Source organism: Bos indicus x Bos taurus, chromosome 7, assembly GCF_003369695.1.
Source record: "Bos indicus x Bos taurus breed Angus x Brahman F1 hybrid chromosome 7, Bos_hybrid_MaternalHap_v2.0, whole genome shotgun sequence".
Lineage (NCBI taxonomy): Eukaryota > Metazoa > Chordata > Mammalia > Artiodactyla > Bovidae > Bos > Bos indicus x Bos taurus.
In genome coordinates this window covers 64,916,056-64,974,888 of record NC_040082.1, presented here as the reverse complement: position 1 = coordinate 64,974,888, position 58,833 = coordinate 64,916,056, and the positions used below count along the sequence as shown (strand labels likewise).

Sequence of the window (58,833 nt, the reverse complement as noted above, 5' to 3'; positions counted from 1 at the left end):
CTCCCCTCTGGACCCAGAATCCTGTCCAGATCCCTGGTCTGACTACTAGAGCATGAATGCTGGGACAGCTTTTTCACACACACTGTGGTTGTTCCAGTCCTGTGGACCACAGTGTCAGTCTGTGAAATCGAATTCACACACAGCAAGTCCTGGCAGCAGGAGTCAACTAGGCTCAGTCAGGAGCAGGGCAGTGCAGGGCATCAAAGTTTCTTATGCAAATGACAAAACTATGACAGGCATGACCTACAGACTCCAGCTGTGTCTTCCCACTGTTTGCCTATGTGGGGGATCAGAAGACCCCAGTACCAGCATAGAATCTGGAGCCAGCTGACTGGGACAGAGACTACCAGACAGAGCAATCTGTCTGAAAGGCTTGCAGCCTAGCCTGCTAGCTGTTGGCCTGTGGAGCTCCAGCCCAGGCCCTGAGATGCTGAGCATTCTATGAGCCAGACTCAGGAAGACATCAGTGAAGTGAAGGCAAGTGTGGTTTGATTAGGTCCTACAAGGCAGGTGTCAGTTTGTGACTACTGAATGCCCAGGCAGAAAGGCCAATCAGCCAAGAGGCCACTGAGTGTCAAGGATTTCCGCAAGAGAATCTGTGACTAGTGACCCACTAACTGGCCCAGAAAACTGCCAGTGTATGGACTGTGTCAGTTCTTCAATGAGTATTTATCTCATACTCTGTAGCTTCTGCTGTACCCCACCATGTTAGAGGCAGTGGTAAACAAGAAGAAGACTTCTGACACCAGGGAGTCTATCTTCTAATGTGACAAGCACAAATAAGGGACTGTTAAGCAGATAAGCACCATGAAGAAAATAAGAGCTGAAGTAGGGGAGAGGGGGCGGAATTGATGCTTTTGAACTGTGGTGTGGGAGAAGACTCTTGAGAGTCCCTTGGACTGCAAGGAGATCCAACCAGTCCATCCTAAAGGAGATCAGTCCTGAATATTCATTGGAAGGACTGATGTTGAAGCTGAAACTCTAATATTTTGGCCACCTGATGTTGACTCATTTGAAAAGACCCTGATGCTGGGAAAGATTGAAGGTGGATGAGATGGTTGGATGGCATCACCGAGTCAATGGACACGAGTTTGAGTAAACTCTGGGAGTTGGTGATGGACAGGGAGGCCTGGCGTGCTGCAGTCCATGGGGTTGCAAAGAGTCAGACACGACTGAGTGACTGAACTGAATTGAGTAAAGTGAAAGTGAAGTCGCTCAGTCGTGTCTGATTCTTTTCGACCCCATGGACTGTAGCCCATTAGGCTCCTCTGTCCATGGGATTTTCCAAGCAAGGGTACTAGAGTGGGTTGCCATTTCCTTCTCCAACTGAGTAAAGGTGGAAGAATAAATTATTTCCAGGAAACTGTTTAGATCACTTGCTTCAAATGTAAGAAACTGGAATTTAATATTCAGAAAAATATCTGCTGTTCTTGGCAGTATGTAAGTAATCTTAATAAAGTTAATCATTTCAGCAAAGTGGTGTACTGAGAAGAGAATATAATATGAAAATAATAGATAACATTTCTTTCAAGGAGCTTTGCTAAGAAGAGTAGAGAAAAGAGTAGACACTTATGGGGGCTATGAGGTGAAAGGAGTTTGCTTTTAGGATTGAAGATAATGGGCCATGTTTGTTTATGCTGCTGAGAATAATCCAATTGAGGAAATTAAAATTAGAGATAAGCTGATGGAGCTGGTGGCAGGAGGAAGGAAAGAGATCTTGTCTGATTATACTGTGCTGGTGTTAACAGGCAAGGTCATCAGAGTTCTGGAGGGAAGGTGCTGGCAATCTGTGTCAGTCCTGATGACTGAGAAGAAATCTCAGGAAGTGAAGGGGATCCTCTGGCGGTAACTACAGTCCCTTTGACATCTGTATGAGTCCCTACAGTATAGTTGTGTCAGTTTCCCTAGCCATGTTCTGCTTGCTCAGGTTCAGCCACAGGCTCTGGTCAGAAAATCCCATGCTAGATTATAACAGGTTATCATTCAGCAGCTTCTGTCCTGCTGCCCCCAACCTCTCTGTCCCAGCAGGTGAAGACAAAAATCTCTGGGGATATTCAGTTCAGTTCAGCCACTCAGCCATGTCCGAGTCTTTGCAACCCCATGGACTGCAGCATGCCAGGCTTCTCTGCCCATCACCAACTCCTGGAGCTTGCTCAAACTCATGTCCATCGAGGTGATGATGCCATCCAGCCATCTCATCCTCTGTAGTCCCCCTTCTCCTCCCGCCTTCAATCTTTCCCAGCATCAGGGTCCTTTTCAATGAGTAGTTCTACACATCAGGTGGTTAAAGTATTGGAGCTTCAGCTTCAGCATTAGTCCTTCCAGTGAATATTCAGGACTGATTTCCTTTAGGACTGACTGGTTTAATCTCCTTGCAGATGGGGATGTTGCTGCTACCCAAATCTTGGCTCTTGGTGCACAGAAATAGAGAGACAGAGTCTTGGAGGAGAAGGAAAAAGTGGATTTATTTATTTGCCAGGCAAAGGGGAAAACACTAGGGTAGAACCTCAAGAACTGTGCCATCCCAAACCCCCACCCCAGGAATAAGGAAAGGTTACATAGTCTGGTAGGGTTATGTGATAAGGATCAAGGGAATAACAGTCTGGCATTCTCTTCTACAAAATTTAAAAGGGTGGGTGGGGTTTCTGACAAGACTGGGGTGTTAGGGTGGAGGGTTTTAGCTGGTCAGGTCTCCTAATCAGGTGGTTTTGTGGCTGCTCCTCTCTTGATCTTTGCCTATATGGACAAAAGTCCCTATAGTCAAATCTATGGGTTTTCCCTGGTGGCTCAGATGGTAAAGAAGCTGCCTGTAATGTGGGAGACCTGGGTTCCATCCCTGGGTTGGGAAGATCCCCTGGAGGATGGCGTGGAAACCCACTCCAGTATTCTTGTCTGGAGAATCCCCATGGACAGAGAAGCCTGGCAGGCTACAGACCATGGGGTCACAAAGAGTCAGACACGACTGAGTGACTTTTCACTTTCTTGGGTTTTCCAGTAGTCATGTATGTGGATTTGAGAGTGGGACCATAAAGAAAGCTGAGCATCAAAGAATTTATGCTTTTGAACTGTGGTGTTGGAGAAGACTCTTGAGAGTCCCTTGGACAGCAAGGAGATCAAACCAGTCAATCCTAAAGGAAATCTATCCTGAATATTCATTGGAAGGACTGGTGCTGAAGCTCCAATTCTTTGGCCACCCGATGCTAAGAGCTGACTCATTAGAAAAGACCCTGATGCTGGGGAAGATTGAATGCAGAAGGAGAAGGGGACAACAGAGGATGAGATGGTTGGATGGCATCACCAACTCAGTGGACATGAGTTTGAGCAAGCTCTGGGAGATGGTGAAGGACAGGGAAGCCTGGCATGCTGCAGTCCATGTGGTCATAAAGAGTTGGTCACAACTGAGCGATTAAATAACAACCACCTCCCTTGATTAGGAACTGTTTGAATCTGCTCTTTGGAACTCAGGGAATATCATGGAGGCTGGAGTCTTGCCTATAAGAAATAGGGGATAAAAAGGCAGGTGCATAGTGGTCCGTCTAGTCAAGACTATGGTTTTTCCAGTGGTCATGTATGGATGTGAGAGTTGGACTGTAAAGAAAGCTGAGCGCCAAAGAATTGATGCTTTTGAACTTTGGTGTTGGGGAAGACTCTTGAGAGTCTCTTGGACTGCAAGGAGATCAACCAGTCAATCCTAAAGGAAATCAGTTCTGAATATTCATCAGAAGGACTGAAGCTAAAGCTGAAACTCCAATACTTTGACCACCTGATGCGAAGAACCAACTCAATGGAAAAGACCCTGATGCTGGGAAAGATTGAAGGCAGGAGGAGAAGGGGACGACAGAGGATGAGATGGTTGGACGGCATCACCAAGGCAATGGACCTGAGTTTGAGTAGGCTCCAGGAGTTGGTGATAGACAGGGAAGCCTGGCATGCTGCAGCCCATGGGGTCGCAAAGAGTCAGACACGACTGAGCTACTGAACTGAACGGAAATGAATAATACCTGGCACCTAACAGGTGGCTCAGTAAGTAGTTGCTGAATGAGTGTTTAAATCTCTTTGCCCTTTCAAAGTCTGTTATATTTTAAGAAGCTCCTGGCTAACAAAAGAGAAGTATCTAATGAAGAAACTTCAAAGCTACAGTTATGCAGGACAACACACCAGCAATCAGGAGGCCTGCCTCAGTATACTCTCCACTTTCTTCACCATCCAGTTGTCTTATGAGGAAAGGACACAGCCTTGTGCTGCAATGACATCAAAATGGTTCCCAAGTCCCCCATCCCCAGGCCATCCTGTCACTTGTCTGTGATACTCCTACTTCTCATCTCCCCTTTGGACAAGTATCTCTTTCCTTTGCTTCAAGACTTGGGGAGCCTTGAAATTCTCTTATAAACAAGAGCATTAATAAAGAACAAGGCTTGCAATGCTGGGAGTCAGTAAACCCTAGAGACACAGGCTTTTAAATATAAGTTGGTTCCTGCTGACCAGTCCAATAATAGGACTTAGGATTCAGGTGTGAATGTATCCATCCAGCTACCATCTCCCCTCCTGCACTCCTCCACCAGAAACCCAGATGACAGCCAAAGCAGAGCCTTGATTCTGCTAAGAGCAGGAGAGATTTTATGTATGCACAAGAGGTAGGTACAGAACCCCATACTGGGGTGCCCAACTGTCCCAGTTCTCAAACTGAAAGCTCTGCTTCCTGGGAAATTCTCAAGGGCTTCACAAACACCCTATGTTGGAACTGTGCCCAACTATTACCATATTCAAACATCTTAAAATAAATATTTTAAAAAAACAACAGAACAAACACCTTGTGAATTAACTTAATTTTGCCTCCCTGTTTAAAACTTAGCTACATCAAAGGCCCAGCATACGTTCACCAGCTCACTATTGTTACTTGTGAAATAACTGGAAGTGCATGCAGTTGGCACAATATCCAAGATGTTAAAACCTGGATAATGTGCTAAACCAAAGCAGTGTACCGAAGTGTCCGTGACCATTTGTTTGAAAAGGGCCAGGAGTAACACAGAATACTATGTGCAAACTCCAGGAGATGATGAAGGACAATTGTAAAGCAAACCCAAGTTACTCCCAGGGAAGCAATTTACTTTTCATGATTATCATGAGGGATATAGCATGACCATCATACAAAAGGCACATGCTGGTATGTATGCTTGTGGAGGTATCTAGAATCATTAAAAGAACCTCACAGGATGTAAGGTGGGCGAGATTTTTGTATACATCTTTACTGCTTGAATTTACTATGAGTATTAAAATATCAACTAAGTTAATGGTCTTCAGAAAGGAGAGGTTGTTACGTGATGAAAAGCAAGCAGAAGCTTCCACTTACTCTCCTTGTTAAAGCCTAAACAACTGACTAGTTTCCAACGGTCCTGTACAAAATACCAGATGTTTAATTAAAGAGTATAGAATACCAGGATCATTTCGGTATGATCAAAAATGAATTTGGGCTAACAGAGAGAAAAGTAAATTATCACACTTAGATAGAATGCAACAGAATGGGGTGGGGTGAGGAAGTTGTGAACAGGTGGAGCACAGAACATATTTGGGGCAGTGAGAGCACTGCATACTACAATAGTGGATGCAAAATCACTGCAGATGGTGACTACAGCCATGAAAAGATGCTTGCTCCTTGGAAGGAAAGCTATGACAAACTTAGACAAAATATTAATAAAAAAGTAAAAAGCAGACACATCACTTTGCTGACAAAGGTCCATCTAGTCAAAGCTATCATTTTTCCAGTAGTTATGTATGGACATGAGAGTTGGACCATAAAGAAGGCTGAACACTGAAGAACTGATGTATTCGAACTGTGGCGTGGGAGAAGACTCTTGAGAGTTCCTTGGACAGCAAGGAGATCAAACCAGTCCATCCTAAAGGAAACCAATCCTGAATACTCATTAGAAGGACTGATGCTAAAGCTGAAGCTCCAATACTTTGGCCACTGATGCAAAGAGATGACTCATTGGAAAAGACCCTGATGCTGGAAAAGATAGAAGACAGGACAAGAAGGGGATGACAGAGGATGAGATAGTTAGATAGCATCATTAACTCAATGGACATGAACTTCAGCAAACTCCAGGAGATAGTGAAGGACAGGGAAGCCTGGCATGCTGTAGTCCATGCATGCTAAGTCGCTTCAAGCATGTCTGACTCTTTGTGAGCCCATGAACTGTATGAGGCCTCCAGGCTCCTCTGTCTATGGGATTCTCCAGACAATATTGGAGTGGGTTGCTATGGCCTCCTCCAGGGGATCTTCCTGACCCAGGGATTGAACTTGTGTCTCTTATGCCTCCTGCATTGGCAGGTGGGTTTACTGTCAGGGAATGTTTAACAGGAGGATTCCTATGTGCTGTTTCTCACAAGTCCTTCATTTCTTTTTAAGCAGAACAGCATGCTGCTCCCAGGAACTGAGATCATTGTGTGAGACAAGCTTGAATCTGTTAGTAAACATTCTCTTTATGACAAAACTGCTTAGTCTCAATCCCCTTTCTTGAGATATGGATTGTCTCCTGACCTTGTGACCATTATTAATCCCTTGTTCCCTTGGTGACAGTGCTGTACATTTGGTTTTCTGATCTTTATCATTGTCGAAAGAAACTTCTTGTACCACAGCCTTTATATACTCACAGAGAAATCATTAAAGCACCTTTGCTCCATCAGAGTTTGGGTCCCCGTGTCTGTCTGTCTTTCTTTATCTCTCTGTCTCTCCTCAGCTGATTCTTTGGAGCACAGAAACCCGTCTTGCTCACTTTCCTGCCTGGGCTTCTAAGACTCTCTCAAGAAGGCGCCCGGTGCCTTTGTGAGAGACGCAAGTCGTGTGTCAAGGGCTTTATTGGTTTTCTGCGTAAACCAGGACTCTCTCCTTCACTTTCTTACCGCTGCCTCTGGACCGCCAGGTCCCAGTCCATTGAAGGACCCCAAAAGTTTACCACTAGCACCACCCTGGGGTCACAAAAAGTCGGACATGACTCAGCGACTGAATAACAAAAATTAAGCCATTCAGTTCAGTTGCTCAGTCCTGTCCAACTCGTTGTGATCCCCTGTTGCACGCCAGGCTTCCCTGTTCATCACCAACTTCCGGAGCTTGCGCAAACTCATGTCCATTGAGTTGGTGATGCCATCCAACCATCTCATCCTCTGTCATCCCCTTCTCCTCCTGCCTTCAATCTTTCCCAACATCAGGGTCTTTCCCAATGAGTCAATTTTCACCTCAGGTGGCCAAAGTATTGGAGTTTTAGCTTCAGCATCAGTCCTTACAATGAATATTCAGGACTAATTTCCTTTAGGATGGACTAGTTGGATCCTTGCTGTCCAAGGGACTCAAGAGTCTTCTCCAGCACCACAGTTCAAAAGCAGCAATTCTTTGGCATTCAGCTTTCTTTATAGTCCAAGTCTCACATCCATACGTGACCACTGGAAAAACCTTAGCTTTGACTAGATGGACCTTTGTTGGCAAAGTAATGTCTATGCTTTTTAATATGCTGTCTAGATTGGTCATATTTTTTCTTCCAAGGAGCAAGCATCTTTTAATTTCATGGCTGCAGTCACAACTGCAGTGATTCTGGAGCCCAAGAAAAGAAGTCTCTCACTGTTCCCATTGTTTCCCTATCTATTTGCCATGAAGTGATGGGACCGTTTGCCATGATCTTAGGTTTTCTGAATGTTGAATTTTAAGCCAGCTTTTTACTCGCCTCTTTCACTTTCAGGAGGCTCTTTGGTTTCACTTTCTCCCATAGGGTGCTGTCATCTGCGTATCTGAGGTTATTGATATTTCTGTCAATCTTGATTCCATTTTGTGCTTCTTTCAGCCGAGCATTTCACATGATGTACTCTGTGTATAAGTAAGTAAGGTGACAATATATAGCCTTGACGTACTTCTTTCCCAATTTGGAACCAGTCCATTGTTCCATGTCCAGTTCTAACTGTTGCTTCTTGACCTGCATACAGGTTTCTCAGGGAACAGGTAAGGTGGTCTGGTATTCCCATCTCTTTCAGAATTTTCCAGTTTGTTGTGATCCACACAGTCAAAGCCTTTAGAGTAGTCAATGAAACAAATGTTTTTCTGGAATTCTCTTGCTTTTTCTATGATCCAATGGATGTTGACAATTTGATCTCTGGTTCCTCTGCCTTTTCTAAATCCAGCTTGAACATCTGGAAATTCTTGGTTCACAAACTGTTGAAGCCTAGCTTGGAGACTTGACCATTACTTTGCTAGTGTGTGAGATGAGTGCAATTGTGTGGTAGTTTGAATGTTCTTTGGCATTGCCTTTCTTTGGGACTGGAATGAAAACTGACCTTTTCCAGTCCTGTGGCCACTGCTGAGGTTTCCAAATTTGCTGGCATATTGACTGCAGCACTTTCATAGCATCATCTTTTAGGATTTGAAATAGCTAAGCTGGAATTCCATCACCTCCACTAGGTTCGTTCGTAGTGATGCTTTCTAAGGCCCACTTGACTTCACATTCCAGGATGTCTGGCTCTAGGTGAGTAATCACAGTATCATGGCTATCTGGATCATTAAGATATTTTTTGTATAGTTCTTCTGTGTATTTTTGCCACCTCTTCTTAATATCTTCTGCTTCTGTTAAGTCCATACCATTTCTGTCCTTTATTGGACAGAATCCTTCATTGCAGGTGGATTCTGCACAAGCTGAGATACCAAGGAAGCCATGTTAAGTCATACATGTCCAAAACCAAAATAGGAAGGAAAGGGTAGGAGGGCACAACCTTTGAATGAATGACACAGCCCAAGGACAGAATATAAACTGATCAGAACAAGGCCAACCATCAACCAAAAAGTAGGCAGTGGTCCAATTCCTGGAAGTTTGTCCCTTCTCCAAAAGAGTTGAAATAATTCTCCAACTCATTAGCCTGTGAAATTCAGTTCAGTTGCACATTGGTGTCTGACTTTTTGTGACCCCATGGACTGCAGCACACCAGACTTCCCTGTCCATCACCAACTCCCAGAGTTTACTCAAACTCATGTCCATGGATGCCATCCAACCATCTCATCCTGTCCTCTCCTTCTCCTCCCACCTTCAATCTTTCCCAGCATCAGGGTCTTTTCAAACGAGCGATCCAACCATCTCATCCTGTCCTCTCCTCCTCCTACCTTCAATCTTTCCCAGCATCAAAGTCTTTTCCTATGAGTCACTTCTTGGAATCAGGTGGCTAAAGTATTGGAGCTTCAGCTTCAGTCCTTACAATGAATACTCAGGACTAATTTCCTTTAGGATGGACTGTTTGGATCTCCTTGCTGTACAAGGGACTTTCAAGAGTCTTCTCCAACACCACAGTTCAAAAGCATCAATTCTTTGGCACTGAGCTTTCTTTATAGTCCCAGCTTTCCCATCCATATGACCACTGGAAAAACCATAGCTTTGTAGATGGTCCTTTGTTGGCAAAGTGATGTCTCTGCTTTTTAATATGCTGTCTAGGTTGGTCATAGCTTTTCTTCCAAGGAGCAAGTGTCTTAATTTCATGGCTGCAGTCACCATCTGCAGCGATTTTGGAGCCTCCCAAAATAAAGTCTGTTTCCACTGTTTCCCCATCTATTTGCCATAAAGTGATGGGACCGGATGTCACGATCTTAGTTTTCTGAATGTTGAGTTTTAAGCCAAATTTTTATTCTCCTTTCACTTTCATCAAGAGGCTCTTTAGTTCTTCTTTGCTTTCTGCCATAAGGGTGGTGTCATCTACCTATCTGAGGTTATTGATATTTCTCCCAGCAATCTTGACTCCAGCTTGTGCTTTATCCAGCCCTGCATTTCACATGATGGACTCTGCATATAAGTTAAATAAGCAGGGTGACAATATACAGCCTTGACGTACTCCTTTCCTGATTTGGAACCAATGTGTTGTTCCATGTCCAATTCTAACCGTTGCTTCTTGACCTGCATGCAGATTTCTCTATGAAATTTCCCAGCCCATAAAAGCTAATCTCATCACATTTCGAGGCCACTCTCAGCTTCTGAGATGACCCACGCTCTGTGGAGTGTTTCTCTATATAAATCCACTTCCTATCACTTTCTCACTGAATTCTTTCTGGCATGAGACATCAAGAACCAAAGCGTAATTAAGTCCTGAAACTAGATGTGTGATCTTGGTTGTGGATTTTGGCTGGGCTTGAGTCCCAGCACATGGGTTCAGCTTCCAATCTGAGGTGAATGGTTTCAAAACCAGAGAATGTACACTAAGACTGGATGGACCCTAATGTAAACTGTAAATTCCAGGAGATTATGTCAATGTAGGTTCATCAACTTTAACAAATTTACCACTCTGATAGGGGATGTTCACAGTAGGGGAGGTTATGCATATGTTGGGGTAGAGGACATATGGGAAACCTCTGTCCCATCTCAATTTTGCTGTGAACCCACATTTTCTCTCTCTCAAAAAAAAAAAAAAAAAACTGGAGGATGGGATATCCGATTCCACACATACCTCCTTAAAATAAATCATAGGTTTTCCTTTTTGTCTTTAATACATTTGTCAATCTAAGTCCCCTGTGAATGTTCCTTTATCTTCAGGAATAACAAGGCTATGGTGGTAGATAGCAAAAGTGAAAAATAATTTTTCTTAATCAGAGTCAATTCTCAGAATCTAACTCATATAAATGTCCTTTAGACACACAGTGAAGTTATTACACAAGCTTCAGAAGTTCAGTAGTGCAGTGACCAGTATACTTGACTCGCGCCAACACTCAAGAGGGCCAGTGTAAAAACCTCCTCGACCATGCTTCCCAAAGGGCCTACTGCATTATGTGGCTTATCTGAAGCAGGATCAGGCACATACCTAGAGCCAAAAGCTGTGTAGCTCTTACCTAAAGGCCACTGAATACAAATCTCAGCAAAGGAAAGCACATTCTAATGCCTTCTGAAATTCAAGGAATTGGGTAACACTGCCAAAACACCTTCACCTTCCCACCCCTTTTAAACTGTTAAGACAACTCAATAAAATAATCCATGTAAAATGTCTGGCAGATGGGAAATGCTCAATATTTGACATTATTCACTATTAGCTATTTCTGCCATTTCAAGACCTGAACGTCCAATGCTTAATGCTCTCCTGACCATTCTGAATTCAATTAACCTTCACAGTAATGGTCATTTCAGCACTCCCCTCTCCTCATTCACAAATGACGACACCACCAGAACTAACCTAGTTTAGAACATCAGCAACTGCTTTTAGGATTGCAGTATCAAATTCATGTACTTCAGAAGCCACAAATCACTCCTTCTGCATTCAAACACACCTAATGTTGTAGGCTATCTACCACTCAAGATGAAAGCAGAAATGTCAATGTGCTTCTAAAAGGTGGCTTAAACAAATATCCTCACTCAAGTCATCTAGCCATCCTGGATTCTAATTTCTGGTGTTGGGTATTTTCCCTAGCATCTGAGGAAAAGCTGGAAAAACACTACAAATGGCCTACAGTGCAATCATTAAGATCCTGCTTTAGAGACCTTCCTGACTCCCAGTGGTTAAGACTCCACACTTCCAATGCAAGGGGCATAGGTTTGATCCCTGGTTGGGAAGTAAGATCCCACATGCCTGACAGCACAGTCAGAAAAAAAGCTTCTGCTTTAAGGAAACCCAACACTTAAAACTAATGCAATATTGTAAATCAACCATACTTTAATCTAAAGAAATAAAACTCAGCCAAGGATAAAATATCCTGCTGTGGTACCAGAGGCCGTAACCATATTTCCTATCACCCTGAGCTTTGCAGAGGACATGAAAGCTATTATACCACTATTAAAAATATCTTGATATGTCCTTGATTGCCCTATCTTTCTAGCCCTTTTCTGGACAATCGGCTCTGGTGTGGCTACAGGGAGGGAGTGGTGAGCTAGGGCTTATTGTCTTCATGGTCTACTTTCAGTCACATATCATTAGAAGAATGAAAATTAAAGAGGTAGTTTTATTTGGACCAAGGAACCCTGAATATTCATTGGAAGGACTGATACTGAAGCTCTAATACTTTGACCACATGATACGAAGAGCCAACTCACTGGAAAAGACCATGATGCTGGGAAAGATTGAGGGCAGGAGGAAAAGGGGGTAACAGAAAAGATGGATGGCTGGCACCACCAACTCCAGGAGATAGTGAAGAACAGGGAAGCCTGGCAAGCCACAGTCCATGAGGCTGCCGAGTCAGGCACAACTTTGTAACTATACAACAGAGATTATTCTTTTCCATCTGATTCCAGGAAACAAAGATTCAGTTCAGTCGCTCAGTCATGTCCAACTCTTTGCGACCCCATGAATTGCAGCATGCCAGGCCTCCCTGTCCATCACCAACTACCGGAGTTCACTCAAACTCACGTCCATCAAGTCGGTGATGCCATCCAGCCATCTCATCCTCTGTCATCCCCTTTTCCTCCTGGCCCTAATCCCTCCCAGCACCAGAGTCTTTTCCAATGAGTCAACTTTTTGCATGAGGTGGCCAAAGTACTGGAGTTTCAGCTTTAGCATCATTCCTTCCAAAGAACACCCAGGAATGATCTCCTTTAGGATGGACTGGTTGGATCTCCTTGCAGTCTATGGGAGTCTGAGGAGTATTGAACACCACAGTTCAAAAGCATCAATTCTTCGGCACTCAGCTTTCTTCACAGTCCAACTCTCACATCCATACATGACTAGGCTATGGAAAAACCATAGCCTTGACTAGACGGACCTTTGTTGGCAAAGTAATGTCTCTGCTTTTTAATATGCTATCTAGGTTGGTCATAACTTTCCTTCCAAGAAACAAAGACTACTCAAGGCCAAATACACCATATAGCTTCTCCTCCCATTACTCTTGTCTGCTCCATCTCTGATCTGGGAATTAAGATCTCACATGTGTGGTAGTGTGGTGTGGCCAAAAAAAAGTTCATGAAAGCTAGTAATACATCAAAGAACATGTGAGAAGAGATTAAGGCTTTAATGAAAAAACATCTTAGCTCTTGAGAACACAATCTACCTCGTAACAAACAAGCCTATTACTCAATTTTAAGGTCCATCCCTAGGGACACATTACAGTTGAAAATGAAGGACTACTTAGCACACAGGACAGGTTAAGTCACTACTGAAAGAACAGTCACATGGTATATTTTAATTATTTACTAAAACCCATGATCACCATCAATCACCACAAAATCCAGTATTCTTCAATTTGTAGTTGGAAAACTGAGCAGTGGCTCTTAAATCTAGATATAAAATCTCTATGGGCATCAATGTTAAGAACAATAGGAAAAAACATCCTTCCCTTATTAAGCCACAGGAAGATCTTTCTGAAAAATTATCCAATATTGACATACTACACTTCCATTCAAAACACACCTACTGCAATCAAGAAAAAGTCACCGTGTCTGCTTAGGATATTCAACCTAAGAAATGAGTACATCATTTTATTGATTCATTTCACCCTTACAAAGTAAGTTCCAAAGCAAATTTCTCCAATTCTTCAGTCTAGAATACTCAAGACACACACTCCCTTTTTTGAACAAGCAGCTTTGTAAAACTGAAAATCGTATTTTAATCCGTTACTGAGAAATCACCAACAGCAATTATATTTCTTTAAAGGAAATTTACTATACTTAACAACGCATTTTATTTTTAAAAAACTTTTTAAAACTGAAGTATTATTGATTTACAACGTTTTAACAATGCATTTTCTTTATCCAGTTCATAATCAGGTAGGGTTTTTTGAGCCACACAGAAAGGATGGTGGGATCTTAACTGCTCCAGCAGGGATCGATCCCCTAAACCCCTGTAGTGGAAGCTTGGAGTCTTAATCACTTTACCTCCAGGAAGTCCCCACAAGCCCTTTTCTGTTAACCACAAAGTTTACTTTAGAGAATTTGTACCTGGATGACAATAAAAACTCAATTACAAGACGTGAGTTCCTTTGGAGTAAATTTTAACCACAGGACTTGTAAAACCACTGCTTGTATCTAGATCACTTGGACACTGGATCATCAGTACTGCACATTAATAAACTATTTGTCCAGTCAGAAATAAAAGGCATAAAATGATTAAAAGAGAGAGAGAGAGAAGGATGTATTTCTCATGAAAGCATTTAAGAACAAAATGAAACGGAGACATGGAAAAACTAAGGTCTTCTGGACAATCAACTCCACGAGCTACCAAAAATATTGTCAATTAGAACAGAGAAGAGAATGGACCACTTAAAAAAATATACTGTGTATGTGTGTATTTTCTTCAAGGATCTTAGAGAAATTTCCTCATCAGTTCCAAATTCACCACAGTACAAAGCAAAACTTTTATTACTACACCTACACAATTAAGTGTCCTGAAGTTTATTTATCCTGGTAGCTTAAAACAATCAAGTATTAGTATCTATTTCAACTTCCTAATACTATTCAAAGGATAAAAGACAGGCTGGGGGGGGAACTCATTATGTGTTTATCGCTGCCACTTCATTTCAAATGCCATTTTTATCCTTGGGTGAATGTGCATAACACTAAACCATGATCCAGTAATAGTTTTGCATTTGATTTAGTATCATTTAAAGAACTTAAAATTAATAGAGGAAAATATTTTAAGAGCTATATCTTATCGGAGACAATTTAACTGTAAGGTCATGTGACAAGCAATGTACAAGTATTTGTTAAAAACTTACCAATCTCTCAATTGTCTTAAAATGTCCATTTTACACAGCAATATTTACTACCAGAAACTGCAGTGACTGATAAGTAGACACATTAGTTTGTTAAGCTCTACCTGAAAACATGCTTTCAACAAAATGTGAACATGTTGTATCTTGATTCATATGGTTTTACAATCAGGTCTTACTGAAGGAGCACACAGATTTCACTTCCTTTCTTGCAGACAATATGCAGGAAGAATCCACAAAGAGCATGTGGGCAATCTGACAAATCATACTATCTGGACTACAAGTCCTGCAATTCATTTAAAGAATGTCAAGGAGTTACGAGAGAGATTATGTTGTGGCCTTGATTTTTATTTTTTCCTAGAATTCTACAGATTCTAAAATTTATCAATTGATGTATCTTTTAAATAAACAGCACCAGTCTTGCCCATTGATACAATTAAAATTTGACTTTTTCAGCTCTTAGTTCACAAGTTTATTATGAAAAACACTGCAGTGCTCTTGTGCAGTAACATCATCTTACAGCAGGGAGAAAAAAAAACAGTTCCATTCAAAACAACTCACCAGGTTCTGACAGTAACAAAGAACAACATGAGGCTGAGATTTGAGAAGGGAAAATAAACTGAGTGCAGACAAATCATACAATTAAATTAAACGGTATCCCTGAAAATAAACAAAACGATTTTAAAACTCACAAGTAGAGGGGAGGCCTTGGTACTTATTTTTAAAAATGTTCATTAAGCTCCAATGATTGTTTGCTGCTATTCTTATCTACAGTCATGCTGAGTAAAGCTATAGCTAAATGGAAGTTAAATTGTATTCACGAGGTGTTAATGTTTACATCTTATCTGCAGTCTCTCAGAGAAAGCAAAGTAACTACAAATAGCGCTATGCCAGAAACTGGTTTCTTGACCAACAATGTCGCTTCAGCATGCAATGAACTGGTTCATTCTAAAGTGGTCACGGCTGTTGATGACAGGCTTTGTATTTTTATATGGCACATCTTTTTGGTCCGTGTGAAAACAAGTTTTTTTGAATGTTAACTATTCTCTGACACTTGTGGAGTTACTGTTGCTCTTCCCATATCCATTAGGTCAATATATGGTTCATGGCAATACTGTACAAGTTTAAAATTTCATTACAGGAAGTAGTCTGGGGTACGACGAGTAACATGTGGCTCGCCTCTGCGAGGTGCTGGGTCAAACTGCAAGCTGAAAAACAAAGACATATTTGCTCTAAGACATCAATGTACTGATAATTTATATCAATATTAGTCTCGGTTTTAGTTCCAGATGTACAACATAGTAGAAAAGGCAATGGCAACCCACTCCAGTACTCTTGCCTGGAAAATCCCATAGACAGAGGAGCCTGGTAGGCTGCAGTCCATGGGGTCGCTAAGAGTTGGACACGACTGAACGACTTCCCTTTCACTTTTCACTTTCATTCATTGGAGAAGGAAATGGCAACCCATACAGCCTTCTTCCTGGAGAATCCCAAGGACGGGGGAGCCTGGTGGGCTGCCGTCTATGGGGTTGCACAGGGTTGGACACGACTGAAGCGACTTAGCAGCAGCAGCAGTATAACATGTTGTTTTGAAATTTCTATACATTAATTACAGCAAGAGTCACCTATGTAAGTCTAACCACCACCTGTCACCAAAGTTATTACTGTATTATTCGACTGTATCCCACATGCTGTACATTTCATTCTTATGCACATTTTTACACTTTTTTCTATCCAATGACTTGCATAATAGGACCCTAATTATAGCTTTATCATGCGTTTTACATGCGTTTTCTAGCTGTATGCCTCCTCAAAAGAGCCAAGGCAACATCAGCCAGAGGATATGCTTCTATACATTGTGGTTCCTTCTGAGACCATTTGAAAAGATTCTACTGAACAAATTTTAAAGAGCCTAAGGTACTGTATATATCATCATTTCATCCTCAGGATTTATCTACTCTACAATAAAAGTATAGGTTTAAAAGTTAAGATCCTAATAATTCATATTAAGGTCTAGGTTTCTGTTGATGTATTTCAAAGGAAACCTAAAAATCTGTTTGGAATCTGGATTTAGCATAAACTCTTGAACTATTAAACCTCCCATTAAAACTAATATTCAAGTAATGGTAACCAACTACTCAGGTGTGAATACTTACAAAGAGTATTTTAGAGTATCATCAAGTTCCATGATTGCAGCTTGGTTACCACAACGATAACAATAGTTTGGAGCACTGAAAATCGTTACTACATTTCGGTCATGGCACCAGTTATATCCCTACAAGGAAAAAGAACAGGAAAAACAACAACAACTCTATTTTACTCCTTTATTTACACAACTAAAGGTGACTCCCTTCAAGAAGGAAAATAGATCTGCCCTTTTCCCCAAAAGGTTTTTTAAAAAGTACTGCTTTGTTTTTGGATGATTTAATAATTTCCTATACTCTGCAGAATGACCCCTCCCCACCTTCTGGCCATGCTGCACAGCTTGTGGGATCTCAGTTCCCCATTCAGGGAATGAACCCAGGCCACAGCAGCAAAAACACTGAATCCTAACCACTAGACCACCAGAACTCCCTATGCAGAACTCAAGAAGTCCTAAAAACAACAACAAAAAAACAAAACCACCAATCTCAAAAGGATAAACTACTTCTCTCACATTTCTTATTATAAAGGCCCTAAACATGATATAAGAATGAGTATATGGCCATTCCTTGTACAGGCAGATACACACTCCTGGAGACCAGAACCTTATTGATTCTGTCCTCATTACAGGCATTACTTGAACTGCCCAGATACGAAGGAGAGATGACTCTAGGAACCCCAACCTCATCCCCCCAAAGTTCACCTGAACGTATGAGTAACTTTTAAAGTACTGTTCACAAATTTCTTTCCCTATCCCAAGCAAAGTCAGACTTTATGGATAATCACAGAGCTGTGTCAGTATTAATCTAAATTGAATCTTAATTTTATAAGTATGCTTAATCAATGTTTTACGCTAAGAATTTAGCCCCTTTCCCTTTAGTTTCTTCTTTTAAATCACCTGTAATCCTACCATCCAAAGGATCACTTAAACATTTTGGGTGTATTTCTTGCCAAACTCTCCTCCATATATATGCATGTTAAATATATGTAATAAAATTGAGATTAAAAAGTGGTGTATTTCCATCTCCTCCACCTTACTTTCCCAGCCTTAACTCCCAAGCACTGCTCAGTCATTGCAGGTTGGGACCACTCTCTGCTGTGGTACGCAGGCTCTCACTGCAGCGGCTCCCCTTGTTCTGGAGCACAGGCTCTAGGCGCTCTGGCTTTAGTAGTCGCAGCTGAAATGCTTTGTTAGCTCTGCCCCATGTGGGATCTTCCTGGTCCAGGGATCAAATTGGTGTTCCTTGCATTGCAAAGTAGATTCTTAACCACTGGATCACCAGGGAAGCCCCAAAAGCTTGGGATTTTAATTCTAGTGTACCTCCATCAAAAAGGCTCAGGCTATAATGGTACACTCAGAACGGTATAATCAGAAAAATACATGCATATTCTCACTAATACCATATAATTTAAAATTTCCTAAGATCTTATGTTTATTTAAAAAGCAAGTCAATGTCAAAGAACAAACGTACCTCCATCACCAGCTGATGAGCTCTAGACACCAACGTGAGGCCATTGGCATGATTAAATGTCTCAGAAATATCCTGCCCAAAGGTGTAACCAGCTCCTCGAGGAGATATACCCCAACCTCCACGGTCATCTGGATCTGACCACAGCAAGTCACACATTGGACCCTAAAAAGCAAGTTAAGTTTTAGACTACCTCTTGGAAAACTGGTTAATATGTGATCTTAGTAATTTAATCAGAAGCACCCTACTAAGTCACTTGTTGAACGGTGTTTGCCAAAACCAGTAAAAGGTTTTGCAGATAGTAAAGTATCTGTGTCAAATAAGTAAGAAACTATCTCCAGATGTCTTTAAGAAGCACGGCCTACACCAATGAGTTCCAACAGCAACAAGCCCTAACTAATTAATAGTATAGTTTAGTAATTAAAGTAGATGCTCTGAAAACAGTCATCACCTCGGTCCTAAACCCAGTCCCAGAGCTGTCATGATCTTGGCAGGTTTCTTAATGTTAGCTTCTGAAGAATAGGGTCAATGAGAGTGCTAACACCACATGGGATGATTTTTGAGAATTAACAAGAAAATACATAAAATGAACTAAGTTACAATTAAGAACAGTTCCTCTTTCTAAAGTTTTCTGAAAAGAAAAAATTTTATTATCAAAAAGAGTAATACCTCATGAGGAACTTCTTGTAGGCGATCAAGTGCTCTGATGTGATCCAGTGTATCTATGGATGGTGAGAGGCCACCATGTAGACAGAAGATCTGAAAAGAATGGTTTCCAACATTACCTTCATTTAAAATAAACACTACACACTAAGCTGCAAACAGTAGCCCACATCACTCAGCCCCTTGGTGTTTCTGTGTTCTCCCAGAACTGGGCTTGTTTCTGCAGGATCTTTCTTTCATCCCACTGTTAACTATGGAATATACTTTTTCTGACTGATGATAAACCATCCCTATTGCACCCAAACTCCAATCAGATCTTGACTTTACCCTCATCATAGACTATTATTTTCCTTCTCATAGAATTTTCTTGAAATTTCTCTGTGCACTTGTCTACTGGGACCAGAAAATAGTTAATTACATCTCCCCAACACATCCAGAAACAGCCTAAGAGGATGGATGGGCTATATCTCCCACCCTACTCCGTGGTTCAGTGCCACTCACAAAATAAGGGCCCAGAAGGACATGAGGATGGAAAAATAAGTTACTGGCGCCTAAATGTTAAGAAAGCAGAAGTCTGAAAATAACTGGCAACATAAGCTTTAAGAAGACTTACATACCTGCCCATCCACCAAGGCAGTGAGAGGAAGATAGTCAAAAAGGTCTGTAAAATACTTCCAAACATTTGCATTTCCGTATTTCCTTAAACACTCATCGTAGAAACCATATACTTGTGTGATCTGTCTGCTCTCATGATTTCCTCGAAGAATGGTGATACGTTCACGGTAACGAACCTGAAACAAAAAAATGGAAAACATGAACAGCTGGCTCCTTCCAAAACCAAGTTAACAACCCAGCAAACATTCTACAGGAAAATACAGAATTTCAATTTTATTGGAAAAAATATCTCACACTCCCACATCACACAAAAGTGAAATCACACCTACAGATATTTATCCCACGGGATATCTGCCAACCCCATCTCACTACCACCGACTTTATGTCAAGCATAATCATCAGCTGCAAAGCTCCATCCATGAGTTTTTTTTTATTAGTTATACAACCATTACAATCCAGTTCTAGAACCTTTCCATTAACCCAAAGATCCCTCATGCCTGTTTGCAATCATTTCCAATTCCCACTCTCGGCAACTATTAATACTCTCTTGAGATTTGCTTTCTCTAGAAATTTCATACAAATGAAACCATGCAAAATGTAGTTTTTTTTGTGTTTGGCTTCTTTAACTTAGCAGAGTATTTTTGAGACTCATCTGTATATTGATTAGTGGTTTGTCTCTTACTGCTGCACAGCATTCCATTATATGACTACACTGTTTTGGCTTTTTATTCATCAGCTGGCTGAACATTTGGACTGTTTGCAGTTTAAGGCTATTGTCAATGTTTCTATGATCCTACTGCCATGTAAGAAATTTTTGTATGCATATACGCTCTCAATTCTCTTGGGTGGATTCCTATGGTTCTAATGTATCTTCAACAAATTAATACTTGGTATGACTAGCCTTACCCATGAAAACTATTCTAAAGGGTCTTATTTATTTCGGGCTGTGCCACACATGGCCTGTGGGATCTCAGTTCCCCAATCAGGGACTGAACCTGAAACCCCTTTACTGGGAGCAGTCGTACCCCCTGGACCACCAGGGAAGTCCCTGGCCCTAATTTTGACTTTTAATTTGCATTTCCCTGATAACTAAGGTTTGACCATCTTTTCATGTACTTAATGACCATTCATACACCTTCATGGGTGAAACATCTATTCAAATATTTTGTCCACTTAAAAATTATTTGTTCTCTTATTGAGTTAGGTTTTAAAACTATATATGAATACAAATTTTTTTTAGTGGTGTCTCTTGAAGAACAAAAAATCAATTTGATGGAAGTCTAATTTATTGGCATTTTAATGGATTGTGCTTTTGGTAGCATACCTAAATCATCTTTGTCAAACCCAAGGATACAAAACTAATTTTCTCCTATGTATTATTTCAGAAGTTTCAGTTTTAGTAATTCAGATTGAAACCTCTCATTAATTTTGACCCATCTGTAGAGTATGAGGAGCTTAAGTTACCTTTTTGCATACGGATACCCAACAGTTCCAGCATTATTTGCTGAAGTTTCCTTTCCCCTGTATTAAGTCTGCTAGGACTACCATACAAGATAACAGAGATTAGAAAGCTTAGTTCAGTTCAGTTGCTCAGTCGTGTCTGACTCTTTGCGACCCCGGGAATCGCAGCACGCCAAGCCTCCCTGTCCATCACCAACTCCCGGAGTTCACTCAGACTCACGTCCATCAAGTCGGTGATTCCATCCAGCCATCTCATCCTCTGTCGTCCCCTTTTCCTCCTGCCCCCAATCCCTCCCAGCATTAGAGTCTTTTCCAATGAGTCAACTCTTCGCACGAGGTGGCCAAAGTATTGGGAGTCTCAGCTTCAGCAACAGTCCTTCCAATGAACACCCAGGAACGATCTCCTTTAGGATGGACTGGTTGGATCTCCTTGCAGTCCAAGGGACTCTCAAGTCTTCTCCAACACCACAGTTCAAAAGCACCAATTCTTTGGTACTCAGCTTTCTTCACAGTCCAACTCTCACATCGATACGTGATCACTGGAAAAACTGTAGCCTTGACTAGACGGACCTTTGTTGGCAAAGTAATGTCTCTGCTTTTTAATATGTTATCTGCTACTGCTGCTAAGTCGCTTCATTCGTGTCTGACTCTGTGCAACCCCATAGACGGCAGCCCACCAGGCTCCCCCGTCCCTGGGATTCTCCAGGCAAGAACACTGGAGTGGGTTGCCATTTCCTTCTCCAATGCATGAAAGTGAAAAGTGAAAAGTGAAAGTGAAGTCGTTCAGTCGTGCCCTCAGCGACCCCATGGACTGCAGCCTACCAGGCTCCTCTGTCCATGGGATTTTCCAGGCAAGAGTACTGGAGTGGGGTGCCATTGCCTTCTCTGAATATATTATCTAGGTTGGTCATAACTTTCCTTCCAAGGAGTAAGCGTCTTTTAATTTCATGGCTGCAGTCACCATCTGCAGTGATTTTGGAGCCCAAAAAAATAGTCTGACACTGTTTCCCCTTCTATTTCCCATGAACTGATGGGACCAGATGCCATGATCTTAGTTTTCTGAATTGTTGAGCTTTAAGTCAACTTTTTCAGTCTCCTCTTTCACTTTCATCAAGAGGCTCTTTAGTTCCTCTTCACTTTCTGCCATAAGGGTGGTGTCATCTGCATATCTGAGGTTATTGATATTTCTCCCAGCAATCTTGATTCCAGCCTGTGCTTCTGCCAGCCCAGCATTTCTCATGATGTACTCTGCATAGAAGTGAAATAAGCAGGGTAACGATATGCAGCCTTGACATACTCCTTTTCCTATTTGGAACCAGTCTGTTGTTCCATGTCCAGTTCTAACTGTTGCTTCCTGACCTGCATACAGATTTCTCAAGAGGCAGGTCAGGTGGTCTGGTATTCCCATCTCTTTCAGAATTTTCCACAGTTTATTGTGATCCATACAGTCAAAGGCTTTGGCATAGTCAATAAAGCAGAAATAGATGTTTTTTCTGGAACTCTCTTGCTTTTTCAATGATCCAGATTTTGGCAATTTGATCTCTGGTTCCTCTGCCTTTTCTAAAACCAGCTTGAACATCTGGAATTTCACGGTTCACGTACTGCTGAAGCCTGGCTTGGAGAATTTTGAGCATTACTTTACTAACGTGTGAGATGAGTGCAACTGTGCAGTAGTTTGAGCATTCTTTGGCATTGCCTTTCTTTGGGATTGGAATGAAAACTGACCTTTTCCAGTCCTGTGGCCACTGCTGAGTTTTCCAAATTTGCTGGCATATTGAGTGCAGCACTTTCACAGCATCATCTTTCAGGATTTGGAATAGCTCAACTGGAATTCCATCACCTCCACTAGCTTTGTTCGTAGTGATGCTTTCTAAGGCCCACTTGACTTCACACTCCAGGATGTCTGGCTGTAGGTCAGTGATCACACCATCATTGAGTATCTGGGTCGTGAAGATCTTTTTTGTACAGTTCTTCCGTGTACTCTTGCCATCTCTTCTTAATATCTTCTGCTTCTGTTAGGTCCATACCATTTCTGTCCTTTATCGAGCCCATCTTTGCATGAAATGTTCCCTTGGTATCTAATTTTCTTGAAGAGATCTCTAGTCTTTTCCATTCTGTTGTTTTCCTCTATTTCTTTGCACTGATCACTGAGGAAGACTTTATCTCTCCTTGCTCTTCTTTGGAATTCTGCATTCAGATGCTTGTATCTTTCCTTTTCACATCTCTTCTTTTCACAGTTATTTGTAACGCCTCCCCAGACAGCCATTTTGCTTTTTCGCATTTCTTTTCCATGGGGATGGTCTTGATCCCTGTCTCCTGTACAATGTCATGAACCTCTGTCCATAGTTCATCAGGCACTCTATCAGATCTAGTCCCTTAAATCTATTTCTCACTTCCACTGTATAATCATAAGGGATTTGATTTAGGTCATACCTGAATGGTCTAGTGGTTTTCCCTACTTTCTTCAATTTAAGTCTGAATTTAAGCAACAGAAATTTATTTCCTCACAATTCTAGAGGCTAGAAGTCCAAGATCAAGGTGTCAGCAGGGCTGGTTTCTTCTGAGGTCTCTCTTCCATGGCTAGGAAATGGCCATCTTCTCCACGTTTCTTTCCACTGTTTTTGTGCTCTATCTCCTCTTACAAGGACACCAGTCATACTGGATTAGGGGTGACCCATATGATCTCATTTTACCTTAATTACCTCTTCAAAGGTCCCATCTCCAATACAGCTAGGTATTCTGAGGTACTGGGAGTTAGGATGCAGCATGAATTTGGGGAAGAGGTGGTAGTGGCAAATTCAGTTCGTAACTGATGGTTATGTTATTTTATGAACATAATGAACATAATGGTGTTTACTATTAAAAATTTTTTTATTTATTTATGGCTGCACTGGGTCTTGTTGCTGCACACACAGGCCTTCTCCAGTTGCAGCGAGCAGGAACTACTCTCTAGGCCCATGGGTTTCTCATTACAGCAGTTTCTCTTGTTGCAGAGAATGGGATCTAGGGTGCTCGGACTTCAGGAGTTGTGGCTCACAGGCTCTAGGGCACTGACTCAGTACTTTTGGCACACCGAGAAAGCTGTCCCGCAGCACACAGGATCTTCATGGACCAGGGATCAAATCTGTGTCCCCTGCACCACTGGCAAGCAGATTCTTTACCAGTGAGCCACCCAAACATGAATTCTTAAAAGGCAGTGTATTTATTCTTCCTCTGAGCATTAGGACTCATCCTGGGCTTTAAGTATAGGTTAGCTTGCAAGATTGCTTTCATACCATCTACAGTCACTGCAGAAACTTTCCATCATTTAATTCCACTCCTTCAATTTACAGATACAGAATATAATGACCTCGGAAAATGTTTTGCAGCACTTGACATGATTCAGACTAGTTGCTTCATCAACACTACCATTTCTGTCAATTGCTCAAAATTCAGTTTTTGCCAAAACTACATCTCAGTGCTTCTCCAGTACTAGAAAATGCTGTCAGTCATCATACCATTTTTACATATTAATAAAAATTATCTACCCAAAAGAAAAGTCTAATAATTTAAGCGAAAGGTTATCCTAAAATATTTTCTACCATTTTGTGTTTTACCTTCAAATCTCTGTATATTTCCCAAAGCTACAACTGGTATAAAACAGCTTGATTTCTCTATCATTTCTATTGTACTAGATTATCATGTCATGTCTAACAGCTGCAAACTATTCCACTGAGATAAGCCATACTTTAGATATTCACTTACTGTTATTTATATCAATTCCTTCTCTGAATTAAAGATAATGCTACAATTTACGTTTTCATATAGGCAAAGCTTCTTTCCTCTTAAAACTTCTTCCTCAGTACAATTTAGTTACATGGTTGTTGAGTCAGAGGATATAAACATGCCAATATTGGAAATGTGCTGCTCTGTTAGTGAATATGCTTCAAAAATATCTAGAAAGGTTAATTATATTACCTGTTCTAACTCCAATTTATTAAATAAAACTTCTATTTAACCAGCCCTCTAGCATTTTTAAATCATCTGAGGCACTCTTTTCCTTAGAAAATAACTCATTTTTATATTCTGTACCATTCCCTCACATTCAGAATGAAGATATAGACATGATTTATTAAGTCCAAAACCTGAATATCTAGATTCCTAAATGTGGAGATTTATTCTAAAATCTGACATGCAGATAGAGAAGACCACAAATCACTGCTGGAGGGGAAAAAGGACATTTAAGAGGGCTGTCATATCCAGTTCAAAATGCTCAAATATAAAATTGAAATTACCTTAAGAGCTACAAGCAGAGTAACTGTTTCCACTGAATAATATCCTCTGTCAACATAATCGCCCATAAACAAGTAATTTGTATCTGGTGATTTGCCACCAATTCTAAACAGTTCCATGAGATCATGAAATTGCCCATGCACATCTCCACAGACAGTGACTGGACATCGAACTTCTTGCACATTGGATTCTTTTGTCAGGATTTCTTTAGCCTACAGATGGAAAAAATAAACCAAGACACTTAGCATTAAACAACATAAACAAAGATATGTTTAGCTACACTTAAGATACAAGCTGCACTTAATACAGCTTTAAAGGGCAGGCTCGGCATAAGATGAAAAAGCAGATAATTATGACCCCATCAAAACAAAAAGGCAAGACACGCCTAAAATCTATTCAACAGCTATCTCATCCCTGATCTCAGGAAAAACATGCATCAAGGTGCACAGTCCCATTCTTCCCATCAGTACCCCAAGTTTTAGGCCTACCAGTTGACATCTAACTAAATGCTAAAGAGATCATTATTAGCAGTCACATGGAACAAGACACTCAGGTACCTAGTTCCTCAGCTTTAGAGTTCTAACTACAATATACTCTAGGATTTCCGGCTATGTGGAGAGGTTTCTTAGGCCTACTTTATTTAAAAAAGATTATGGGGAAGATATTAAAACTTAGTATTTTGTTTTTACCCTCTTAATATCAAAGTACAAACTTACTGTTTTACAACTGTGACTATTCAATATACATGGTTTTTATGCTGCTTTTAGAAAACTAGCATCCTATGCATTTCCCCATTAACCACAAATTCCAACATTACTTTAAAAAAAGACAGGAAACTCAATTTTTATCTTTATTTCTTGCTGATTAATTATTATCTTTTTGGCTGTGCTGGGTCTTCCTTGCCACGCATGGGCTTTCTCTTCATTCCAGTGTGCGGGCTTCTCACTGTGTTGGCTTCTCTTGTTGCGGAACACAGGCTTGGCAGTTGGGGCGTGAGGGACCTAGAACGTGTAGGCTCAGTAGTTGTGGCACAGGGGCTTAATTGCTCCTCAGCATGTGGGATCTTCCAGGACCAGGGTCACACCTATGTCCCCTGCACTGCCAGGCAGAATTTTAACCACTGGACAACCAGGGAAGTTCCAAACGTTAGTTTTAAGAGTAACATAATATTCCACTCAGTAGAAACTCTTTCATTTATTTCCAACACACATTTATTAATCACTTGTGTTAGTTTCTCAGTCATGTCCAACTCTTTGCAACCCCATGGTCTGTCCACGGAATGTTACAGGCAAGAATACTGGAGTGGGTTGCCATTCCCTTCCTCAAGGGATCTTCCTGTTACTGTATGCTAAAAACTGTGGATTGACTGGGAGATAACCACTCATTTGCTAGACTATGAGTGATACTTTGTGCAAGACCCCATGCTAGTCCCTGGAGGTATAGTGAGTAAGACAGATCATTCTCAAGCCAGGGTTGGTGAGGGGGATTTGGGGAATGATTACAATTAATAGATGCAGTATTAAAGTCCAAGGAATTAACCAGGAAAGGTTAACATGGTTATAGCACAGTATGGAAAAACAGACAAGGGCAGACTAAGGTGAGGGCAACAAGCCACCTGATTTTAGCACTGGTAGTCCTAAATCCCAGGAAATACGTCAGTTGCATCCAGGCAAACCACAATGACAGCTGGTCATCCAGGTAGGAAATATAGGGGGAGAACAGAGCATGGATATGGACTGAAAACAAGTCTAAAGTAGTAGCAAAACAAAGATCCAACAGACGGAAGATCTGATGAGTGAATTTAGGATTTCAGAAGTAGAGGTATGACTGTGGATACCTGAGGTGGAGTAGAGCTTAAAGGTCACCCACCAGTACTGAGGGACCAAACGACCAACAAGTCTTGCCTGACTCCTTCCAAAACATATCTCAATCCGTATGCTTCTACATATTTTGTCAACATCCTGATCCAAATGACCATCATTTCACCTGGATTACTGTTAGCCTCCACAATGATCTCCCTCTTTCTAGTCTTCCTCCTCCAATTTACTTGCCATGTAACAAGCAAAGTAACAGCTTAAAAATATCACCAGATTCACTTTATCCACCACTGTCTAAACCAGGGGTCTCCAACCTCTGGGATCTAATGCCTAATGATCTGAGGTGGAGCTGATGTAATGATAACAAAAATGAAGTGCACAATAAATGTAACATGCTTGGATCACCCTCAAACTAGCCTCCTCTATGGAAAAATAGTCCTCCATAAAACCGGTCCCTGATGTCAAAAGATTGGGGACTGCTTGACCACACAGCACCTCGCTAGAACAATGCCCCAGATGTTGAAGGCATTTCTTATTTTCAGAGGATCAAGAACTATTTTGAGATACTAGATAGGTACTGGCGTCTTTAGGGAAAGCCCTGAATGTCTCCCAGGACAATGGCACAAGTACAGGCTTAGAAAATGGTACCCAAGTTCTCCGGATAATGAAGAAACAACAGGTAATAGCTGTGAAGAAAAAAGCCCAAGTATCTAGGTTGAGGACAGAAGCCTGACAAACAAGGGATTTTATTCTCAAGTAAAAGAAGGCAGAACACATCCACCTGGGGGAGCTACTACAGAAGGTACAAGACTTTCTCAGGGAGAGCACTGTGGCTCACTACAGTGTGAGCAACAACCATGGATGTCAAGGACTGATTTACTTATTGCTGCACTGGGTTGCTGTGCATGGGCTTTCTCCAGTTGTGGTGAGTGGGGGCTACTCTCCTGATGCAGTGCGAGGGCATCTCATTGCAGTGGCTTCTCTTGTTGGAGCATGGGCTTAGTTGCCCTGCAGCATGTACAACTTTCCCGGACCAGGGAACCCACATCCCCTGCAGTGGCAGGGGTATTTTTAACTGCTAGACCACCAGGTAAGTCCCCTACAGACTGGTTTTAAGGAAGTGGTACGCAACCTTAGCAGCACATTAAAAAATCACTTAGAAAACCTTTAAAAATATTCAGATGCCCAACTACTACTTCTCCCAATTAAGTCAGAATCTTCGTGGGTGGGATCCAAGCATAAATAAGTCTTCCTTCCTTACCCTATGCTTTCTTGGGTGCAGTCAAGCTTAAGAAGAACTATTTTGAAGTCCCTGAACATTCTGGGGAGACTATTTCAGGACACTTATCAACCACTGACATAGAAATGTTAATTAGTTTGATCTAACATTTTTAAATTTAGAAAAAAATTCCGTTTCAAAAAGAGGCATTTCTTAAGAAATACATATACTCTATCTCTCTACAGTAATTCCAACTTCCCAGTTCATTATTACTGAAAAGCAGAATATTCTATTATTAAATATTCCATTACTAAGTCTATTTGGAACTAATACTGGGCCTAATGTTATCAGCACCTAGTATATACATGTGTGCTCAGTCGCCAAGTTGCGTCTGACTCCTGGCAACCTCATGGTCTCAAGTCTGCTAGGCTCCTCTGTCTATAGGATTTTCGAGACAAGAATACTAGACTGGGTTGCCCTGCTCTCCTCCAGGGGATCTTTCCCACCCAGGGACTGAACCTGGGTCTCCTGCATTGCAGGTGGATTCTTTACCACTGAGCCACCTGGGAGGTCCTCAGTACATACTATGAATGAAATGATAGGTTCTACTTAAACCCATGTAAATCTTGCCTTGATGCTACCACACTTACTTCCACCAGAAGTTAAATTTTAAAATACATCTGGACACTTGAGTACCTGCAAGATTATAGTCTATATGAATGATAAAAAGTTGTCATTAATGACTGCCTTTTTAAAAATATTATTTCCTGTGATTACTGTTTCTAAACTGGAGTATAATTGCTTTACAATGTTGTGTAGTTCCTGTCATACAGTGAAGTGAATCAGCTATGTGTGCTGTGCTTAGTCACTCAGTTATGTTCAACTCTTTGTGACCCCTTGGACTGTAGCCCGCCAGGCTCCTCTGTCCATGGTGATTCTCCAGACAAGAATACTGGAGTGGGTGGCCATGTCCTCCCTCCAGGGGATCTTCCCAACCCAGGGATCTACCCAGGTCTCCAGCACTGCAGGCGGATTCTTTACTGTCTGAGCCACCAGGGAATCAACTATATGTATACATAAATCCCCTTCCTCTCACCCCACTCCCCATCTTACCTATCTAGGTCATCAGAGAGCATGGAGCTGAGCTTGTAACTGCCTTAAATCCCTTATAATCTACTCAAAATTTCTATTCAAATCATAAAAGAAAAGTCTAAATGCTATTTGTTCCTTTTAGGTATTTCAAATTTAGATAAATCACAATGATAAACACTATCTACCTTCAATTTTATTTTTTAGTCTTTAACTTGTTACAATATTGCTTGTGTTCTATGTTTCAGTTTGTCTTTTTTTTTTTTTTTATACCAATGGCACCCCACTCCAGATTTTCTTGCCTGGAAAATCCCAGGGATGGAGGAGCCTGGTAGGCTGCAGTCCATGGGGTCACCAAGAGTCAGACACAACTGAGCGACTTCCTTTTCACTTTCATGCATTGGAGAAGGAAATGGCAACCCACTCCAGTGTTCTTTCCTGGAGAATCCCAGGGATGGGGGAGCCTGGTGGGCTGCCATCTCTGGGGTCACACAGAGTCGGACACGACTGAAGTGACTTAGCAGCAGGCATGTGGGAACCTAGCTTTCTGACTAGAATCCAACCCACACCCCCCTGCACTGGAAAGTGAAGTCTTTAACCACTGGACTGCCAGGGAAGTCCCAACAGTAATACATTCTTGTAAAAAAAATTTTAGCAGCAGATAAAACTAAATATCCCTTCTGACCACTCTCCAGAATTCTACTTTTCTTGGGAAAAATAACCAACCATAGCATTCTGAGGTATATCCTTCCGAAGTCTCATTTTAAAACTTTATATACATATTATATTCCCACAGAAACGTAATAGTTTTCTTTGCATTTTTAAACTAGAAGCAATATTAAGGGAAAAGCAGCCTCCTCAGAGTTCATAATGCATATACATACAGACCAGGTCAATTTCTCACACTGGAAGTAAAAGTACTTCCTGAAGGATTAGGATACAAGGAGTGGGTACTGAAATGTATATCCCAGTACCTGCTCCCTTGTATCCGTATGCAGGCGTGTTTCCTGAAAGAAGATTCCATGAAGTGGACCTATGAGCATATACAGCAGTTTGTACTATTTTTATGTTGACACTACCACACTGTCCTCCGAAAAGGAAAGGCCACTGTAAAAGATAAAGTGAACACTCTCACCCTGGGAAAGTCAAAGCTTGCTCCTCCCTTCCCAGCAAATTTTAGACCAGAAAAATTATAATTAAATCCCGAAGAAATCAGTAGTATGTATCAGATGCAATCCAGCCAACTATTAAGTATATTGTTATAAATAGTCAAGCTTATAAAGGACCAGTTTAAAACACACTTAAGAAAAAAATTCTCTCAATTTACCAGCGCTCAGATGATCACTACACAAAAAGATGAAATTCCCAGAAGAGCATAACAAAAAAGACTGCAGACGTCTTGTTAAAGATTATTCTACAGTCAGGAAAACTAATCATAGAAATGTCTGAGAGAAGCTGTGCTATCACAAGGAGTCAGGCCTTATAAATCCCAGAAGCACCTAACAGAAGCCCCCTCTACGGGTCACCCAAAGGGACCGCTAATGAGTCACCACCTTTAGTGTCCAAGCCTCTACCAACCACCAGTTTCAAAGACAGGTATACAACTTCAACTCTCTGGTTTAATACTCAAAGTAAATGGCAGAACCAGACTTTCAAGGTAACTTAATTAACATTAAACATTAAAAAAAATTTAGTAACTACCTTTTCACTCTCATGGTATTCTAACTCCCAAAACTGAAAGCCTCAGGTCATCTGAATTATTCACAGAAGCAAAAGCAACACCCCTCCCAAACTTCTATTTCCCCTAAAACACTTCTCAAGGACTTCAAAGTCTCAGCTAATATAATTAATATTTGAAAAAAGAATGAAGATCAAGTTCTAAAAATTAGTGTAACTAGCACCATATTGCTTTATTGGACCCCTACTGAAATTCAGTCAAATGATACAGATTGATATGAATTAAATCAAGGTAGTACCTTCCCAGAACAAAGTCAAAACTGAAACAAGTTATTCCATTTAATAAGAGCTTATCACAAGTAACTGTGGAAAGTTAAAATTTTTTACATGTCCTAAAATTTTAAAACTTAAAGATTCACCCAAAGGACAGTAACCTTCAGAAACAATAACTTATTATAAACATCCTCTCAGCATTCTGAGTTCAGATTCAGAAATCTCATTTTATTTTCAACCTACTATAAAACCATCAGGTAATAAGGTCAGTGACCTATAGACTTTAATATTTTTTATAGTTTTATATTCTTAGATATGGACTATCCCTAACCACCATAACAATGTGACTGCTACTGCCGCTAAGTCGCTTCAGTCGTGTCCAACTCTGTGCGACCCCATGGACGGCAGCCCACCAGCCTCCCCCGTCCCTGGGATCATCCAGGCAAGAACACTGGAGTGGGTTGCCATTTCCTTCTCCAATGCATGAAAGTGAAGAGTGAAAGTGAAGTCACTCAGTCATTTCTGACTCTTAGAGACCCCATGGACTGCAGCCTACCAGGCTCCTCCATCCATGGGATTTTCCAGGCAAGAGTACTAGAGTGGGTTGCCATTGCCTTCTCCATAACAGTGTGAAATTGCAAACACATCAGACTGAAAACAGATCAATAGATCAACAAAGCCAATATTTTTCAAGGAAAGCAAATAAAACAAAACATGAACAAGAGATTCTTCAGCCATTCTGAATTTCCTTAAGGGTATGCAATAGTGATATCATTTCTATGTAATTTACACAGCAGAAAAAGCTATGCAACACATTTATGCATTTTTACATTTTAAATAAAAAACAGGCAATGTATTTATGCATTTTATTATTAAATCAAGGAAAACATGGTTAACCTGTAAGAATATGGCCTTCTCAATTTTACCATACCAACAAAAGCTATTTTCATTTCTTTGTATTCCCTTCCAGTTTACAAGTGGCCACCATCTCAATCTGTGTCCTAAAGTTCCGAATACTGATCCAGTTTCCTATATCAATGTAAACTGTTGTATAATATGCTCCTGAACGATCTATCCATGTATTATTATTTATTTGAATCATTTTCTTTCAGGAAATTTTCAATTGTCATTACAGTGTTAACATTTTTTGTTTTCTACATACTACTGGACCAACTACTGCCCAACTTGTTATGCAGTAATAAATGGGAAGATTGTACCCATTCTCAGCTCTTTCAGGTATGAAGTGTTATCTTCTGATTTAACTGACACTTTTCATTTAGAGTTCAGACTTTTTATTCCATGTTTATATAGCATCAGGTATTTCTTCTCCTATACAATGTGTCCACACAAACTAGATATCTTTCTATTAAAAATCTGGTAATTCTAGTGTTCATTAGAACTCTAGTTCAAGTAAATTTAACATTTAATATTTTAATCAGTTGAATATGAATACATCTTCTACCAATATAGCCATAAAGACATGAGAAGCAAACAAAAAAGTAATTTTTGCATTTTACTTCTCAGTTTAAGTGAAAAATTAAAGACATCTGAAAAGTTTTTTAAGACTCCATGCTTCTACTGCAAGGAATTTTGCATACTGCTCAGTGTGACCAAAAAAATAAGAAGTAAAAATAAATAAAATGCCTGTAGGGTCAAACAACCACGTTAGGTATCCTGGTTAGGCATGGAAAGATATTTCAAAATATAAAATAAAAAGCACAGTAAGTTTGCAATAATGAAGTTTTTCAATAACCTAAGACATTCATTTTGCTTCATACTGCCTTTATGGATAGAAAAGTTTTTTAAGTTCGTGATAAATATGTGACCAGATTTTTATTTTGGTGTCATACATAAGGTAGGACATATTACTAAGCTCTAGAAGCAAATGAATCTTGAATTAATTATCTCCAACTACCAAATCTTTCTTCATAAACTTAGTCTTTCATTAATTATACTGATCAGATGCCGCTAATATTTTATGAAATATTTCAGTCATTTTTTATTTAAATTCTGTATTCAAAAGTCCCCTGGAGAAGGGAAAGGCTACCCACTCCAGTATTCTGGCCTGGAGAATTCTGTGGACTGTACAGCCCATGGGGTCAAAAAGATTTGGACACGACTGAGCAACTTTCACTTTCACACTTTGCTTTTTGATTTAGGGTCTAATGGAAAGAAAAAGATCAGGGATGAGGGGAATCCTAAAATTCTATCAAGAGAATATGTGATGTTTTCCCATCTGTTTCTGTCAAATAACCATCTTACTTCTGACCAAAATGAACATTAAAAAACTTATATTTTAAATTATTTATTTATGACCGTTCACGAGCTTTCTCTAGCTGCCCCAAGCAACTAGAGAAATAACTACTCTTTGTTGGTATGTGTGAGCTTCTATTGCAGTGGCTTCTCTTGTTGGGTAGCACAGGCACTAGGGCGCCCAGACTTCAGCAGTTGTGGCACGTGGGCTCAGTAGTTGCCTCATGCGTGTGGGATCTTCCCAGATCAGGAACTGAACCTGTGTTCCCTGCACTGGAAGCAGATTCCCAGTCTCTGGACCACCAGGGAAGTCCTGACCTTTTCTTTAAAGCAGTATGCCTCACTTGCAACAGGCTGGCCTACATCTCTACCAACAAACATACCCATGTGCATGAATTAAACAGTCCCAATTGTTTCTGCGTAGGAAAAAAAATGTTAATCTACTAAACTGAGAAATGTTGCTATATACACAGTTAAAAATTTTTCACAAGAATCCATCCTGAATGAGATTCATCCTCACTGAGTCTGATCTCTTCTCTCATCTGTGAAAGGTGACTTAGCCTTGAGGACCTTTAAAGTTCTTTTCATCACTTAAAAGGGCTTCCCTCATAGCTCAGTTGGTAAGAATCCGCCTGCAATGCAGGAGACAGACCCCTGTTGGATTCCTGGGTAGGGAAGACCCACTGGAGAAGGGATAGGCTACCCACTCCAGTATTCTTGGGCTTCCCTTGTGGTTCAGCTGGTAAAGAATCTGCCTGCAATGCAGGAGACCTGGGTTCGATCCTAGGTTGAGAAGATCCCCTGAAGAAGGGGAAGGCTACCCACTCCAGTATTCTGGCCTGGAGAATTCCATGGACTGTACAAGCCATGGGATTGCAAAGAGTTGGACACAACTGGAGTGACTTTCACTTTCACCACTAAAAAGCTTTTTTATTGGAAGTCAAAGCCCCCCAACAGATAGCAGGCAACATTGCTAGTTTACAGATGATGGGCAGCAGAGAAAGACAATTAACCTGATAGCCACTAGCACAAAAATTCTAAAATCTTCCCTATCTGGAGCTTACAAGTTCAATCTCCTGACTAATCCAAAACCCTGCTACAGAGCAATAACAAATCCCTACAACAACAACACTATTTAGACAAACTTAAATAGTGAAAATAGCACATATAAGGAGAGTATAAAAATTTTTGGTTGAATGTATTCCAAAGACAAATGTACACTGTCACAGTTACCAGTATTACTGACACTCCATAACTTGTGTGAACTACACTTTGCATGACTACGTTATCTACTGTTTATCTTTCAGAGGCACTCTAGAAAAAAGGTTGTCAATCTTCTTTCAGGCCTCTCGACAACAGAAAGGTAAAAGTTCCCATTGGTGGTAGTAACTAAATGACTAAGGCAGAGGTGGGGACAGGGTGTGCCAGAGTGACTGGTCAGCTGGTCATGTATAGTTTAGAAAATACCCAGATGCAGATATATCTGTCACTGCTTTATTCATCCATTCCAAATCACAATACCAATAAATCAATGGGCAACAGCAACTTTGTACTGTGAAAAAATTAAGCAGTCAGTCCTAGATTGCTTTTTCCAGTCCTTTCAGACCTCACTCACCCCAGCCATTTACTGGCTACCAGACCTCTCTCTACTTCAGTCTCTGCTACAACTTTTGCTCCAGAAGTTGAAATCCCCTTCACAGTTATATTCTATTTCAAATTTCACTTGTCCAGTGGACTGCAGGTTGAGGTTTTTTCACAAAAGGATGATAATGAGAAATGGTAAGGAAAAAAGGTGCAAATAAGAGAAACAGCTCTAAATATAAAGAAAATAGTAAAAGGAGGGGGGTTGATTCTATGCCAAACGTAACTTCTCCTACTTCTCAGCACCCTCAAGAGAGACCACCTCTCCACCATACATTAATCCAAACCCAATGTCTCCTGGTTTTCCTTAAAGTTTATCTCCTCAAAACTAAATAAATACTCCTCAACAAGTAACTGACAAACCTGACTTACAATAAAACCAGGAAAAAGAACACCGAACAAGAGTTATCTCAAGTGCTCTTCCAGTGCCCGTCATTCTTTTTATAGCATGAGTTTCACCTTAGTTCTACTGCCCGTATTTGCAGACACAGAACTCTTGATTCTGACAGAGAAACAAAGGCAGAGTTGGGGGAGGGGGGAAATTTGTGTGTCCAAAAAGATCTGTTCACCTTTTTAGTGTTTCCTCATTAAGTCAACTCAAAGACAACTGCACTACTGATTCATGCCTGGAAGATCACAAAATACACCCAGGCAGACAGCCTTGATCAAGGTAGCTATGAGGATAAAAAGAAAGGCATTTTAACAAGCTGTAATGAACAATATAAATGTCAGTTACGCTTTATTAGAATATTTTAGAGCTCGTTCTCTGGATCATGATTTACACTATCTTAGAATACACAGAAAATGAACTGGGGTTTTCACCTCACTAATCTTATTTGAGAGGCAAATGCAGTTAGCCACATCCAATATTGAAGAATAATTACTGTTTCCTCCTCCAGGACAGAGTGAGACAACAGTATGTGACATGAATAGGAAGCTTTCAAGCAATCAGAACAAAAATTATACTTTCTTTTACATAGCTGAGGATTCTGCAATTCAGTCTGGCCTCAATTCATCTGCATCTTTCATTACTAACACTACCTCAGAAGAGAGGGAGGCTGTGCAGTAAGACTAGAACACTGGGCTTAAAGTCTATACAACTAGGCAATCTGAATTCAGTCACTGTAGCCAAGTCTCTTTACCTTTCTGAGGTGTGGTTTCTATCTATGAGGATAACTGTTTCATAAGCTTGTTAAGAGAACTGTGTACGTGACAGTATGATGAAAACAGTATGTTGTACCATGCTGGCCCCACAACTGCTTGTTCTTGATATTCAAATTACCTTTATGGAAATGAGTCAAACAACCTTTTAAATTAAACACACACACACAGACTCACAAAAATATATTACCCATTTCATATAGGAATTTAACCTTGGTCAAGTATTTTGCAGGTCATCCAACCAGAAGGAAGACTAATACTGCATTTTATTTATAGTGCTTGTACAGCAATAGAAAATAGCATGCCTAGGTAAAGAACTCCTCTGGATACAAACAACATTCTCCACAAGTTTGGTAAGACATGAAAGCACAAGGCTAAAAACCATACCTAAATGAAACCACTGCTGAACAAAACAAGACTGTTTACTAGCGCTAGGCACACAACATCATCCTTGGCTTTGATATAGATCACATCCTGGGGGGAGAAAATCTTAACTAGTTAAAAGCATAAAAACCATATTCACTCTTGTTTATAAATACACACTTTTCTTCTCATAACTAAAGAAATTATGAATTAGCCATCTCCACCAAGTATCTTTTCTTTAAAAACAAAAAGGGAAAAAAGAAAAAAACTATAATACTAATCAAAGTTTTTCCTTCAAGGTTTTCAAAATCTGTAGCCTTCACTAGATGCACTACTAGTCATACAAATATTAATGGTGAAAAGAGAACTTTTCTCTTTCACTAAAGAGAGTTGAACAAAAGATGGTAAGTCATGTACTTTAACTTGTCTCGTCTACCTAAAAAACTGCCTTCAAATTAACTTAGCTTGAAAGATTAATAGAACTCTAAGACTTGGAATACTTAACAAGTTAAAAACATTTTGAAAGCTGTGTGGTTATCTCCCTGAAAGGATCCAAGACTTAGAAATCTAGCTTCAAGTATTTTTTCCTTTTTTTTGGCTCTAAGAATTAAAATCTTGATGCAGTAAATGAGCAATGGAGAATTAAGCATAAATTGATTAATCTCACCACATCTAAATTTTACAAAGGTGGGAAACAATGGCCATTTACCAAATAGATCAAGCTTCAGCACCCCACTGTTAACTCCAGTAGTATCTTCTGTTGTCTCCAACAAGAACACTCTACCTCGTGGTCCACCTACAACTGATTTCCAACTAGATTCAGTCTCCTTGAGGACAAGCATGATTATTTTTCATTCTTCTCATAAAAGCAAGCAGTCATGGATATCTAGTAAGTTTTCAGTATTTAAATACAGTACTAATTTAAAATAGAACCGTACTATCTCAGATTAGCAAGAACCTTGGGACATCTGTTTTAATTCTAGCTTATAGGCAGGAGGCCCAAGTGAAGTGGCTGCCTCAAGGTCAGACACAATTACTTGGTGGCAGAAAGAGGACTAGTGTCCAGGTCTATCGCACATTTCAGTGGGCTTCTAATTACATCCTTGCTCTCTTGCAATGTTTTCTACGCAAATGACTAGTCACCGAGCCAACTGCTGACTCAAAGTCATTATACAGAGTAAGAACTCAACCCTAGAAGTCATTAAAATCATCACTTACAGTAGTACCTAAACACTAAGACCTAACATTATACATTAAGTGATCCTTAAAAGTCTATTTCTAACCCTTTAAAACAAATGTCATCCACATGAATTAAGGATCAAGAAGCAACACAAGACTACACTGTTCCTATTAAAATTCAGCTCAGTGAGATGATGTGCCACCTCATCAACTAGCAGTTTCTGTCGAAGCTTGGGAATAAACATATCTGAATTAGACTCACTTAAATTGCAATTACTCACAGAATAGTATCTGAAACAGCCTGTTTTAGGAGCATATACATCAAACTCACATTAAACCGCAAGTCAGCATAATTGCTGTCTAATAATTACCTTCACTATTCCAGAAAGGCTGACATTCCACAATTCTGTGAAACTAAAATGAGATGCTACAAAGGTAATTTTGAGAAGGTTAAGCTGAAGCATTCATGGTGGAGCTCATCATTTTCTCTACTTTAGAAAACTGAATTATAGGACTTAAATCCAACAGGCTACCTGTTTCCCCAACTCCGTGGGAAAAAGAAATTGGAATTAGGTAACTTAAAATGCATTTGCTGAAACAGACTACAACATTCCAATCTCAACATCTGTGAGATAAATTATTTTAACACTAAGCACAATGTCTGGAATACAGTAAAAGCTCAATCAAGATATATTATTATTACTATCACTATTTAAAGTCACAAATACACAACTTTTCCAACAAGGAGCTAGGACACAATATTTGCTGCTCTTTCAGTTCATGGTGCTCATTTAAAAAATAAATGGCAAAATGCCAAGTACGTTAGGATTAGAGAAGGGTTTCACACTACCCAATTTGAGTCAGCATATAAATCATAAACTGACACTTGATTTCCAATCCAAAGTTCCTTATGGAGTATGACTCACCAAATTCTCCATTTCTTCCAACTATGAAAAAGAAGTTACACTCCTCCCTATAACTACCACCTCTGATACTCGTAGGTTCGAGATCCATCTTAAAATTCTTTGAAAACACACCTTAAGTCTCCAGAAGAGAGAGACAGTACTTAAAGCTGTGGGGCCTTTAGGTAGGACCTGGGATCTGGTCTACAAGCTTGCCTTTCGGGGAGCCTCTGGACAGCTCTGGACCTGAGAATGAGGCCAGAGAACCAGTAAAAAAAAAAGCCTCTTACTCACCTCAGAGAAGAGTTCCATGCCCCATTCCCAACCCATAGAACCCAAGTTCTCTTACTTAAACCTTCCCAACCCATAGAACCCAAGTTCTCTTACCTAAACCTTCCCCAACTCCGACCCACAGGGTCTAGCTCCCCCCAGCCATCTCTCCCCGCGCCAAGGCCGGGAAGCTCTAAAGCCCCGGAGTTGAGTGAACGGCGCCATTTTAGGCGGCCGTGGCAGCGACAACCAATCCCTGCGCGGGAGGCAGGGGGCGCCGGGTCGCCCGGGAGCCGCCTCCGGGCCGTGCCGGGCGCGGGTCCGGGAGGCTCGGGGGGCCGGGGCCTCCGCCATGTTGCACCCTCCCCACAGCGCCCTCTTTCTCGAGAAGGCTCTGCCCGCCGCGGCTCCCCCATCCGAGGTGTAGCTCACCTTCTCGCAGAGGCTCTTAACCTGGGACTCAGACAGCTGCTTGCACTCGTTCAGCTGCTCGATCCACTGGTCCAGCTCCTTGGTGAACACCTTCTCGTCCATGATGCCACCCGCCCGAACCGGCTGCCGCTCCGCGCTCCTCCCGCGCCGCCGCCCGCACACGGGCCACACGCACACGCCGCCGCCGGTTCCCGGGGTATTTGTGAGGGTACTGGCGGTTGCTCGGCGCTAGCGCTGGCCCTCTGGCTCGCCCCTCTGTGCTCGGCCACCGGCCGCTGCCCTCCTCCACTCGCTCTAGCCCCGAAGCTCTGCTCTCTGTAATGGCGGCCGCCGGCGTGGTGACGTCACGCCCGGCGTCAGGAGGCGGCAGGGTGCGGAGGGGTAGAAGGGCCGGGACCGGAGCTGCGCAACTGCAGCGCCAGCCACGATCCGCCGCCAGACTCGCGAGGTAGGGCTCGACGCGCAGGCGCAAAGCAGCCCGCTGGTTACTGAGGCACCTTGGCCTTTAGGGCGTGGTCCTCTAGCAGGGAGGGGCCGAGGGAAGGGAAGTCCGAGACCGAGTAGGGGCCTGGCTTGCTGCTGGGATGTAGGCTAATCCCGGAGCACTAAATCCTGCGCTGCGCGGGCGTGAACATGGCGCAGGCGCGGTTGGGGTGCGAGGATGGCTCCTTGCAGCTGGAGACTTCTTCCCTAAGGTGATACCCTTCGGCTTTTCACCTGGCGACTAAAGTCAAATTAAGGAAACTAGAAATGCGACCGCATGGTTCCTGCATGATACAACAGTACTGAAATTGCGTGGAATTCTTGCATCTTGGGGGCAAGAATGGGCGCCGAATGGTAGCGTGGTTGGAGTAGCCACTTCCTCCTCCGGGCGCGGTCGGCACCTTGTAATTAGGTCACTCGTAGGCGGAGGAGGGTGTACCTGTTGGGGGAAGGCCGCGCGGTGCACCTGATTCCGCCCCCCGCACACACCTGTCCCCAGGCCTAGATTCCGGCCCAACAGCTGGGGCCTCGTAGCACTCCTGGCTCCGCACGCACCGCGAAGCCTCTCCCCTTGTAGCGTCTCTCCCCAGGTGTGCGTCTCCCTCCGACTCCAATTATTCCAGGGAAGGAGAAACGCTCCCCCCAAACTCTCTCTCAGAGTGGGTAAACGCTCCGCCCACTCTGGCCTTCATTCTCAAGGGAAAGCTGCGAGGAGGTGAACGCACCCGTCCTGCCCGCGACCCTGTTAGAAGCAGCTAAGATCCCCGCTTTAAAGAAAGCTCAGATACCTTAGGATCGGACCTCCGTCTGGCTATGAATCTCTTTGAGATTTATTAAATGTTTTCACATTTCGTTGTCCCTGCATTCACAGAAATACTTGGCTCCGTAGAGTGCCAACTATGTGCTAGATCCATGCCTGGGAGACAGAAGGATCACCCAGACAGACAAAATATCTTACCCTGGTGGCACATGTATTCTCCCAACAGTATTTCCTAGAATGGTCTGGGGACAGATAGGCAGAAGAGCTATTATGGTGTCCACAGCACCTGAGAGACAGCTTTCTAAAGGACATTAAACCTCAAAGGGCAAGGCCAGAGCTGGACCTAGTCCCTGTCTTCTAGACTGCTTACCCCCCCATAGCAGCTGACCCAAGCACGCAGCAAAGTGCTGGAGGAGAGCTCTCACTCAGCAACCCTGAGAACGTCAGGCCGACCTCCGGACGACAGACAAGGCTGTAGAAGACCGCGGAGGGTAGATCAGTCAATATGGGACTAAAAATTCTTCATCCAAAGACAGCCTGTTTGGCGAAGCTGACTGACTTGGTCTACCCCGGAGCTGGAAATTGCAATTTCGCTTTCCCAGTTTCTGACTATGTTTTGCAATTAACATCCTCAAACACAGAGGAGTAAGAGTTAAGATCATGTGGAATGAACGGAGGGAAAAAGAGCATCACTTGGTGTCCATAATTATAAAGACATGCCCAGTGTGCTATCTTATTCACCACTGCCCTGTATTTGTGTGAAAAGTGGTCCTGTCTCATAAGGCAAGAAGCAGACTGGCACTCAAAAAAGAGAAGGGACTTGCCCAAGGTACTGCTCAGGATTTAAAACTTCATACTTCCAAGTGCAAGGTGTCAGCCACACTCACACAACTGACCTCTAAAGATTGAAATATGGAGCAAGGTCAGTATAATTACCCTTTGCCTGACTTTTCTTATCTAAAAAGATGGGGGTGATGTTAGTTTGGCAGATTAAAAAGTACTGAGTGCCCAATATGTGCTAAAATTATAATAAGTGGGTTTTTCCAAAATGCTGTGAGCTCCTTGTTGGTAGCATTAATGTAGGTATTATTTTCTCTTGACGCATATGACCTGGCTCACCACCACCACAAAAAGGGAAGATATAATTATATATACTTAAAACATCCTGCCAAATAATTAGATGCCATGACTTAACATCTTAAGGAATGAATTCTAGGAAGCTCTTATTAGCATTCAAGCAGTGAAGTAAAGCATATATGATTATAAACAGTACAGAACTAAATCAGAATATCATTTTCTTAGAAGAATTTTTTTTTTTTGCTCTGTAGAATTGAAAATAGCCAATGGATCTGAAAATTCAGCTTGATTTATCTGATCTTGGCTAATTAGACCTGTCTCAATTCTAGAGCTGAGGAATACCTGAAACAAAAAATTAAAAGCAAGCTGAAAAGAACTGTCCTTTTTATTTCTTGGCAAAAACCAGAGGATGAATAAAGCAAATATGCTAAAAAGATCTTTGCCAAGATGGCAAATTCAGTATACAGTGAGTCTGAGTGTTGCCTAAACATAGCTACAAATAAAAATCATCTGATGACAGGGGCAGGGTATGAGGAAGATAACCTTGAGCAAATAGCTTTATAAAAGGCACTCTTAGTCAAGGTATAAAAATTGACATTAAACTTCCCTGGTGACTCAGATGGTAAGGAGTCCACCTGCAATGCAGGAGACCTGGGTTCAATCCCTGGGTTGGGAAGATCCCCTGGAAGAGGAAATGGCAACCCACTACACTATTCTTGCCTGGAAAGTCCCATGGCTGGAAGAGCCTGGCAAGCTACAGTCCACGGGGTCGCAAAGAGTTGGACATGACTGAGCGACTACATTTCTTTCTTTCTTCCTATGGAGAAGAAATGAGACGTATTTTATTTGTTGGTACTTCTCCTGGCCTTGGGTTAGGTTTATTTTGTTGTTTCTTTCAGTTCTCTGATGTCTGAATTTACTAAGACAGAAAGTTGAGCTGTATAGGTAAGAAATAGCATCTGGCATCAGATGGATCAGCTTTGAATTCTGGTTCTGCAACTGCCTAAATGTGTAAGGTTAGGTAAGCTATCTAACTTTTCTGAGTTTTCTAATCCATAAAGTGGGAATCATTTTAATAGCCAAATAAGAGGATTTTCCTGAGAATTAAATGAAATTATAGACGTAATACACCAGAAAGTATATAATAAATATCCAGTAAGTATTATTTCTAAGTGGTCTCTGATTCTAAATATCCTTTAGTGTCAGTTGGAGCCCTTCAATGCCTGCCATGAAATACATTCTGGTCTTTGGAAACAGAACATAACTATCAAAAACACCAGATAGGGATTCCCCGGTGGTCCAGTACTTAGGACTCTACGCTTCCACTGTGGGGGGCACAGCTTCAATCCCTAGTTGGAAACTAAGATCCCGCAAGCTGTGTGTCTTATAGGTTTTTCCACACAATACCATTGTGGAAAATGAGGAAGTGGGAGGAAGTCCAAGGAAAGAGAGTAGAGATGGAACAAAAACTACATCCTCTCTCTTTCCCTGCCAGCAAGCAAATGATCAGAAAGTTTGTTGTACAAAGAGTAAGTCACTTAGGAATGAATCCAGGAATTAATTCAGTTCGTCAGTCCTATGCTCCTCTCAGCTAGAATCTTCTACCTGAAAAAGGTGCCATATCTGACAACACGCTCTTTGCAGCAAGGCCTTCTATGCCCCAGAAACCTCAAAACAGACCCAGGAAGTCAACAGCTTAGTGGCTCTGCCTGTGAGAAGCCTGCCAAGCTCTGATTGACTGGGCCTGCCCAAGGATTTCTGCACCTAGGATATGCAATGATGCTTTCGCATCTATCCCTATTCCTCTCCTTCCTGGTTTCCCCCCAAAATTAAATTTATATTGCCATTTCACCTGAAATTAGAATTCGATAGATGTGGCCCAAATTTTGTGACCAGGAACTTTGCCATAGAAATAAATCAGCCATTTTCCTTAGCTACTGCAGTTTGGCTAAAGAAAAAAGAGAAATGACCATGTCCCCCAGGAATGTCCATGACATCCAGATACCATTCTCAGTTACAGAGAAAATATTTTTTTCTGTTAAAGGGAAAAAAAAAAAATCTGAAATGAAAAGAAAATGTCATCACTCTGAAAGGCTGGGTAAACCTGAAGAATACTGTCATCAACTTTGCAGTTATTAAAAATCTTATCATAGAAGTATGTTTATTGACAGAACATTATTTGCAAGATATTTTAAGTGAAAAAAGTGCCTTTATAAAATAGCATGTATGATCTAGTCCTAATTTTATTAAATATATACTATAAATATCTGATTATAAGAGGCTTTAGAAAGATATACAGTGAAGTATTAATAACAGCAGTTGCTTCTAGTGAGCAGAATTGTTTTTTTATTTATTTATTTTGGCCATTCCAGCAGCTCCAGGCCTCCTTGCAGTGGAGGCACAGAGTCCTAACCATTCAACCATCAGGGAACTCCCTTTTATTTTCTTTTTACTTCATTCTCCTGTAATGAAAACATTGCTTTTATAATTGTGAAAAGAAAATCATATTATCTGAGTAAACATGACAAAGCACCTTTTAGGGGAACTGCAAGCCCAAAGTACGTGTAGCCAACAGTTCTAGTAAATATTCCACTGTGCCCTGGAATACTACTCAAGGGCCCCCACTTTCTTGTGAAAAGAAGTCTTGTCTCTCCTGTGACCTTCTCAAAAGTTCTCACAAAGTATTTCAATATGGCCTTTTTCCTGCCTTACCTCTCACTCAAAGCTCTTCTCCTCAGCTCTGTGGACCCCTTCTTCCCCCAGACCAATGCTGTGCTCATCCATTCCATTCCTACTTTGACCTCTTTGTTCAGCCTGTCCTTGCTCTCCAGATAGCCCCTTGTAGCTATATGAACCCTACTCAAGCCCTGCGTCCTCTGAGGAGTCTTCTCTGAGGACTCTAGATTTCTCTTGATTGGGAGTTCCTAGCCCCAGAATCTAGTGGAACCTCAGAGAGACCTGGCACTTGTCAGAGTAGAGATGTATGAATAGAGGACTTATTGGTGAGCCCACGGGAGGTGTTCCCTAAAGCCTCCTGCAAACACTGCCAAGGAGGGGGACATTTTGCGGGAGGCCAGAGTAAAAAAATCTTGTTCTTTGTTTTCCAGATTAACAGTTCATCAGGGCTCTAGCTTCATGCTAGGCAAAATTTAGAAATCAGATTCCCCAAAGAAAGTGGATTTGCAAGCATGCTGCTGCTGCTGCTGCTAAGTCGCTTCAGTCGTGTCCGACTCTGTGCAACCCCATAGACGGCAAGCATAGAGGCATCTAAACAGGGCTTTCAAGTTAATTTGCAAAAATAGAATAGGACCATACTGCTCTCCTGTCTGATGGAAAGAAACAAACTTTCCCCTTACAGAGTGTTTGTGCTCTAAACACCAGGTAAGGAGACCCCTTGATTACCATGAACTTATGTGCTCCTCTTTAAGTTCTCATTGTGGTGTATGGTAGTGGAATTGGTTCCACAAACAGGAGAATGACCAGTGTGTGCAGAAAAGAGAAAACTGATGGATAATGTAGTGCCAGCATGTTGACGGTTGTTTCTTAGAGGAAGGATGTTTATCAGCTGTCTCTATCTTTGGAGGAACAAGCAAGAGGAAATGAACTGCTGTCCTGTAGTAACAATTATTAAGTGAAAGTTGTTCAGTTGTGTCCGATTCTTTGTGCCCCCATGTACTATACAGTCCATGGAATTCTCCAGGCCATAAAACTGGAGTGGGTAACCTTTCCCTTCTCCAGGGGATCTTCCCAACCCAGGGATCAAACCCAGGTCTCCTGCATTGCAGGCAGATTCTTTACAAGCTATGCCACAAGGGAATTCTAAGAATACAGGAGTGGGTAGCGAATCTTCCCAACCCAGGAATCAAACCGGGGTCTCCTGCATTACAGGCAGGTTGTTTATCAACTGAACTATCAGGGAAGCCCAACAATTATAAAGCCAGCATTAATTAAGCACTTACTATGTGTCAGGTACTCTTCTAAATGTTTTATATGTATTATATAATTTATTCCTCACCACTCATGCTGCTGCTGCTGCTGCTAAGTCGCTTCAGTCGTGTCCAACTCTGTGTGACCCCATAGACGGCAGCCCACCAGGCTCCCCCGTCCCTGGGATTCTCCAGGCAAGAACACTGGAGTGGGTTGCCATTTCCTTCTCCAATGCATGAAAGTGAAAAGTGAAAGTGAAGTCGCTCAGTCATGTCGGACTCCTAGCGACCCCATGGACTGCAACCTACTAGGCTCCTCCGTCCATGGGATTTTCCAGGCAAGAGTACTGGAGTGGGGTGCCATTGCCTTCTCCGCACCACTCATGAGGCAGGTACTATTATATAATATCCTCTTTTTACAGATGATGAAACTGAGGCACAAAGGGATTAAGTAACTTGTATAATGTAAAATAACTGGTATTAAGTACCCAAACTCTTAACTCCTGGAGAGCCTTTAGCATCAGATCACGAGTAATTTTCACAAAAGGAAGAACTTGACCACTCAACCACCTGACATTTTCAATGCCTAACTGTCTCCAAGAATAGAGTCCTTAAAGACTGCAGGGAGTGGCCTGTGGTTCAACCCACCACATCAATCCTACTCCCTAAATACGTCCATCCCATCTCCTCCTCCACTGTCTCCTTGTACTGTGCCCTTCTGCTCTCCTTCCTTCTGATGTACTCTCTTGTTCTCTTTCTTTCTCTACTGTTCCTTCATTTCCAGCCTGTTGGGATAACCCGTAGGCACCGTCTGGCTGCTCTTATGGCAGTCAGGGGCTTCCTTGGAGGCTCAGTGGTAAAGAATCCGCCTGCCAATGTGGTTGATCCCTGGGTCAGGAAGATCCCCTGAAGAAGGAAATGGCAACCCACTCCAGTATTCTTGCCTGGGAAATCCCATGGACAAAGGAGCCTGGAGGGCTACAGTCTCTGGGGTTGCAGAGTCAGACGTGACTTAGTAACTCAATAGTGACAACAAATGGCAATCAGAGTCAAATAGGCTTCTGGTCCCTGAGCTACACCTTTTCAAGCCATCTTCTTTGGGAATAAAGTCCTTTCCATTCTTAGGCTGAGCACTGGCAGCCTAAAAAGCAATGAGAAGAAAAAAAGACTAAATTATTCTGCAAACAAATTGCCCAGCTCATTCCCCATGTCAGGGAGTATTAGTTGCCCAGATTGGTTTGTCCTGCCTTTAAGTCAAGTAAAAAACACAATGTGGACTGCACTGTCCTCCTCCCAGGAGCCAACTGAAGTGCAAGGAAAGCTGGGCTCATCTCCACTTCTGCCATCAACAGTCTGTATGACTGAGTACATCCTTTCCTACTGGTTTCCCCATTCAACAAGGTAGAGATTAGACTATACTGGCGAGTTCTCAAATTATTTGTGGGTGAATTCAGGGGGCCCCATCAATTCCTAAAGGATAATGTATAGGAATTTTTTTAATTAAAATTTTTATTGATAATTTTAGATTCATATGCAGTTGTAAGAAATACTAGAGATCCCAGTTTCCCAGTGGTAACATCTTGTACTGTTCAGTTCAGTTCAGTTCAGTCGCTCAGTCATGTCTGACTCTTTGCGACCCCATGAATCACAGCACGCCAGGCCTCCCTGTCCATCACCATCTCCCGGAGTTCACTCAAACTCAGTCCATCAAGTCGGTGATGCCATCCAGCCATCTCATCCTCTGTTGTCCCCTTTTCCTCCTGGCCCCAATCCCTCCCAGCATCAGAGTCTTTTCCAATGAGTCAACTCTTCACATGAGGTGGCCAAAGTACTGGAGTTTCAGCTTTAGCATCATTCCTTCCAAAGAAATCCCAGGGCTGATCTCCTTTAGAATGGACTGGTTGGATCTCCTTGCAATCCAAGGGACTCTCAAGAGTCTTCTCCAACACCACAGTTCAAAAGCATCAATTCTTTGGCGCTCAGCTTTCTTCACAGTCCAACTCTCACATCCATACATGACCACTGGAAAAACCATAGCCTTGACGAGATGGACCTTTGTTGGCAAAGTAATGTCTCTGCTTTTCAATATGCTATCTAGGTTGGTCATAACTATTCTTCCAAGGAGTAAGCATTTTTTAATTTCATGGCTGCAGTCACCATCTGCAGTGATTTTGGAGCCCAAAAAAATAGTCTGACACTGTTTCCACTGTTTCCTCATCTATTTCCCATGTACTGATGGGACCAGATGCCATGATCTTCGTTTTCTGAATGTTGAGCTTTAAGCCAACTTTTTCACTCTCCTCTTTCACTTTCATCAAGAGGCTCTTTAGTTCCTCTTCACTTTCTGCCATAAGGGTGGTGTCATCTGCATATCTGAGGTTATTGATATTTCTCCCAGCAATCTTGATTCCACCTTGTGCTTCTTCCAGTCCAGCATTTCTCATGATGTACTCTGCATAGAAGTTAAATAAGCAGGGTGACAATATACAGCCTTGACATACTCCTTTTCCTATTTGGAACCAGTCTGTTGTTCCATGTCCAGTTCTAAACTGTTGCTTCCTGACCTGCATATAGGTTTCTCAAGAGGCAGGTCAGGTGGTCTGGTATTCCCATCTCTTTCAGAATTTCCCACAGTTTATTGTGATCCACACAGTCAAAGGCTTTGGCATAGTCAATAAAGCAGAAATAGATGTTTTTCTGGAACTCTCTTGCTTTTTCGATGATCCAGCAGATGTTGGCAATTTGATCTCTGGTTCCTCTGCCTCTTCTAAAACCAGCTTGAACATCTGGAATTTCACGGTTCACGTATTGCTGAAGCCTGGGGTGGCGGCCGGGAGGAGCTACCCCACAATGGGGATATTGATATTCATAAAATGTATCTATCTTATTCAGATTTTCCCAGTTTTACATGCATTCATTTGTGTAGTTGTTGGTGAGTGTTTGTGTATTTACTGCTATACAGTTGGGAATTTTCTTTTTCATGTGTTTTCTGGGGAAGGGCTCTCCAGTAACAGAGATGCAAAAGGGGGGTTGGTTCCCAGCTCTGGGAATTCTAGAAGACCACACCCCAGACCTCTATAGCTCTCTGTTCCAACAGCAACACTTAATTAGGACTTACCACATGGCACGAATAGGAATGTATGTGGGGGAGAGTTGACAGAAAGAGACGCAGGGAGAGCAGGAAAACCGAGAGGTGTAGAACACAGGTCACTGAGCTATGCTCCAGCAGGGAAGACAGTCCGACAGGTAAACAAGTCATTCATTAGACATTTATAGAAGAGAGATGGCCTTGTTGCTTGAGGCAGCTTGGTAAGTATTTCCATGAAGCTGATGCTTGAGCTACATGTTAAAAAAATAGTCCAGAATTCTTCAGCAGAGAACTGTTAAAATCCATTCTCTCTCGTTTTAAAAATTCATTCCTTCTTAAATCATATCTATTCTAGATATTTTGGAGAAAACATAAGAAAACATGCCTACATTTGTTTATTCTACAATATTAAGGTGTCAGATTCTTCAACTCCTGTGTGTTGGTGTTGGAGCCAATGGATTTTTTCCCCCTGAGCCTATTTTCCACTGTCTTGTCCAAATTGGATACCAGATCCTGCTGACTTAGTTTGAGAAAGGCATTTTATCTCTGACGCCACGATCACATCAGAGCTTATATTTAAAGCATGAGTGATGATAAGAGACCGCAGCTAAATCCTCGGCCCTGTCCCATGTCTAGAGCACCCTCTTCCTCTCTACCAAAGGCTTTGGACGCCAATCCTAGTGCAGTGGCTGGTGGGAATCAGAGTTGGCCAGAGCCACGAGCAAAACATCTCTGCTCTCCAACCATTTCTCCAATCAGTGGGACCTCCTTTTCCACAAGGGCTCATCAGAAATCCTCAGGGGTGGGTGCCCTGGCTCCCCCATGCCTGCCCTCCCCAGGTTCAACAGTTGGCTCCCTTGTGTTGGCTCTGACTTAGGCACCCTTTGGGGTCTTTTCTCTATATGGATTTCAGGTCCACATCAGACTGCTTAGTTCCCAGTGCTGTTCTCAGGAAGATCATTCTCTCTGCTGGAGCCATCCCTCTGCCAGGAAGATCACAATCCTTCTGTCAAGCCCACTCTTTGAAGAGCCCGCTAGAAGCCTGATTCAAGGCACTACTTCTTAGATCCTCTGTATCCTCAAGTTATTTAACCCCCTAAACTTCAGTATCTTCATCTGTAAGACAGGGATCATAATACTGCCATTCTCATAGGGTTATTTTAAGCTTTAAATAAATTAGCCCATGTAAAGCTCTTAGCAGATGACAAGTATTCCATCTACATTAGCTACTATTATTAAAATCCATTTTTATAGTAAAATTATGATTGTAAAGGAATTAATGATCACTGTAGAAAATTTGTGAACTACTTAAGTGTTTAGGAAAAAATAATTGTGACACCTGGGGAACAATAAATCATTTTGATGTATAATCTTCCCAGTTTTCTGTGTGTGTGTGTGTGTACATATATATACCAACAGGAAATTTTAAAAAACTGGGTTTATATTTGTCTGTTCTGTAACCTGTTTTATTCATCTGATACATAGTATTTTCTCACATATTTAAATACTCTTAGAATATTTTGAAAAGACTACCTTTTTTCAAGCATAGGGATGTAACCAAATTTATCCAACGAATCACTTAGTTTGGTAGTTTCCTATTTTTATATTTATAAATACAATGATAAATTCTTGTTCATAAATTTTTATGTGCATCTCTGTCTATTCCTTAAGATAAATATTTAGAAACAGAATAACTGTGCCAATTATTAATAGCTCCAGTGACATTTCTGGAACTGTTTTTGTTTTATGCTAATGTCAGGTACACAGAATTGGATTAACCACAACCCTTGGTTTGTGACATTATGATAATTGTTACTGGATGGCATGATTTTGTTAATTTAGGTGGTAAATTCATCTTAATAATGTAATCAGTACCTGTTAATTGACAACCCAAAACAAAAACTAGGACTTCAACAATAACCAGTATTTAACTCATAAGGCCTTCCCCCTCATTTCCCTGTGCTCCCCAACCAAGAGGACCATCCTGCTGCAGATGTTCGTGTTACCTGGGTTTACTGTATTTTGTAATTTTAAAAAATTGTTCTTAGCTTTATTTTTTTTTAATTTTTGTTTATTTATTTTTGGCTGTGCTCAGTCTTGGATGCTGCGCATGGGCTTTCTCTAGTTGCAGCGAGCTGGGGCTACTCTCTAACTGTGGTGTGCGGGCTTCTCTTACTGTGGTGCACAGGCTCTAGAGCACAGGCAGGCTTCGGTAGCTGCGGCACATGGGCTTAGTTGCCTGTGGCATATAGCGTCTTCCCGCAGCAGGGACTGAACCCGTGTCTCCTGCACTGGCAGGCAGACTTTTAACCACTGCGGAAGTCCTGTTCCTAGCTTTATAAAAAGGATGTCATGTTGTATGTAATCTTTCAGGACTTTTTTCTCCACTTAATATTACTTTGCTAAAAAATCCATCTGTATCATTACATTCCACTGTAGTTCATTTTGGCTGGTGTAAAATACCCCAGTGCATAAATACACCAGAGTTCACCACTCACTCTCCTGCTCATGGGCAAGTACATTGTTGCTAAGATTTAGGTCTTGTTCACATTGCTGCTGTGAACATAACTGTAAATGTCCCCTGCGGTACTTGTACAAGAGTTTGTCTGTGGAACCAGTTTATACTGCCTCCAGCTGTAGATGAGAGAGCCTCTGGATCTACATCCTTTGCTATATCATGGATCCGTCTTGTCAGATTGCTTTCCAGTTGGCTGGGTCAATCTACCTCCTTCTAGTAATATATAAGAATGCCATTTCCCCAAACTCTTTCTGACCCTAGAGATCAAGTTTTTGACCATTTAACAGGAAGAAAAGAAAAGAAAATCTCCCTACTGTTTAACTCTGTGGCAAGGTACTGATTCCACTAAAAGCTGAGAGAGAAGGGGTTTGGCTCAGAGAACTGTTTCCAGCCTGATAACTTCAGTGACATTTCTGGGACTGAATCCCCAGTGGCTCAGCTGCTTTCCCATGTCCTAAAAGAGGTGACACAGTGGCACAGAGGGGATGAGGGGGGCCAGGATGGGAAACGAGCCCAGTTTACCACAGTGTGTGTTTGTCTCTTGGTCCTGGCCTCTGCCAGCGTCACATGACTCCTCCTTGATGAAGCAGGCAGTATCTCTCCCCACCCCCTCCCAAGAAATGCCAAGATAGTGCTACCCTTTGTTATTTGAATTGAGAAATTTAAACCTCTTTCCCTGCTCTGCAGTAAAAAGAACTTTCTATTTTGGGCTTAGTGGCATAGCCAGAACCAAGCAGAGAGCAGCAGGCTGTAGCATGAGTTAATAGTCTTCCTTCAAGGAGAGAACTCACATGCAAACAGAAGGACCTTGCAAAAAAATGTCATCTGCATAGCAACATGCAGCGTGTTTTCTGCTGACAGATACATTTCAAGGTTCGAAATCAAACATTATCTAACCTTCAGAGTAAGCTGATGAATGAATCCTGAACAATCAGGTTTCTTAAGTCACACCAATTTATCAGGATCCCCTCTGTGTACCTAATACTGGGTATTGTCAGGGAGGAGAATTTTGTCTTTAAGGGGAATTCTAGCCACCAAAAATTATACTAATTTGAGTATAAACATTTACCTAAAAATATGCTTTCCTCTGCTAGTCCACTTCTCTGTCTGAGATCTCCACATGAGTGTAGGATCCTGGGTCTCCAGAAGTACACAGAGATCATGTTTGCAAGAGAAGCAATCTATTTAAACCACTGGCATCTGTTAGCACAAAACCACAGCCTGGAAGACTAGGACAGATGACCTAACATCCTCTCTTTTGTCGAACTGTTTCTTATGGGAATTTTCAAATATGTACAAGAGGAGAAATAATAATCTAATAAATTCTCATGTACCTATCACCTGGGGCTTCCCAGGTGGCACTAGTGGTAAAGAACCTGCCTGTCAATTCAGGAGACAAGACAGACACAGTTTCAACCCCTGGGTGGGGAAGATACCCTGGAGAAGGGCATGGCAGCCCACTCTAGCGTTCTTGCCTGGAGAACCCCCTGGACAGTCCAGGGGGGCTACAGTCCATAGGGTCACACAGAGTCAGACACAACTGAAGCAACTTAGCCTGCATACACACACACCTATCACTTGGCTTCAGTGATTATCAATGTATGGCACTCTTGTTGCATCAATACCAACCTCTATTTTAAAATCAATTTAAAGCAAGTCAGAGATACTTTCATAGTTAAATACTTCTGTATTTATCTGTAAGAAATAAGACTTTTTTCAATAACTACTGTATCACACTTTTTTTATCAATTCCTTTTTTTTTTAAAGCAGTAATTCCTTACTGTTATCTGGTATCCAGTCAAAAGTCCTATTACCCTAATTTTCCTAAGAATCTTCCTGTAATGCTTTATTCTAGTCAGGAACCAAACCATGTCATTTGTGTTTGTTGATACGTCACTTGATACTTCTAAAAAATTTAATTTATAACAGTTTCCCTTTCTTATTGCTCTACTCTTTGGGATTGTTGAAGATAATGGGTCTTTTAGTTACTACTGCTATGTAACACAGAGAAGGCAATGGCACCCCACTCCAGTACTCTTGCCTGGAGAATCCCAGGGACGGGGGAGCCTGGTGGGCTGCTGTCTATGGGGTCTCACAGAGTCGGACGCGACTGAAGCGACTTAGCGGCAGCAGCAGCTGTGTAACAACTCACCCCAAACTTCGTGGCATCAAACCACCACCAATTTGTGTTCATGAATTCTATGTGTCAGGAATTCATAAAGGGGACCATCACAGTGGCTTCTCTCTGCTTTTAGCTGTGTGGGCCTCAGCTGGGGAGATTCGAAGTCTGGTGATGACTTCACAAGTGGGAGCTAGAAGCATCGAAGGCTTGTTCTTGCACATGTCTGATGTCAGAGCCTGGAGCACTCAAAAACTAGGACCGCTGGCCCCAGTACCCACACTCAGCCTCTCCACATGGCATGGCTTTCCTCAGCATTGTCAGACTTCTTACACAGCAGTTGAAGGCTCTGAGTGCAAGGAAGTGTTCCGGCCAACAGGGTGGATGCTGTATCACTTTTTATGACCTAAACCCCAGAAATCAGTGTCACTTTTGCTGTGTCCTGTTGGTTTTTGGAATGACTCACTAGCTCACCCAGACTTGAGGATCGTGAAATCAGTCTCCACCTTTAGAGAGGCAGGGGCAGAGTTCCAGAAGAGCATGTGGGATGGGAGATATGTTGCTCTACTTGGTGATTAGGATGGCCAGTCAAGCCTGCCTTTCCTAGACCGACCAGCAAACAGTGGAGAAACGCAGCAGAGAGACAGAGAGAAGTCTATTTGTTCACAGGGCTGTGTGCTACAGTTGTGTGGACTGTGCCCTGAACAACAGAGAGGGCCAGGGGGACTGTAACCCAGCTCCACTTCCCACACCTGCGCCTGACTGTGGGGCTGTACCTTCAGGAAGAGGCGCATTTCTAATACACATAAGACGTCGTATGGGGAAGAGCTGTCTGAATGGATGGTAGATCACTCAACCTGGGAATTCCCTGGCAATTCAGTGGTTAGAACCCTGCACTTTCACTGCAGAGGGCACTGGTTTGATCCTTGGTCAAGGAACTAAGATCCCACAAGCCTTGAGGCTTGGCCCCGCCCCACCCCCAAAAAAGATCAGTTTAACTTAAGCTTGAAAAAAAAGTGAACGTGTTAGTTGCTTAGTCATGTTTGGCTCTTTGTGACCTACTAGATTCCTCTGTCCATGGGTTTCTCCAAGCAAGAATACTGGAGTGGGCAGCCATTCCCTTCTCTAGGGGATCTTTCTGACCCCAGGACCAAATCCGGGTCTCCTGTACTGCAAGCAGATTCTTTACCTTCTGAGCCACCAGAGTACTTATTGAACACATGCTAATTTGGAGAATGTTAGGTCTTTTTTTTTTTTTTGGTTTAAGTTGTACACACAGTTGACCAAGAAATATCTCAAAAAAATAAAAATTATATATTATTTATTTATTTATATATTGGTTGTGCTGGGTCTTCATTGCCATGCACAGGCTTCTCATTGAGGTGGCTTCTTTTGTTGCCAAGCATGGGCTCTAGGGCAAGTGGGCTCAGTAGTTGTGGCACATGTACTTAATTCCTCCTCGGCATATGGGATCTTCCTGGAATCAGGGATTGAACCTGTGCCCCTGCATTGGCAGGCAGATTTCTTATCCACTGTACCACCAGGGAAGTCCCCAAGTTAGTTTTTTTAAATGGTGAAAGTTTTTAGTGCTAGGTACTTTATGACTGCATTGGTCTAGGATGATCTAGACCTATATCTGAAGAAGTCAAGACGCTGTTTTCCCATGACTGAGGGCCCAGTCCGACCCATCCACTGCCACCCTTGGCTGGATGCAAAAAGTGGATGCAGGATTTATGAGAAACCAGACCAAACAGAACTGAGGATTTGGCAAGGCTCAGGGCACTTCATTTCATTTTTTTTTTTTTAACTTATTAGGCCTTTGGTGCTGAGTGTTAATCACACTTTTCAGTTCACAGGACATTATACTCTTAACTGGTCCATACAAGGCTGCACTTTTAAGTATACACACATTTATTTCCTCTTATGCCCATTTCTCACTCCTGTTCTTCCCACAAGCAACTGCTATATTTCTTTATTGACCCTGCTGTGTGGCATGCAGGATTCCGACCAAGGATCAAACCATGCCCTCTACAGTGGAAGAACAGAGTCTTAACTACTGGACCCCCAGGAAAGCCCCATGCAACCATTTTAATATCTTTAATTCTATTTTTGGCTTGTATGTGTTCAAGGGAGTGTGTGTTGTCTGGTTTGCATGCATTTTAATTTACATCATTGACTTTGTGATATAGATCTTATCGTATCTTACTTTTTCCACTTTGCACTTCATTTTTGAGGCCCATCCACACTGCCATGCCCACTCCAGTCTGCCATTCCTGATTGCTGCAGACACTCTACCACACACACACACTGCACGTGGCCTCTCTGCTCCCCATTAAACGGGCACTCCCAGAGCTTACAGCTTCCCACCCCCCAAAACAAAGATGCCATGGGACTTCCCCGGCTTTCCAGGAGACTCTGTGTTTCCAATGCAGGGGCTGTGGGTTCTCTGGTTGGGGAACTAAGATTCCCACACACTGCATTGTATGCCCAAATAAATAAATCAACTATACTTCAATAAAATACACTAAAAACAAGAAATTATAATGTCATCTGAGATGACTAATCAAGAAGAAATGGACCCAAATTAAGGCAAGGGAGATTTAATTTGGGTCCTGATGAAGTATTTTATAAAAGAGGAAACACAGATTGGACTAGCCATGGGCAGGAGGATGAGGACGTCAACTCATTCCAAAGCCCTTCAAGCAACAGACAGAGCAGGAGACCTTGTGTAGTCTAGACAGGACGCATGCTGTCTGCAATCAGGGGAAGGCCAAGGTGCCTTTCAGATCAGGTAACACCCCTGCAGAGTGGCTAGATGCTCTAGGGAGCAGGATTTTTCATTTTTAATAACTGAACAAGAACCTCTTCCTAGAGGAAAAAGGAGAGCTGAGAGCCTGGCTAGGATTCCAGGAGCTCAGACTACCTGTTCCGTCTGCTGTCTGGAAGCCCTGGAGTGTGGGCCTGTTCACTACTCACTTTCTTAACCACTCACGGGGCCAAGGGAAGGGGAATCTTAAAATATTAATGTCCATTTAGCAGAAGAAACTTTCGAATCATCCAGTCTTACCTGTTGTGTCACAACCATGTTTGCCAATTATCCATGCAGAACTGCTATGAAAGGTTTCTACTAAAGAAAACTTCCTGGAGGTATTGAACAATGTTGGACATAGAAGAAAGGAGATCACAGTAGTACCCAGTGAGCTTCTAGGAGAACACAGATAAGCAGGTCTAGCCTAGTAACCAGCAGCTCCCCAGTTCTCAGCGGGGGCCCAGCACACACACGAGAAAGTATCCCCCTGTTGCCTCAGCCAACAGCTAGGAAATCCTAGCTCTGCATACCAAGCTCCTTAAGCAATGATAAATCTGCTTCACTTCCTCCTTTATTTTCTAACCAAGAGTTGCAGTTTCTGTGTGGAGGCCAGAAAAGACTGACGACGTCATGACTTTCTCACAGCAGTTCGCTCCGTCATCTTAGCAGTTGCTTAACAGGTAAGTCACTTTCTTTGAACTTCCTTTTGAAAGCCAAAACTAGAGATTATAGTTCTCAAACGGGGTACTCAATCTATCCCTTGATTCCTATCAGACTAAAACTTTCTAAACAAACCTCCAAGGTGCATCTCTAGGACCTGGGTGGAGGTAGGGAGCTGGCTGGTGGAACTGAGACCTGGCATATGCTGTGAGCCCTGCACGTTCAGGGCCTTTGGTAACCTTTATGATGATGCTCTGACCGTTTTCAGCAATAACATTTTCTAGAACTCTATGCTAAAAAGAGGTAAAGGGGCTACAGTGGCTACAGAAGACTTCTGGAAGCAACTTTACCTACTCAGAAGAGTCAGAACCGTGTTGTAGCCACACAAATAAGAAACAAGACTCAGGGTTGTGGGCACAGCCACCTGGGGACAGGTTTGTGGTCTCTACCACTTAGGAGGGCTTCCCTGGTGGCTCAGATGTTAAAGCATCTGCCTGCAATGCGGGAGACCCGGGTTCGATCCCTGGGTTGGGAAGATCCCCTGGAGAAGGAAATGGCAACCCACTCCAGTACTCTTGCCTGGAAAATCCCATGGAGGGAGGAGCCTGGTAGGCTACAGTCCATGGGGTCGCAAAGAGTCAGGACACGACTGAGTGATGACTGAATGACTTCCTTTCACTTTCGCCACTTAGGAATGAATTTCGGGACAACCATTGGTTAACAGAAGAACTGCTGCCAGTCCCACCCCTGTTTCCCTCCTTTCCCGCCTCCTCTCCCTTCTCAGAATCATTCTGAGACTAGATTATTTCTGTTTCCTGTGTGTGTGCTTAGTTGCTCAGTCGTGTCTTTGCAACCCCATGGACTGTAGCCCACCAGGCTCCTCTGTTCATGGGATTCTCCAGGCAAGAATACTGGAGCAGGTTGTCATTCCCTTCTCCAGAGGATCTTCTTGACCCAGGAATCGAACCCACATCTCCTGCATTACAGGCAAAGTCTTTACTGTCTGAGCAACCAGGAAAGCCCTATTTCTGTTTTACAGGAAGAAAAAGTATGTCTCCCCCTTAACTTCAGAATCAGTGTTGGTGACTGAAGCAAACTCAGCAGTTTCTGATGCATAAACCAACATTTAGATAATTAACCATCCCGTTGCAAGTCTTTTGAAAAATATTGGCTTACACTCTGATCTCCCATCTTTTAAAAATTTTATCATTCTTGGAAAATCATAGTACTCAGGGCTATGGAGTGAGGGGCTGGTTACATGGAACGTCCTGCCATGATGAGATTATTAATCCAATGAAAGAGACAAACCAGAGGTGAAAAAACTCTAGAAATAAAGATAAAAGACTCAGGTACATGCATAAGAAACTAAGCACAGCTCTGTAGAGTTAGTGTAGCCTTAGAGGCAGGTGGTGGACAGAATAGTGTATAATGCACAACAAAGAGAAATTACTGGACATACACATTTTTCTAGAAATAATTCATCACCATTTCTTTTTCACTACAATGCTCAACCCCAAATCTAAACATTGCTAATTCTGCCCTCTACATAAAGAGTGCTCATTTTAAAATTATGTATAATTTAAAACATATAAATAGTAGGCTTTTTATAAAGATAGTAATTATTCACTAACTTATATAGTGAATAATATAATGATTCCTCATGCACCCATTCTCCAGCATTAACAATCATCAACTCGTGGCCATTATTATTTTGTCTGCACACCCCCTCACACTAATTCCCCTCCATCCTGTGCCATTTAAAAATTTTGTTTGTTTGTTTGTTTTACTTTTGGCTGTGCTGGGTCTTCATTGCTGCGCACGCTTTTTCTCTAGCTGTGGCGAGTGGGGGTTCCT

The 58,833-nt window shown here is 41.9% G+C and overlaps 1 protein-coding gene and 1 long non-coding RNA gene across 2 annotated transcripts; one reads left to right on the top strand and one right to left on the bottom strand.

The window, feature by feature from the left end:
- Window positions 1-14,308: 14,308 nt before the first annotated feature.
- On the bottom strand, window positions 14,309-39,981 carry PPP2CA (protein phosphatase 2 catalytic subunit alpha). The gene is made up of 7 exons (XM_027546492.1): window positions 39,540-39,981; window positions 25,266-25,475; window positions 19,533-19,706; window positions 18,922-19,011; window positions 18,256-18,417; window positions 16,798-16,916; window positions 14,309-15,849 (listed from the first exon to the last, which is right to left on the bottom strand). The coding sequence occupies exons 1-7, from the start codon at window positions 39,639-39,641 to the stop codon at window positions 15,777-15,779; spliced, it is 930 nt and encodes a 309-aa protein (XP_027402293.1). The 5' UTR covers window positions 39,642-39,981; the 3' UTR covers window positions 14,309-15,776.
- A 13-nt stretch (window positions 39,982-39,994) lies between these two features.
- LOC113895367 lies at window positions 39,995-50,247 on the top strand. The gene is made up of 2 exons (XR_003511822.1): window positions 39,995-41,704; window positions 49,787-50,247. It is a non-coding gene; the product is annotated as an uncharacterized LOC113895367 (long non-coding RNA).
- Window positions 50,248-58,833: the final 8,586 nt, after the last annotated feature.

Bases quoted from the DNA above. Each gene is read 5' to 3' on its own strand.
- PPP2CA (XM_027546492.1), bottom strand. From the start codon at position 39,641: ATGGACGAGAAGGTGTTCACCAAGGAGCTGGACCAGTGGATCGAGCAG. The intron at 25,476-39,539 runs GTGAGCTACACC...TTCCATCTGTAG, and splicing joins TTAAGAGCCTCTGCGAGAAG to GCTAAAGAAATCCTGACAAA. The intron at 18,418-18,921 runs GTATTACTCTTT...CTTGCTTTTTAG, and splicing joins TACAAGAAGTTCCTCATGAG to GGTCCAATGTGTGACTTGCT.